Here is a 72,089-nt window from a genome sequence, read left to right as displayed (position 1 = left end):
TGATATTCCCCTATATCTCCTCATACACTGATATTCCCCTATATCTCCTCATACACTGATATTCCTCTATATCCCCTCATACACTGATATTCCTCTATATCCCCTCATACACTGATATTCCCCTATATCTCCTCATACACTGATATTCCTCTATATCCTTTCATACACTGATATTCCCCTATATCCCCTCATACACTGATATTCCCCTATATCCCCTCATACACTGATATTCCCCTATATCTCCTCATACACTGATATTCCTCTATATCCTTTCATACACTGATATTCCCCTATATCCCCATACACTGATATTCCCCTATATCTCCTCATACACTGATATTCCCCTATATCTCCTCATACACTGATATTCCCCTATATCTCCTCATACACTGATGTTCCCCTATATCTCCTCATACACCTATATCTCCTCATACACCAATATTCCCCTATATCTCCTCATACACTGATATTCCTCTATATCCCCTGATACACTGATATTCCTCTATATCTCCTCATACACTGATATTCCTCTATATCCCCTCATACACTGATATTCCCCTATATCTCCTCATACACTGATATTCCCCTATATCCCCTCATACACTGATATTCCCCTATATCCCCTCATACACCGATATTCCCCTATATCTCCTCATACAGCGATATTCCCCTATCTCTCCTCATACACTGATATTCCCCTATATCTTCTCATACACTGATATTCCTCTATATCCCCTCATACACTGATATTCCCCTATATCCCCTAATACACTGATATTCCTCTATATCTCCTCATACACTGATATTCCCCTATATCTCCTCATACACCGATATTCCCCTATATCCCCTCATACCTGATGTTCCTCTATATCCCCTCATACACTGATATTCCCCTATATCTCCTCATACACTGATATTCCCCTATAACTCCTCATACACTGATATTCCCCTATAACTCCTCATACACTGATATTCCCCTATATCTCCTCATACACTGATATTCCCCTATATCCCCTCATACACTGATATTCCCCTATATCTCCTCATACACTGATATTCCTCTATATCCACTCATATTCCTCTATCTCCTCATACACTGGTATTCCCCTATATCCCCTCATACACTGATATTCCCCTATATCTCCTCATACACTGATATTCCTCTATATCTCCTCATACACTGATATTCCTCTATATCCCCTCATACACTGATATTCCCCTATATCTCCTCATACACTGATATTCCCCTATATCTCCTCATACACTGATATTCCCCTATATCTCCACTTACACTGATATTCCCATATATCCCATCATACACTGATATTCCCCTATATCCCCTCATATACTGATATTCCCCTATATCCCCTCATACACTGATATTCCCCTATATCCCCTCATACACTGATATTTCCCTATATCCCCTCATACACTGATATTCCTCTATATCCCCTCATACACTGATATTTCTCTATATCTCCTCATACACTGATATTCCCCTATATCTCCTCATACACTGATATTCCCCTATATCCCCTCATACACTGATATTCCCCTATATCTCCTCATACACTGATATTCCCCTCTATCCCCTCATACACTGATATTCCTCTATATCCACTCATACACTGATATTCCTCTATCTCCTCATACACTGATATTCCACTATATCCCCTCATACACTGATATCCCCCTCTAAATCCCCTCATACACTGATATTCCTCTATATCTCCTCATACACTGACATTCCCCTATATCTCCTCATACACTGATATTCCCCTATATCCCCTCATACACTTATATTCCCCTATATCCCCTCATACACTGATATTCCCCTATATCTCCTCATACACTGATATTCCTCTATATCCCCTCATACACTGATATTCCCCTATATCCCCTCATACACTGATATTCCCCTATATCCCCTCATACACTGATATTCCCCTATATCCCCTCATACACTGATATTCCCCTATATCCCCTCATACACTGATATTCCCCTATATCTCCTCATACACTGATATTCCCCTATATCTCCTCATACACTGATATTCCCCTATATCTCCTCATACACTGATATTCCCCTATATCCCCTCATACACTGATATTCCCCTATATCTCCTCATACACTGATATTCCTCTATATCCTTTCATACACTGATATTCCCCTATATCCCCATACACTGATATTCCCCTATATCTCCTCATACACTGATATTCCCCTATATCTCCTCATACACTGATATTCCCCTATATCTCCTCATACACTGATGTTCCCCTATATCTCCTCATACACCTATATCTCCTCATACACCAATATTCCCCTATATCTCCTCATACACTGATATTCCTCTATATCCCCTGATACACTGATATTCCTCTATATCTCCTCATACACTGATATTCCTCTATATCCCCTCATACACTGATATTCCCCTATATCTCCTCATACACTGATATTCCCCTATATCCCCTCATACACTGATATTCCCCTATATCCCCTCATACACCGATATTCCCCTATATCTCCTCATACAGCGATATTCCCCTATATCTCCTCATACACTGATATTCCCCTATATCTTCTCATACACTGATATTCCTCTATATCCCCTCATACACTGATATTCCCCTATATCCCCTAATACACTGATATTCCTCTATATCTCCTCATACACTGATATTCCCCTATATCTCCTCATACACCGATATTCCCCTATATCCCCTCATACCTGATGTTCCTCTATATCCCCTCATACACTGATATTCCCCTATATCTCCTCATACACTGATATTCCCCTATAACTCCTCATACACTGATATTCCCCTATATCTCCTCATACACTGATATTCCCCTATATCCCCTCATACACTGATATTCCCCTATATCTCCTCATACACTGATATTCCTCTATATATCCTCATACACTGATTGTCAGGAAAACGACACTCACTTTTGGGTCAGACCTTGCAGCTCTCTGGCGCCCCTTTATCCTGCTGGTCAAACACGGTATTGACCGAGGATAAGCACGGGTGCAGCTGCTCTAATTTATGTCGACTATTGCGGCACGTGATGTGACAGGACCTATATATACCTCCAGTTCATTCCAGGAACGTATATATACCTCCGTCCAGCCACCCTCAAACCACAATATCACATAAATACTGGTATGCTGCCACCACCGATCGCTTAACAGGTGGATCGGGTACATGGTAGGTAACGTGAATTAGCGGGTGAGGAACGTGTTTGCTCGACATAGGACAAGAAGGACGAAACTGGTAAATAATTAATGATTTACTCCCAAAAGGGGGCAGTGTTTACAAAAGATATACAAGATATTACAAAAGAGACAATGTACATATATGCATAAACAGTTATTAAAATAAAAGGGATAAGTAATAGCAAAACCTGCTTCACAAGGTGATGGTCTCAGATTCTGTGGGGGGGACGGCTCCCCGGAAAGTAGAGGTGATTCCTTCATGCAGGCTGTAGGGCTTGCATCTGACGTCCCTGGTTGGAATGACTTGGAAAATGGCCGTTCCGGTTTTTACTAAAGGGGCCAAACGATTAGGAAACGCCCATATTGTTTACCTCACACGGGGGCTCGGTTTTGTGAAACCACCCAGCTGCATAGAACATAAAAACCTTCAGATTTCATATCTTGGTGTGGGGGGGTCCCACATCCAAGATGGAGACATCATGTTGGCCGTCACTAATTTTCATGCAGATGGATATTAAACAGGACCTCTCTATGATTCTCAGAAGCTAAGAAACCACTTCCTCGATTTCTGGGGGTATCCCAGTTATGAAAAATATATCATTGTAACCAGGAAAATGTGAGCATTACAAAAATGTGGTCCCTGGGTTAGTGACAGTCCTGTGCGTTATTGAATTCTACATTAACTGTTTGTCCAGCTAAACAATAGAATTTTGGAGGGAATAACTATTTTGAACTAGAAGCTGCTCTGCACTGAGGGTTTACGACGATAATAAAAATTCTTAGGGTGGGGGCCAGCACTGCAGTTCTATGTCTTCTCTTACAAACGGATAGGGGGTGGGGGTTTTTCTTTGACACATCTCTCGTTTTTAAAAACTCGGGCACAAAATACATTTTGCCTGACACTGATATTCCCCTATATCCCCTCATACACTGATATTCCCCTATATCCCCTCATACACTGATATTCCCCTATATCTCCTCATACACTGATATTCCCCTATATCTCCTGATACACTGATATTCCTCTATATCCCTTCCTACACTGATATTCCCCTATATCCTCTCATACACTGATATTCCTCTATATCCCTTCATACACTGATATTCCACTATATCCCCTCATACACTGATATTCCTCTATATCCCCTCATACACTGATATTCCCCTATATCCCCTCATACACTGATATTCCCATATATCCCCTCATACACTGATATTCCTCTATATCTCCTCATACACTGATATTCCCCTAAATCCCCTCATACACTGATATTCCCCTATATCCCCTCATACAGTGATATTCCCCTATATCTCCTCATACAGTGATATTCCTCTATATCCCCTCATACACTGATATTCCTCTATATCCCTCTCATACACTGATATTCCTCTATATCCCTTCATACACTGATATTCCTCTATATCCCTTCATACACTGATATTCCTCTATATCCCCTCATACACTGATATTCCTCTATATCCCCTCATACACTGATATTCCTCTATATCCCCTCATACACTGATATTCCTCTATATCCCCTCATACACTGATATTCCTCTATATCCCTCTCATACACTGATATTCCTCTATATCCTCAAACACTGATATTCCCCTATATCTCCTCATACACTGATATTCCCCTATATCCCCTCATACACTGATATTCCCCTATATCTCCTCATACACTGATATTCCCCTATATCTCCTCATACACTGATATTCCTCTATATCCCCTCATACACTGATATTCCTCTATATCCCTTCATACACTGATATTCCTCTATATCCTCTCATACACTGATATTCCTCTATATCCCTTCATACACTGATATTCCTCTATATCCCCTCATACACTGATATTCCTCTATATCCCCTCATACACTGATATTCCTCTATATCCCCTCATACACTGATATTCCTCTATATCCCCTCATACACTGATATTCCTCTATATCCCCTCATACACTGATATTCCTCTATATCCCTCTCATACACTGATATTCCTCTATATCCTCAAACACTGATATTCCCCTATATCACCTCATACACTGATATTCCCCTATATCTCCTCATACACTGATATTCCCCTATATCTCCTCATACACTGATATTCCCCTATATCTCCTCATACACTGATATTCCCCTATATCTCCTCATACACTGATATTCCTCTATATCCCCTCATACACTGATATTCCCCTATATCCCCTCATACACTGATATTCCCCTATATCCCCTCATACACTGATATTCCTCTATATCTCCTCATACACTGATATTCCCCTATATCCCCTCATACACTGATATTCCCCTATATCCCCTCATACACTGATATTCCTCTATATCTCCTCATACACTGATATTCCCCAATATCTCCACTTACACTGATATTGCCCTATATCCCCTCATACACTGATATTCCTCTATATCCCCTCATACACTGATATTCCCCTATATCCCCTCATACACTGATATTCCCCTATATCCCCTCATACACTGATATTCCTCTATATCCCCTCATACACTGATATTCCCCTATATCTCCTCATACACTGATATTCCTCTATATCCCCTCATACACTGATATTCCTCTATGTAGCGTCGGCGTCCCTGCCCTCTGCTAGGCAGGGACGCTGTTCCCCTCACCTCTCTGCTCCGAGCCCGGCGTCCTCCTCCCGCTCTGCTGGCAGCGCGCGCTCCTTCCCGGCCACTGTGCTTAGGGCGCGCGCGCTCTCCCTCCCTCTTAAAGGGGCCGCGCGCGCCGTCCTAAGGAGTCCCCGGCCAATGGCCGGAGGACTTCACCATATATAAGGCACCTCCTCCAAAATGGAAGTGCCCGAGTAATGTTGTTGCACTGTTCACTACTCTGCTTCAGCCCTCAGGTCCCGTTGCCAGTTACCTGCCTGATTCCTGCCAGAGTCCTGCCAGTTTGCTGTCTGTTTCCTGCCTGATATTCCTGCTACCTGCTTGCTAGCCTGAGGTCCGACGGTCTGCCTTCCTACTCCTGTCAGTCTGTCTATGGACCAGCTTGGCCGCTCACCTGGGAGCGCACATCTGCTACCTGCCTGCTAGCCTTCCTGGAGGCTCTGCCGTCACGTGCTGTGACCACCTGCTATTCCAGAGACTCCTGCCCGCTCACCTGGGAGCGCACATCTGCTACCTGCCTGCTAGCCTTCCTGGAGGCTCCGCCGTCACGTGCTGTGACCACCTGCTATTCCAGAGACTCCTGCCCGCTCACCTGGGAGCGCTCCTCCGCTGCCTGCCTGCTTGCCTACCTGGAGGCTCCGCCGTCACGTGCTGTGACCAACTGCTATTCCAGAGACTCTTGTCCGCTCACCTGGGAGCGCTCATCTGCTACCTGTCTGTTGGACTTCCTGGAGGCTCCGTCGTCACATGCTGTGACCACCCGATTATCCAGAGACTCACGCCTGCTCACCTGGGAGCTCACGTCTATCATCTGCCGCCACAGGTCGTACCAATGCTTTACCCAGAGACTGCCCCGGTCACTTGCCGTGACCTCCTGCCCGCTCATCCAGAGACTGCCCCGGTCACTTGCCGTGACCTCCTGCCCGTTCATCCAGAGACTGCCCCGGTCACTTGCCGTGACCTCCTGCCCGTTCATCCAGAGACTGCCCCGGTCACTTGCCGTGACCTCCTGCCCGTTCATCCAGAGACTGCCCCGGTCACTTGCCGTGACCTCCTGCCCGTTCACCCAGAGACTGCCCCGGTCACTTGCCGTGACCTCCTGTCCGTTCATTCAGAGACTGTCCCAGTCACCTGCTGTGACTGCCTGCCCGTCTACCCTGGTCGCCACCCGCTCCCTTACAAGGACCGCCCCCTTGTATAGTAGCTCAGAGGTTCCGCCTCCCAGACCCGTTACAGTTTGCTCGGGCCATGGAACCCGGTGGCACCCAAGCTCCCTCGCTCTCGGACCTCTGTCATGAACTGTCCCGTCAGAGGTCCCAACAGGAGTCCATCCTGGGTCACCTGCGGAATGTCAATTCTCGCCTGGACACTCTGACTGCTCCACCAGCAACAACCGCCAGTGCTATGACTCGCAACCCGGCAGCTCCGCTGCCCACCAATACCATGGCATCCTACCCCGGACCCCGGCTTTCTGCACCTCCTCGCTTTGGAGGCGACTCCGCCCAGGCTCGGGGCTTCATAAATCAGTGCACCCTGCACTTTGAACTCCTGTCCCACCAGTTTAACTCCGACCGAGCCAAAATTGCATTCATCATGTCCCATCTCACCGGGGAGGCCCTGGCCTGGCTAAATCCTCTATGGGAGAGAGGAGACCCCCTGGTGTCCGACTTGCCTGCCTTTCCTATGACTTTCCGGAAAGTCTTCGACGAACCCGGACGGAAGACCTCATCCGCATCATCCCTGCTACGCCTCCGTCAGGGAAGTCTCACCGTGGGCCAATATGCCATACGGTTCCGTACCCTTGCCTCGGAGCTGGCCTGGGATAACGACGCTCTGGTATCCGTCTTCTGGGAGGGTCTGTCCGGCCGTATTAAAGATGAACTTGCCGGTCGGGACATTCCTACCACTCTCGATGACCTAATAACTCTTGACACCCGGATTGACCTACGGTTCCAGGAGCGTGCCAAAGAGGTCACCCGTGAGAGGAGGTTTCCACGTCTAGCTCCTACTTTTCAGAGATCCGTCTCTCCCCAGGTACACTCTCCTGAGCCTATGCAGGTTGACCAGACCAAGATGGTCAAAACCCGTCAGGACTTACGCCGTGCCGAAGGGAGCTGCTTCTACTGTGGCAGTAAAGAGCACCGGATCCGTACCTGCCCGGAGAGGTCGGGAAACGCCTGTGTCTAGGTTCGCTCAGAGAGGTCAACCTAGACAAGAATAAATCCTCTCCATCTCTGCTACTGTCAGTCTCTATTATCTGCGGGGAGAATCGTTATTTCGAACTAGCCCAACTTGACTCTGGAGCGGCCGGGAATCTTATCTCACAGTCCCTGGTAGAAAAATACCGCATTCCCACCAAACCTCTGGCTGTACCATTATCTGTCGCTGCTGTGGATGGGGGCCTCTTACCACGTCCCATCCAACTCATCAAAGAATCCGTAACTCTGCAGGTGGGAATGCTGCATTCTGAGAGCATCTCTTTTCATGTTCTGCCTGGACTCTCTCACGCCCTCTTACTAGGTCTACCTTGGCTCCAGAGACATGCACCCGTGCTTGACTGGCAGACCGGAGAAGTCCTTCGCTGGGGACAGGACTGTCATAAGACTTGTTTGGTTCCTGTTCATCCCGTCCGTCCTTCTCCTACCCCAACTAATCTACCAGGACTTCCGATTCCCTATTGGTCATTTGCTGATGTCTTTAATAAAAAGGAGGCAGAGACATTACCCCCTCATAGACCATACGACTGTCCTATCGACCTGTTACCCGGTACTACTCCTCCCCGTGGGCGTATTTACCCATTGTCCGCTGCTGAGACCCGGTCGATGTCCGAATATATTGAGGAGAATTTGGCCAGGGGATTCATCCGGAAATCTACCTCCCCGGCGGGAGCAGGCTTCTTCTTCGTAAAAAAGAAGGACGGCTCTCTCCGTCCCTGTATTGACTATAGAGGCCTTAACCAGATCACGGTGAAGAATAAGTACCCCCTTCCGCTCATCCCAGAATTATTTGATCGCCTGAGGGGGGCTAGAGTCTTCACCAAACTGGACCTCCGTGGGGCGTACAACCTGGTCCGTATCCGTCAAGGGGATGAATGGAAGACTGCATTTAACACCCGGGACGGCCACTATGAATATCTGGTAATGCCCTTTGGTCTCTGTAACGCTCCTGCCGTCTTTCAAGAGTTGGTCAATGACATCTTCCGGGACCTTCTCTACTCCTGCGTTGTGGTGTACCTGGATGACATCTTGGTCTTCTCTCCGGATCTCCAGACTCACCGGAGAGACGTTCGTCAGGTCCTGCTCAGGCTCAGGCAGAACCACCTCTTCGCTAAATATGAGAAGTGCCTCTTTGAGCAGACCTCGCTTCCGTTTTTGGGCTACATTATTTCTCAGACCGGCCTACGAATGGATCCAGAGAAACTGTCTGCCATCGAGAAATGGCCCCGACCGGAGGGGTTGAAGGCCATTCAGCGGTTCCTGGGCTTCGCCAACTACTACCGCCTCTTCATACCGCACTTCTCTTCCCGGACTGCCCCAATTTCCGCGCTCACCCGTAAGGGTACTAATCCCAAAGAGTGGCCGCCCGAAGCAGAGGAGGCCTTTCTTTCCTTAAAACAGGCCTTCTCTTCCGCCCCGGTGCTGCATCGTCCGGACGACAACAAGCAGTTCTTTCTGGAGGTTGACGCCTCCTCCTCTGGAGCCGGAGCTGTACTAACTCAAAAATCTTCTTCCGGGAGGATGGTAACTTGCGGCTTCTTCTCCAAACTCTTCTCCTCTTCTGAGCGCAATTATTCCATAGGAGACCGAGAGTTATTGGCCATCAAGCTGGCATTGGAGGAGTGGCGTTACCTACTCGAGGGGGCTCTTCATCCGGTAATAATTTACACTGACCACAAGAACTTGGCTTATCTCCAGCATGCCCAGAGACTTAATCCGCGCCAAGCCCGGTGGTCCTTGTTTTTTGCTCGCTTTGATTTTGTTCTACATTTTCGCCCGGCTGACAAGAACATCAAAGCAGACGCCTTGTCCCGATCCTTTCTGGTATCTGATCTTGAGGAAGAACCTAAACATATCATCGATCCCGCCAGAGTAATGCAGGTGGCTCCCGTGAGTCTAAATCGTCTCCCTGCCGGTAAGACGTTCGTATCGGTACCTGATCGGGAGAAGATCCTACACTGGGGTCATTCGTCTAAACTAGCTGGCCACGCCGGTCAGAAAAAGACCCTCCAGCTTATTTCCCGGCACTACTGGTGGCCTAACTTGCGCAAGGATGTAATAGACTTTGTTTCTGCCTGTGTGTCCTGTGCCCGCAACAAAGTTCCGAGACACCTGCCAGCCGGTCGCCTTCTTCCTCTGCCAGTACCTGCTGCCCCCTGGCAGCATATAGCGATGGACTTCATAACTGATCTTCCCGTCTCTGCCGGTTGTACGGTCATTTGGGTGGTCGCTGACAGCTTTTCCAAGATGGCTCACTTCATTCCCCTGCCAGGCCTCCCGTCTGCACCCGAGCTGGCTAAAGACTTTACCCGCCACATCTTCCGTCTTCATGGCCTGCCCCGTCACATCGTGTCGGATCGTGGGGTACAGTTCACTTCTCGTTTCTGGAGAGCCACTTGTAAACTACTAGACGTCACCCTGGACTTCTCCTCCGCTTACCACCCACAGTCTAATGGTCAAGTGGAGCGGATCAATCAGATCCTGACCAGTTACCTCCGGCACTTCGTTAATGCCCACCATTCTGACTGGGTGGATCTCCTGCCATGGGCCGAATTCTCGTACAACAATCACGAGAGCGAATCTTCCTCCAAATCCCCGTTGTTTGTAGTCTTCGGTCAGCATCCTCGGATCCCGTTTCCCGTCTCCACCTCGGTGGACAATCCGGCTGCGGAATCTCTTGTTAACAAATTTTCCTCCACATGGGAGAGTACCCGGTCCGCACTCCTTCTGTCATCCGAGCGTATGAAAAGACATGCTGACAAAAAACGTCTGGATCCTCCTCAATTCCGTCCAGGGGATAAGGTCTGGCTCTCGTCCAAGCATGTCCGGCTCAAGATTCCTTCCTATAAGTTAGGGCCTCGGTTCATCGGTCCTCTGGAAGTCATCAGTCAGATCAACCCGGTGGCCTATAAATTGAAACTCCCGGTCAACTTGCGGATCCCTAACTCCTTCCATGTATCTCTCCTCAAACCTGTGGTACTTAACTCTTTTTCCAAGTCTACAGGCACGCCTCCTGCTACGGTTTCCGCTGAAAACGAATTTGAGGTAGAGAACATTCTGGCTACCAAAAGGGTAAGAGGGAAGACCTTTTTTCTAGTAGATTGGAAGGGGTTTGGTCTTGAAGAGAGAACGTGGGAGCCCCGGGAGAACATCCATGCCCCTCTCATCCTTGCTAAATTAATGTCTGGCCTAAAAAAGGGGGGGCCTAAAGGGGGGGGTACTGTAGCGTCGGCATCCCTGCCCTCTGCTAGGCAGGGACGCTGTTCCCCTCACCTCTCTGCTCCGAGCCCGGCGTCCTCCTCCCGCTCTGCTGGCAGCGCGCGCTCCTTCCCGGCCACTGTGCTTAGGGCGCGCGCGCCGTCCTAAGGAGTCCCCGGCCAATGGCCGGAGGACTTCACCATATATAAGGCACCTCCTCCAAAATGGAGGTTCCCGAGCAATGTTGTTGCACTGTTCACTACTCTGCTTCAGCCCTCAGGTCTCGTTGCCAGTTACCTGCCTGATTCCTGCCAGAGTCCTGCCAGTTTGCTGTCTGTTTCCTGCCTGATATTCCTGCTACCTGCTTGCTAGCCTGAGGTCCGACGGTCTGCCTTCCTACTCCTGTCAGTCTGTCTATGGACCAGCTTGGCCGCTCACCTGGGAGCGCACATCTGCTACCTGCCTGCTAGCCTTCCTGGAGGCTCTGCCGTCACGTGCTGTGACCACCTGCTATTCCAGAGACTCCTGCCCGCTCACCTGGGAGCGCACATCTGCTACCTGCCTGCTAGCCTTCCTGGAGGCTCCGCCGTCACGTGCTGTGACCACCTGCTATTCCAGAGACTCCTGCCCGCTCACCTGGGAGCGCTACTCCGCTGCCTGCCTGCTTGCCTACCTGGAGGCTCCGCCGTCACGTGCTGTGACCACCTGCTATTCCAGAGACTCTTGCCCGCTCACCTGGGAGCGCTCATCTGCTACCTGTCTGTTGGACTTCCTGGAGGCTCCGCCGTCACATGCTGTGACCACCCGATTATCCAGAGACTCACGCCTGCTCACCTGGGAGCTCACGTCTATCATCTGCCGCCACAGGTCGTACCAATCCTTTACCCAGAGACTGCCCCGGTCACTTGCCGTGACCTCCTGCCCGTTCATCCAGAGACTGCCCCGGTCACTTGCCGTGACCTCCTGCCCGTTCATCCAGAGACTGCTCCGGTCACTTGCCGTGACCTCCTGCCCGTTCATCCAGAGACTGCCCCGGTCACTTGCAGTGACCTCCTGCCCGTTCATCCAGAGACTGCCCCGGTCACTTGCCGTGACCTCCTGCCCGTTCATCCAGAGACTGCCCCGGTCACTTGCCGTGACCTCCTGCCCGTTCATCCAGAGACTGCCCCGGTCACTTGCCGTGACCTCCTGTCCGTTCATTCAGAGACTGTCCCAGTCACCTGCTGTGACTGCCTGCCCGTCTACCCTGGTCGCCACCCGCTCCCTTACAAGGACCGCCCCCTTGTATAGTAGCTCAGAGGTTCCGCCTCCCAGACCCGTTACACTCTATATCCCTCTCATACACTGATATTCCTCTATATTCCTTCATACACTGATATTCCTCTATATCCCCTCATACACTGATATTGCTCTATATCCCCTCATACACTGATATTCCTCTATATCCCCTCATACACTGATATTCCCCTATATCCCCTCATAAACTGATATTCCCCTATATCCCCTCATACACTGATATTCCCCTATATCCCCTCATACACTGATATTCCCCTATATCTCCTCATACACTGATATTCCCCTATATCCCCTCATAAACTGATATTCCCCTATATCCCCTCATACACTGATATTCCCCTATATCCCCTCATACACTGATATTCCCCTATATCCCCTCATACACTGATATTCCTCTATATCCCCTCATACACTGATATTCCTCTATATCCCCTCATACACTGATATTCCTCTATATCCCTCTCATACACTGATATTCCTCTATATCCCTTCATACACTGATATTCCTCTATATCCCTTCATACACTGATATTCCTCTATATCCCCTCATACACGGATATTCCTCTATATCCCCTCATACACTGATATTCCTCTATATCCCCTCATACACTGATATTCCCCTATATCCCTCTCATACACTGATATTCCCCTATATCTCCTCATACACTGATAATCCCCTATATCTCATCATACACTGATATTCCTCTATATCTCCTCATACACTGATATTCCTCTATATCCCCTCATACACTGATATTCCCCTATATCTCCTCATACACTGATATTCCCCTATATCTCCTCATACACTGATATTCCCCTATATCTCCTCATACACTGATATTCCTCTATATCCCCTCATACAGATATTCCTCTATATCCCCCTCATACACTGATATTCCCCTATATCCCCTCATACACTGATATTCCCCTATATCCCCTCATACACTGATATTCCTCTATATCTCCTCATACACTGATATTCCCCAATATCTCCTCATACACTGATATTCCCCTATATCCCCTCATACACTGATATTCCTCTATATCCATTCATACACTGATATTCCTCTATATCCCCTCATACACTGATATTCCCCTATATTCCCATCATACACTGATATTCCTCTATATCCCCTCATACACTGATATTCCCCTATATCCCCTCATACACTGATATTCCCCTATATCTCCTCATACGCTGATATTCCAGTATATCCCCTCATACGCTGATATTCCCCTATATCTCCTCATACGCTGATATTCCCCTATATCTCCTCATACGCTGATATTCCCCTATATCCCCTCATACGCTGATATTCCTCTATATCCCCCTTATACGCTGATATTCCCCTATATCTCCTCATACACTGATATTCCCCTATATCTCCTCATACACTGATATTCCCCTATATCCCATCATACAGTGATATTCCCCTATATCCTCTCATACACTGATATTTCTCTATATCTCCTCATACACTGATATTCCCCTATATCCCCTCATACACTGATATTCCCCTATATCCCCTCATACACTGATATTCCTCTATATCTCCTCATACACTGATATTCCCCAATATCTCCTCATACACTGATATTCCTCTATATCCATTCATACACTGATATTCCTCTATATCCCCTCATACACTGATATTCCCCTATATCTCCTCATACACTGATATTCCCCTATATCCCCTCATACACTGATATTCCCCTATATCTCCTCATACACTGATATTCCCCTATATCCCCTCATACACTGATATTCCCCTATATCTCCTCATACACTGATATTCCCCTATATCTCCTCATACACTGATATTCTTCTATATCCCCTCATACACTGATATTCCCCTATATCCCATCATACACTGATATTCCCCTATATCTCCTCATACACTGATATTCCTCTATATCTCCTCATACACTGATATTCCTCTATATCCCCTCATACACTGATATTCCCCTATATCTCCTCATACACTGATATTCCTCTATATCCCCTCATACACTGATATTCCTCTATATCTCCTCATACACTGATATTCCTCTATATCCCATCATACACTGATATTCCCCTATATCTCCTCATACACTGATATTCCCCTATATCCCCTCATACACTGATATTCCTCTATATCTCCTCATACACTGATATTCCTCTATATCCCCTCATACACTGATATTCCTCTATATCTCCTCATACACTGATATTCCTCTATATCCCATCATACACTGATATTCCCCTATATCCCCTCATACACTGATATTCCCCTATATCCCCTCATACACTGATATTCCCCTATATCTCCTCATACACTGATATTCCTCTATATCCCCTCATACACTGATATTCCTCTATATCTCCTCATACACTGATATTCCTCTATATCCCATCATACACTGATATTCCCCTATATCTCCTCATACACTTATATTCCCCTATATCTCCTCATACACTGATATTCCCCTATATCCCCATAAACACTGATATTCCCCTATATCTCCTCATACACTGATATTCCCCTATATCTCCTCATACACTGATATTCCTCTATATCTCCTCATACACTGATATTCCTCTATATCCCATCATACACTGATATTCCCCTATATCTCCTCATACACTGATATTCCTCTATATCTCCTCATACACTGATATTCCTCTATATCCCCTCATACACTGATATTCCCCTATATCTCCTCATACACTGATATTCCTCTATATCTCCTCATACACTGATATTCCAGTATATCCCCTCATACACTGATATTCCCCTATATCCCCTCATACACTGATATTCCCCTATATCTCCTCATACACTGATATTCCCCTATATTTCCTCATACACTGATATTCTTCTATATCCCCTCATACACTGATATTCCCCTATATCCCCTCATACACTGATATTCCCCTATATCTCCTCATACACTGATATTCCCCTATATCTCCTCATACACTGATATTCTTCTATATCCCCTCATACACTGATATTCCCCTATATCTCCTCATACACTGATATTCCTCTATATCTCCTCATACACTGATATTCCTCTATATCCCCTCATACACTGATATTCCCCTATATCTCCTCATACACTGATATTCCTCTATATCCCCTCATACACTGATATTCCTCTATATCTCCTCATACACTGATATTCCCCTATATCCCCTCATACACTGATATTCCTCTATATCCCCTCATACACTGATATTCCTCTATATCTCCTCATACACTGATATTCCTCTATATCTCCTCATACACTGATATTCCCCTATATCTCCTCATACACTGATATTCCAGTATATCCCCTCATACACTGATATTCCTCTATATCTCCTCATACACTGATATTCCTCTATATCTCCTCATACACTGATATTCCCCTATATCCCCCTCATACACTGATATTCCTCTATATCTCCTCATACAATGATATTCCTCTATATCCCCTCATACACTGATATTCCCCTATATCTCCTCATACACTGATATTCCCCTATATCCCCTCATACACTGATATTCCCCTATATCTCCTCATACACTGATATTCCTCTATATCCCCTCATACACTGATATTCCTCTATATCTCCTCATACACTGATATTCCCCTATATCCCCTCATACACTGATATTCCTCTATATCTCCTCATACACTGATATTCCCCTATATCTCCTCATACACTGATATTCCTCTATATCCCCCTCACACACTGATATTCCTCTATAGCTCCTCATACACTGATATTCCCCTATATCCCTTCATACACTGATATTCCTCTATATCCCCTCATACACTGATATTCCCCTATATCTCCTCATACACTGATATTCCCCTATATCCCATCATACACTGATATTCCCCTATATCTCCTCATACACTGATATTCCTCTATATCTCCTCATACACTGATATTCCCCTATATCCCCTCATACACTGATATTCCTCTATATCCCCTCATACACTGATATTCCTCTATATCCCCTCATACACTGATATTCCCCTATATCTCCTCATACACTGATATTCCTCTATATCTCCTCATACAGTGATATTCCCCTATATCTCCTCATACACTGATATTCCCCTATATCTCCTCATACACTGATATTCCCCTATATCCCCTCATACACTGATATTCCCATATATCTCCTCATACACTGATATTCCCCTATATCTCCTCATACACTGATATTCCTCTATATCTCCTCATACACTGATATTCCCCTATATCCCCTCATACACTGATATTCCCCTATCCACTCATACACTGATATTCCCCTATATCTCCTCATACACTGATATTCCTCTATATCTCCTCATACACTGATATTCCCCTATATCCCATCATACACTGATATTCCCCTATATCTCCTCATACACTGATATTCCTCTATATCTCCTCATACACTGATATTCCTCTATATCCCCTCATACACTGATATTCCTCTATATCCCCTCATACACTGATATTCCTCTATATCCCCTCATACACTGATATTCCTCTATATCCCCTCATACACTGATATTCCTCTATATCTCCTCATACACTGATATTCCTCTATATCCCCTCATACACTGATATTCCTCTATATCCCCTCATACACTGATATTCCTCTATATCCCCTCATACACTGATATTCCTCTATATCTCCTCATACACTGATATTCCCCTATATCTCCTCATACACTGATATTCCCCTATATCCCCTCATACACTGATATTCCTCTATATCCCCTCATACACTGATATTCCTCTATATCCCCTCATACACTGATATTCCCCTATATCTCCTCATACACTGATATTCCTCTATATCCCCTCATACACTGATATTCCTCTATATCCCCTCATACACTGATATTCCTCTATATCCCCTCATACACTGATATTCCCCTATATCTCCTCATACACTGATATTCCTCTATATCCCCTCATACACTGATATTCCTCTATATCCCCTCATACACTGATATTCCTCTATATCCCCTCATACACTGATATTCCCCTATATCCCCTCATACACTGATATTCCCCTATATCTCCTCATACACTGATATTCCCCTATATCCCCTCATACACTGATATTCCCCTATATCCCCTCATACACTGATATTCCTCTATATCTCCTCATACACTGATATTCCTCTATATCCCCTCATACACTGATATTCCCCTATATCCCCTCATACACTGATATTCCTCTATATCCCCTCATACACTGATATTCCTCTATATCCCCTCATACACTGATATTCCCCTATATCTCCTCATACACTGATATTCCTCTATATCCCCTCATACACTGATATTCCTCTATATCCCCTCATACACTGATATTCCTCTATATCCCCTCATACACTGATATTCCCCTATATCCCCTCATACACTGATATTCCCCTATATCCCCTCATACACTGATATTCCTCTATATCCCCTCATACACTGATATTCCTCTATATCCCCTCATACACTGATATTCCCCTATATCTCCTCATACACTGATATTCCTCTATATCCCCTCATACACTGATATTCCTCTATATCCCCTCATACACTGATATTCCTCTATATCCCCTCATACACTGATATTCCCCTATATCCCCTCATACACTGATATTCCCCTATATCTCCTCATACACTGATATTCCCCTATATCCCCTCATACACTGATATTCCCCTATATCTCCTCATACACTGATATTCCTCTATATCCCCTCATACACTGATATTCCCCTATATCCCCTCATACACTGATATTCCTCTCTATCCCCTCATACACTGATATTCCTCTATATCTCCTCATACACTGATATTCCTCTATATCCCCTCATACACTGATATTCCCCTATATCTCCTCATACACTGATATTCCTCTCTATCCCCTCATACACTGATATTCCTCTATATCCCCTCATACACTGATATTCCCCTATATCTCCTCATACACTGATATTCCTCTATATCCCCTCATACACTGATATTCCCCTATATCCCCTCATACACTGATATTCCTCTATATCTCCTCATACACTGATATTCCTCTATATCCCCTCATACACTGATATTCCCCTATATCCCCTCATACACTGATATTCCTCTATATCCCCTCATACACTGATATTCCTCTATATCTCCTCATACACTGATATTCCTCTATATCCCCTCATACACTGATATTCCCCTATATCCCCTCATACACTGATATTCCCCTATATCCCCTCATACACTGATATTCCCCTATATCACCTCATACACTGATATTCCCCTATATCTCCTCATACACTGATATTCCTCTATATCCCCTCATACACTGATATTCCCCTATATCCCCTCATACACTGATATTCCCCTATATCTCCTCATACACTGATATTCCCCTATATCTCCTCATACACTGATATTCCTCTATATCTCCTCATACACTGATATTCCCCTATATCCACTCATACACTGATATTCCCCTATATCTCCTCTTACACTGATATTCCCCTATATCTCCTCATACACTGATATTCCTCTATATCCCCTCATACACTGATATTCCCCTATATCCCCTCATACACTGATATTCCCCTATATCTCCTCATACACTGATATTCCCCTATATCCCCTCATACACTGATATTCCCCTATATCCCCTCATACACTGATATTCCTCTATATCTCCTCATACACTGATATTCCCCTATATCTCCTCATACACTGATATTCCTCTATATCTCCTCATACACTGATATTCCCCTATATCTCCTCATACACTGATATTCCTCTATATCTCCTCATACACTGATATTCCCCTATATCTCCTCATACACTTATATTCCCCTATATCTCCTCATACACTGATATTCCCCTATATCTCCTCATACACTGATATTCCCCTATATCCCCTCATACACTGATATTCCCCTATATCTTCTAATACACTGATATTCCCCTATATCTCCTCATACACTGATATTCCTCTATATCTCCTCATACACTGATATTCCTCTATATCTCCTCATACACTGATATTCCCCTATATCTTCTAATACACTGATATTCCCCTATATCTCCTCATACACTGATATTCCTCTATATCTCCTCATACACTGATATTCCTCTATATCTCCTCATACACTGATATTCCCCTATATCTCCTCATACACTGATATTCCCCTATATCTCCTCATACACTTATATTCCCCTATATCTCCTCATACACTGATATTCCCCTATATCTCCTCATACACTTATATTCCCCTATATCCCCTCATACACTGATATTTCTCTATATCTCCTCATACACTGATATTCCCCTATATCTCCTCATACACTGATATTCCCCTATATCCCCTCATACACTGATATTCCTCTATATCTCCTCATACACTGATATTCCTCTATATCTCCTCATACACTGATATTCCCCTATATCTCCTCATACACTGATATTCCTCTATATCTCCTCATACACTGATATTCCCCTATATCTCCTCATACACTGATATTCCTCTATATCTCCTCATACACTGATATTTCTCTATATCTCCTCATACACTGATATTCCTCTATATCTCCTCATACACTGATATTCCCCTATATCTCCTCATACACTGATATTCCTCTATATCTCTTCATACACTGATATTCCTCTATATCCCCTCATACACTGATATTCCTCTATATCTCCTCATACACTGATATTCCCCTATATCTCCTCATACACTGATATTCCTCTATATCTCCTCATACACTGATATTCCTCTATATCCCCTCATACACTGATATTCCCCTATATCTCCTCATACACTTATATTCCCCTATATCTCCTCATACACTTATATTCCCCTATATCTCCTCATACACTGATATTCCCCTATATCTCCTCATACAGTGATATTCCTCTATATCCCCTCATACACTGATATTCCTCTATATCCCCTCATACACTGATATTTCTCTATATCTCCTCATACACTGATATTCCTCTATATCTCCTCATACACTGATATTTCTCTATATCTCCTCATACACTGATATTATTATTATTATTATTATTTATTATTATAGCGCCATTTATTCCATGGCGCTTTACATGTGATAGGGATATACATAACAAAAGCATTTACATAATCTTAACAAAACGAGTCAGCGACTGGTACAGGAGGAGCGAGGACCCTGCCCGCGAGGGCTCACAGTCTACGAGGGATGGGTGAGGATACAGTAGGTGAGGGTAGAGCTGGTCGTGCAGTGGTGTTTACTGCAGGTTGTAGGCTTGTCGGAAGAGGTGGGTCTTCAGGTTCCTTTTGAAGGTTTCCACGGTCGGCGAGAGTCTGATATGTTGGGGTAGAGAGTTCCAGAGTAGGGGGGAAGCACGGGAGAAATCTTGTATACGAGTGTGGGAGGAGGAGATAAGAGGAGAGTAGAGCAGGAGATCTTGTGAGGATCGGAGGTTGCGTGCAGGTAAGTACCGGGAGACTAGGTCACAGATGTATGGGGGAGACAGGTTGTGGATGGCTTTGTATGCCATGGTTAGAGTTTTGAACTGAATTCTCTGGGCAATAGGGAGCCAGTGAAGGGATTGACAGAGAGGAGAGGCCGGGGAATAGCGGGGGGACAGGTGGATTAGTCGAGCAGCAGAGTTTAGGATAGATTGGAGAGGTGCAAGAGTGTTGGAAGGGATGCCACGGAGCAGGAGGTTGCAGTAGTCGAGGCGGGATATGATGAGGGCATGCACTAGTGTTTTTGCAGAGTCTTTGCTGAGGAATGCACGGATCCGGGAGATGTTTTTGAGTTGGAGTCGGCAGGAGGTGGAAAGGGCTTGAATATGTGGTTTGAAGGAGAGATCAGAGTCCAGGGTTACCCCAAGGCAGCGAGCTTGTGGGACTGGGGAGAGTGAACAGCCATTGATGTTGATGGATAGGTCAGATGGGGGATGTGAATGAGAGGGTGGAAAGATGATGAACTCTGTTTTATCCATGTTGAGTTTTAGAAACCTGTCGGAGAAGAAGGATGAGATGGCGGACAGACATTGTGGGATTCTGGTTAGTAGGGAGGAGATATCGGGTCCAGAGAGGTAGATCTGTGTGTCGTCAGCATAGAGGTGATACTGAAAGCCGTGAGACTCTATGAGCTGTCCCAGGCCGAAGGTGTAGATGGAGAAGAGCAGGGGTCCTAGAACTGAACCTTGGGGGACACCGACAGATAGGGGGCGAGATGAGGAGGTGGTGCGTGAGTGGGAGACGCTGAATGTCCTGTCTGTTAAGTATGAGGAGATCCAAGATAGAGCCAAGTCCGTGATGCCAAGAGATGAGAGAATCTGGAGTAAGAGGGAATGGTCCACTGTGTCAAAGGCAGATGACAGGTCCAGAAGGAGGAGGATGGAGTAGTGTCGCTTGGATTTGGCATTTAGTAGGTCGTTTGTGACTTTGGTCAGGGCAGTTTCAGTCGAGTGATGCGGTCGGAAGCCAGATTGTAGACGGTCGAAGAGGGAGCAGGAGGAGAGGTGGGAGGACAGTTCAAGGTGGACATGTTGTTCTAGAAGTTTTGAGGCAAAGGGGAGAAGTGATATGGGGCGGTAGCTGGTCAGAGAGGAAGGGTCAAGGGAGGGCTTTTTGAGGATGGGTGTGATTGCGGCATGTTTGAAACATGAGGGGAAGACTCCGGTTGTTAGTGATAGATTGAAGAGGTGGGTTAGGGTTGGGATGAAGACTGAGGTGAGGTTAGTGATGAGGTGGGATGGGATTGGGTCAAGTTCGCAGGTGGTGAGGTGTGATTTGGAGAGTAAAGAGGAGACTTGACCTTCTGTAATGGTGGAGAAGTGGGGTTTGGAGGAGGATGGTTGAGTAGATATGAGGAGGGGTTGTGTGGACTTTAGGCCAAAGTTTTGTCTGATGGTGTCAATCTTCTGTTTGAAGAATGAGGCAAAGTCGTCGGCAGAGATGAGAGAAGAGGGAGGAGGTGCTGGGGGACGAAGGAGAGAGTTGAAAGTGTTAAATAGCTGTTTAGGGTTGTGAGATAGGGAGGATATGAGAGATGAGAAGTAGGTTTGTTTTGCTGTAGTGAGTGCGGACTTGAAATTAGTGAGGGATTGCTTGAATGCCATGAAGTGCTCGATGGAGTGAGACCTTTTCCATCTCCGCTCCGCAACCCTGGAGGCCCGGCGCAGTTCTTTGGTAAGTTTAGTGTGCCAGGGTTGCCTGTTGAATGTGCGAGGTGTGGTGTGTGTGAGAGGGGCGATCGAGTCTAGAGCTGCAGCTATTGTGGTGTTATATGAAGCAGCAGCAACGTCTGCATCGTGCAAGGAATTTATGTCTGTGAGAGGAAGGAGGGATTCAGAGAGAGAGTGTAGGTCAAGGTGTTTGAGATTTCTGCGAGGGTGTGTGAGTTTATGGAGTGGGGATTGTGCACCCGGAGAGGAGAGGGTAGAGAATGTGAGGAGGTTATGGTCAGAGAGAGGGAGTGGTGAGTTAGAGAGGTTAGATAGGGAACAGAGGCGGGTGAAGATGAGGTCCAGTGTGTGGCCATCTTTGTGGGTGGGTGTGGAAGACCATTGAGTGAGTCCAAAGGAGGAGGTGAGGGATAGGAGCTTAGAGACAGACGAGTGGGGAGTGTCAATGGGGATGTTGAAGTCACCCATTATGATAGTGGGGATGTCAGTGGAAAGGAAGTGAAGCAGCCAGGTAGTGAAATGGTCTAAGAAGGTGGTGGCTTGCCCTGGGGGTCGGTAAACGACGGCCAGTTGGAGGTTGGAGGGGGAATAGATGCGCACACAGTGCACCTCAAAAGAGGGGAGTGTAACGGAGGGTGGCAGTGGGATTTTGGTGAAAGCGCAGAGTTCCGATAGGAGGAAACCTACGCCTCCACCATGTTTGCCATTGGGGCGGGGGGTGTGGGAAAGGTGGAATCCGCCATATGAAAGGGCAGCTGGGGAGGCTGTGTCAGAGGGGGTGAGCCAGGTTTCAGTGATGGCGAGGAAGGAGAGTTTGTTTGTAATGAAAAGATCGTGGATGAAGGAAAGTTTGTTGCAGACAGAGCGAGCGTTCCATAGAGCTCCTGTTAGTATAGCTGAGGAGGTGGGTATTAGTTGGATGGGTATGAGGTTAGAAGGGTTGCGACAGTTTGAGGAAGGTCGTGGATAGGAGGTAGAAGTGACTGTGGGGATATGGCGAGGAGGACCAGGATTTGGAGAGATATCTCCAGCAGTGAGGAGGAGCAGAGAAAGTGTTAGCAGGTGGGAGCAAGAGAGAGCATGAGGTGGCTGTCTGTGTTTGGAGATCCAGGATTGAATGCTGAGGAATAATTTGGAGGAGGAGGTGAGATGAATGGGGAGAATAGAGGGAGAGATGAAGAGTTTCTTACTTGGTGTAGGGATTTGAGGGGTTGTTAGAAAGTGGAGGACTATAGAGGAAAAAGTGAGAGCTAACAGAAACATAGTTAATGGAGAGTAAGTGGTCAAAGTGTTTGTTACCTGACTCCTGCCCTGACTAACTGCCTCTGAAATAACTGCCACTTCTCTCCGAAGCCACTTTGCACAAGAAGACGCGTGCACACCCCAGCACGCGTGCACCCCTTACAGAGAGTCTAAATATATAGGCCTCATACACTGATATTCCCCTATATCCCCTCATACACTGATATTCCCCTATATCCCCTCATACACTGATATTCCTCTATATCTCCTCATACACTGATATTCCTCTATATCCCCCTCATACACTGATATTCCCCTATATCCCCTCATACACTGATATTCCCCTATATCCCCTCATACACTGATATTCCCCTATATCCCCTCATACACTGATATTCCCCTATATCCTCTCATACACTGATATTCCCCTATATCTCCTCATACACTGATATTCCCCTATATCTCCTCATACACTGATATTCCCCTATATCCCCTCATACACTGATATTCCTCTATATCCCCTCATACACTGATATTCCTCTATATCCCCTCATACACGGATATTCCCCTATATCTCCTCATACACTGATATTCCCCTATATCTCCTCATACACTGATATTCCCCTATATCCCCTCATACACTGATATTCCTCTATATCTCCTCATACACTGATATTCCCCTATATCCCCTCATACACTGATATTCCCCTATATCCCCTCATACACTGATATTCCCCTATATCCTCTCATACACTGATATTCCCCTATATCTCCTCATACACTGATATTCCCCTATATCTCCTCATACACTGATATTCCCCTATATCCCCTCATACAGTGATATTCCTCTATATCCCCTCATACACTGATATTCCCCTATATCTCCTCATACACTGATATTCCCCTATATCCCCTCATACACTGATATTCCCCTATATCCTCTCATACACTGATATTCCCCTATATCTCTTCATACACTGATATTCCTCTATATCTCCTCATACACTGATATTCCCCTATATCTCCTCATACACTGATATTCCTCTATATCCCCTCATACACTGATATTCCTCTATATCCCCTCATACACGGATATTCCCCTATATCTCCTCATACACTGATATTCCCCTATATCTCCTCATACACTGATATTCCCCTATATCCCCTCATACACTGATATTCCCCTATATCCCCTCATACACTGATATTCCCCTATATCCCCTCATACACTGATATTCCTCTATATCCCCTCATACACGGATATTCCCCTATATCCTCTCATACACTGATATTCCCCTATATCTCCTCATACACTGATATTCCCCTATATCTCCTCATACACTGATATTCCCCTATATCCCCTCATACACTGATATTCCTCTATATCCCCTCATACACTGATATTCCTCTATATCCCCTCATACACGGATATTCCCCTATATCCCCTCATACACTGATTTTTCTCTATATCTCCTCATACACTGATATTCCCCTATATCCCCTCATACAGTGAATTGCAGTTTCCTAGGTTACGCGTCATGTGACCTCGCTGTACCACGTGGTTCCTGAGCTGGGAGTGGAGACACAATGGCCGAGCACGTGTCCGCGGCTCTGGGTGTGGTAAGATGGCGTCCGTCGCTGCTGGTGGAGCATCATGGCGGGTCCGGAGCCGCCTGTCCGGTCGTGAAGTCGTTGCAGCATTTACTGCCCCTTCATTCATAGCTGGATGTACACACGGCCCAAGAAACCAACGTTTTGCCGGAGTACCAAGATGGCGGCAGTGAAATCTACGGGTCCCCTGGCCGCATTGAGAGAGGAATAATGGCGGCGCTTCCGGGACGGGGCGGTGTTACCATAGTGATCCCGTCCCATCCCGCGGGAGGTGTCGGCGCGGTCCTTACACGTCATTGATGTGCGTCTGCCCGACCGACGACGACAGAGAGAAAAGAGCGCGGCCCGGTGACCCGGGGAGGGGATGAGAGGACGCGGGGCGGCCTGGAGAGCAGCAGCGGACGTGTGCGTGAGGGCGCGGAACCCCCTCTATAGCGCTGCACCCCCTCTATTCTCCCATATAGCGCTGCGGCACCTTTATACCCATGTATAGCGCTGCACCCCCTATGTACCCCCATATAGCGCTTCGGCCCCTTTATGCCCCCATATAGCGTTGCACCCCCTATATATTGCTGCTGCCCCTTTATACCCCCATATAGTGCTGCACCCCTATATATCGCTGCTGCCCCTGTATGCCCCCATATAGCGTTGCACCCCCTATATATTACTGCTGCCCCTGTATACTCCCATATAGCGTTATACCCCCATATAGCGCTGCACCCCCTATATATCGCTGCTGCCCCTGTATACTCCCATATAGCGTTATACCCCCATATAGCGCTGCACCCCCTATATATCACCGCTGCCCTGTATACCCCCATATACTGCTGTATATCCCCATATAGCGTTGCATCCTCTATATATCGCTGCTGCCCCTGTATACCCCCCGTATAGCGCTATAACCTCTATATATCACTGCTGTTCCTGTATACCCCCATATAGCTCTGCCTCTCTATACACTCATATAGCGCTGCACCCCCTATATATCACCGCTGCCCTGTATACCCCCATATAGCGCTGCACCCCCTATATATCGCTGCTGCCCCTGTATGCCCCCATATAGCGTTGCATCCCCTATATATCGCTGCTGCCCCTCTATACCCCCATATAGTGCTATACTCCCTATATATTACTGCTGCTCCTGTATGCCCCCGTATAGCGCTATAACCCCCTATATATCACTGCTGCCCCTGTACCCCCATATACTGCTGTACGACCTATATAACACTGCTGCTCCTGTATACCCCTATATACCCCCACTGATGCGCCGTCTATTTCCCCCCCCTCCCTGTGTTGCGCTGCGCCGTTTATCCCCCCCCCTCCCCGTGTGGCTCTGCGCCGTCTATTCCCCCCCCACTCCCCCCGTGTGGCTCTGCGCCGTCTATTCCCCCCCCCCCCCTCCCCGTGTGGCTCTGCGCAGTCTATTCCCCCTCCTCCCCGTGTGGCGCTGCGCCGTCTATCCCCCCCCCCCTCCCCGTGTGTTGCTGCGCCGTCTATCCCCCCCTCCCCATGTGTTGCTGCGCCGTCTATTCCCCCCCCCACTTTCCCATGTGGTGCCGCACCGTCTATCCCCCCCCCCCCTTTCCCGTGTGGCGCTGCGCCGTCTATTCCCCCCCCCTCTCCCCATGTGGCGCTGCGCCGTCTATTCCCCCCAGTTCCCCGTGTGGTGCGGTGCCTTTTTCACCCCCCCCCCCCCAGTTCCCCGTGTGGTGCGGCGCCCTTTCCCCCCCCCCCCAGTTCCCCGTGTGGTGCGGCGCCCTTTTCACCCCCCCCCCCCAGTTCCCCGTGTGGTGCGGTGCCCTTTTCACCCCCCCCCCCAGTTCCCCGCGTGGCGCCCTCTTCACCCCCCAGTTCCCCGCGTGGCGCCCTCTTCACCCCCCAGTTCCCCGCGTGGCGCCCTCTTCACCCCCCAGTTCCCCGCGTGGCGCCCTCTTCACCCCCCAGTTCCCCGCGTGGCGCCCTCTTCACCCCCCAGTTCCCCGCGTGGCGCCCTCTTCACCCCCCCCCCCAGTTCCCCGCGTGGCGCCCTTTTCACCCCCCCCCCCAGTTCCCCGCGTGGCGCCCTTTTCACCCACCCCCCCCCCAGTTCCCCGCGTGGCGCCCTTTTCACCCCCCCCCAGTTCCCCGCGTGGCGCCCTTTTCACCCCCCCCCAGTTCCCCGCGTGGCGCCCTTTTCACCCCCCCCTCCCCCCCGTTTCCCGCGCGGCGCCCTTTTCACACACCCCCACAATGTGTGGCGCCACACCGTCTTTAAACCAGTCTCCCCCAATAGTCCCCCGTGTGCCGTTGCGCTGTCTCCCCCAACGCACCCCCCTTGCCTTCCTTCCCCCGTGTGGCGCGGCACCGTCTCTCCCCAGCCTTCCCCCGTGTGGCGCAGCACCGTCTCCCCCCAACATCCCCCCCTCCCTCCTTGTGGCGTTGTATTGTGCACATTGTAGAGTCAGACTGAAGGCAGCAAATTCAGGAGGGGAAGAACAGATGCAAGGAGTGAAGAGCCGTGACACAGACCAGGACTTGTTGCCCCGCTGTGCCCCCCGGTTACTCTGACGGCTGCTCGTCACCTGGAGGCTCTAGCAGCTGCGGAGGATTCCTGTCAGCCGCTTCCCTTCGCTCATCACGAACCGTCTGTAGGTGGCGGCTGGTGTTTGCTCTTGGTGCCTGTGGAGGCCTTCGCCGCCGCCGCAGCCTCCATCCCACTCCTTTTTCCATCTCCTGGAGGTTCAGCGTCCTTGTACTTATACAACACAGATCATGGTCCCTCTTAGTGCAGAGCTGACGGGATGGCGGTCGCTACATGATGGGTCATGTTCCCTGAATGTGGAATTCATCACTGGTAATGGCCACCACTGGCACTCCTCCCCCCCCATAACTCACAGTGGCACCACACATGGAGAAATCGTCCGCTCACATGTCCTGTGTCTACGAAGACATGGTCGGTCTTTGCCAAAAAAACATATTTTGGTTCATCCCAGTTCTGATCTGATGTCCGGTCCTTACAAACCTCTTCTGGTCTGTGGTCCTCAGTCTCTGCTTCTTTTCAGCACTTTGACCATAGAGGCCACTCCTCGCAGTCTCCTCTGGAGAGTGGTGATGGGATGTCTGCTACCTGATGTTTCAGCATCGTTTGTGAGGGCCGTTCTGAGGTCTGTAGCCGATGAACTTATCCTCTGCAGCAGAGGTCGTTCTTCATCTTCTATTCTTTGAGATACAGTTCCATCATGGTGATTGATGGTTTTCATGACTGCAATTGAGACCTTCAAGGTTCCAGCAATGTCTTTCAGTAATGATGGTGTCTTAGCTGATTGCTTCTTGCCGTATCCCGGCTTAGGGCAGTTGTGGAATAGGCTCAGTCATGTATGGAGCTGCGCACAGACACTGCTGCAACAAAACATCTCTGATGGGCGCAAACACTTTCTGAAGGCCGGTGCTTCCACAATTGACCTGACGATGTAACCTGATCATTGGAGCCATTCCTGGTGCCGAGGGGGGAGTACAGGGGCACATGTAGACTCTGAGGGGGGTTACATGTACTGGGTCATAGAGGATCCTTTACTCCTTGTTTCCATCTACCTGTCTTCCTGGATTTGTCGCCTCCAGTCTGAATCTACAGTGTGCACGTTCCAATAAGAGCAAAGAACAATTGTGTGAGCAGGGGCGTCCAGACCTTTGAATGCTGCGGTATCTCTGGCCCCCACTACACCCTATGATCACATGTATCCTGGTAATATACCGCAGCCCCCTTACATCACCCCCCACACCAGTAATGTGCTGCTCCCATCGTGACGCAGCACTAGGTCCGTGGCGGGCGTCCCCCCGTCCCCCCCCTAGTCCTGCGTGCCATCCCCCACCCGGCGGGCGTGTCCCCTCTTCCCGCAGTACCCCACCTGGCGGACGTCCCCTTGCCCCATCGTGCAGGGGGCCTGAGCACAGTACGGTGGGCTCAATCCTGCTTTTGTGTCTTGCAGCTCCCCACTATGAGGCACTCGCCGGTCCAGCGCCATCTTACCCCCTTCGCCAGCCACCTCCTGTCCCCCGGGAAGCACGACAAGCTGTTCAGTATCCGGGAGGATGGCTGCTGGGATCAGGAGGAGGAGGACAAGTCACAGCTGAAGAAACCCTGCAGGCAGCCCCCGAGGCAGCAGCGCCGAGGGCGGAGGCGGCGGGTGCGAGAGCTGCGCTCCCTCTACCTGCGCTTCTACAAGAGGACAATCTCCCTGCCCTTCTACTGGAAGATATGGGGCAGCCTGGGGGGACGCAGGAGACGATTAGGGTCCAGGAGGAGGGGAGGTGGAGGGGGGTCTGCAGGGATGGTGGTGGGGAAAGCACAGCGCTTGGGACCTATGGAGGAGCAGTCACTGGCCAATTACATGGCTGACGAGGATGCAGGTAAGGACCGGCCACCTCCCTGCCTTTTCCCTCCGTCTCCTGATCCCACCCTCTGATATCCCTCCTTTTACCCCCAGGTTCAACATTCAGACTTCCTAACGGTTTCTCCCCTCTCCCCACCGAGTCTGAGACCATCCTCATCAGCAATGTGTGCAGCATCGGGACAGTGGACGGCGCGGCCCCCAATGGACCCCACAACCAAGCAGACTTAACCCCCTCACCAGAGAAGGAGGTCCCGGCCCCTGCGCTAAACGAGGAGCATGTGGCCTGTGTACAGAGTGAGTCCATCCACCCCTCATGTCACCCAGATATCGCACGACTAAAGGGTGTGAGTGCCCCCACACCCCCGACATCACGTGACCTGTTACTGAGCGGTGTAACTGTGCAAGTGTCTGCACCTTATGGCGTGACAAGGCCACCGCCAGCAGCTGTGGGAGAAATGCTGACTTACATCCTGTATTATACTCCAGAGCTGCATTCACTATTCTGCTGGTGCAGTCACTGTGTACATACATTACATTACTGATCCTGAGTTACATCCTGTATTATCCTCCAGAGCTGCACTCACTATTCTGCTGGTGCAGTCACTGTGTACATACATTACTGATCCTGAGTTACCTCCTGTATTATCCTCCAGAGCTGCATTCACTATTCTGCTGGTGCAGTCACTGTGTACATACATTACTGATCCTGAGTTACATCCTGTATTATCCTCCAGAGCTGCACTCACTATTCTGCTGGTGCAGTCACTGTGTACATACATTACATTACTGATCCTGAGTTACATCCTGTATTATACTCCAGAGCTGCACTCACTATTCTGCTGGTGCAGTCACTGTGTACATACATTACATTACTGATCCTGAGTTACCTCCTGTATTATCCTCCAGAGCTGCACTCACTATTCTGCTGGTGCAGTCACTGTGTACATACATTACATTACTGATCCTGAGTTACATCCTGTATTATACTCCAGAGCTGCACTCACTATTCTGCTGGTGCAGTCACTGTGTACAAACATTACATTACTGATCCTGAGTTACATCCTGTATTATACTCCAGAGCTGCACTCACTATTCTGCTGGTGCAGTCACTGTGTACATACATTACATTACTGATCCTGAGTTACCTCCTGTATTATCCTCCAGAGCTGCACTCACTATTCTGCTGGTGCAGTCACTGTGTACATACATTACATTACTGATCCTGAGTTACATCCTGTATTATCCTCCAGAGCTGCACTCACTATTCTGCTGGTGCAGTCACTGTGTACATACATTACTGATCCTGAGTTACATCCTGTATTATACTCCAGAGCCGCACTCACTATTCTGCTGGTGCAGTCACTGTGTACATACATTACTGATCCTGAGTTACATCCTGTATTATACTCCAGAGCTGCACTCACTATTCTGCTGGTGCAGTCAGTGTGTACATACATTACATTACTGATCCTAAGTTACATCCTGTATTATCCTCCAGAGCTACACTCACTATTCTGCTGGTGGAGTCACTGTGTACATACACTACATTACTGATCCTGAGTTACATCCTGTATTATACTCCAGAGCTGCACTCACTATTCTGCTGGTGCAGTCACTGTGTACATACATTACATTACTGATCCTGAGTTACCTCCTGTATTATACCCCAGAGCTGCACTCACTATTCTGCTGGTGCAGTCACTGTGTACATACATTACATTACTGATCGTGAGTTACATCCTGTATTATACTCCAGAGCTGCACTCACTATTCTGCTGGTGCAGACACTGTGTACATACATTACATTACTGATCCTGAGTCACCTCCTGTATTATCCTCCAGAGCTGCACTCACTATTCTGCTGGTGGAGTCACTGTGTACATACATTACATTACTGATCCTGAGTTACCTCCTATATTATACTCCAGAGCTGCACTCACTATTCTGCTGGTGCAGTCACTGTGTACATACATTACATTACTGATCCTGAGTTACATCCTGTATTATACTCCAGAGCTGCACTCACTATTCTGCTGGTGCAGTCACTGTGTACATACATTACATTACTGATCCTGAGTTACCTCCTATATTATACTCCAGAGCTGCACTCACTATTCTGCTGGTGCAGTCACTGTGTACATACATTACATTACTGATCCTGAGTTACATCCTGTATTATACTCCAGAGCTGCACTCACTATTCTGCTGGTGCAGTCACTGTGTACATACATTACATTACTGATCCTGAGTTACCTCCTGTATTATACTCCAGAGCTGCACTCACTATTCTGCTGGTGCAGTCACCGTGTACATACATTACTGATCCTCAGTTACATCCTGTATTATCCTCCAGAGCTGCACTCACTATTCTGCTGGTGCAGTCACTGTGTACATACATTACATTACTGATCCTGGGTCACATCCTGTATTATACTCCAGAGCTGCACTCACTATTCTGCTGGTGCAGTCACTGTGTACATAAATTACATTACTGATCCTGAGTTACATCCTGTATTATACCCCAGAGCTGCACTCACTATTCTGCTGGTGGAGTCACTGTGTACATACATTACTGATCCTGAGTTACATCCTGTATTATACTCCAGAGCTGCACTCACTATTCTGCTGGTGCAGTCACTGTGTACATACATTACATTACTGATCCTGAGTTACCTCCTGTATTATACTCCAGAGCTGCACTCACTATTCTGCTGGTGCAGTCACTGTGTACATACATTACTGATCCTCAGTTACATCCTGTATTATCCTCCAGAGCTGCACTCACTATTCTGCTGGTGCAGTCACTGTGTACATACATTACATTACTGATCCTGAGTTACCTCCTGTATTATCCTCCAGAGCTGCACTCACTATTCTGCTGGTGCAGTCACTGTGTACATACATTACATTACTGATCCTGAGTTACATCCTGTATTATCCTCCAGAGCTGCACTCACTATTCTGCTGGTGCAGTCACTGTGTACATACATTACTGATCCTGAGTTACATCCTGTATTATACTCCAGAGCTGCACTCACTATTCTGCTGGTGGAGTCACTGTGTACATAAATTACATTACTGATCCTGAGTTACATCCTGTATTATACTCCAGAGCTGCACTCACTATTCTGCTGGTGCAGTCACTGTGTACATACATTACATTACTGATCCTGAGTTACCTCCTGTATTATACTCCAGAGCTGCACTCACTATTCTGCTGGTGCAGTCACCGTGTACATACATTACTGATCCTCAGTTACATCCTGTATTATACTCCAGAGCTGCACTCACTATTCTGCTGGTGCAGTCACTGTGTACATACATTACATTACTGATCCTGAGTTACATCCTGTATTATACTCCAGAGCTGCACTCACTATTCTGCTGGTGCAGTCACTGTGTACATACATTACATTACTGATCCTGAGTTACATCCTGTATTATACTCCAGAGCTGCACTCACTATTCTGCTGGTGGAGTCACTGTGTACATACATTACATTACTGATCCTGAGTTACATCCTATATTATACTCCAGAGCTGCACTCACTATTCTGCTGGTGCAGTCACTGTGTACATACATTACTGATCCTCAGTTACATCCTGTATTATCCTCCAGAGCTGCACTCACTATTCTGCTGGTGCAGTCACTGTGTACATACATTACAATACTGATCCTGAGTAACATCCTGTATTATACTCCAGAGCTGCACTCACTATTCTGCTGGTGCAGTCACTGTGTACATACATTACATTACTGATCCTGAGTTACATCCTGTATTATACTCCAGAGCTGCACTCACTATTCTGCTGGTGCAGTCACTGTGTACATACATTACATTACTGATCCTGAGTTACACCCTGTATTATACCCCAGAGCTGCACTCACTATTCTGCTGGTGCAGTCACTGTGTACATACATTACATTACTGATCCTGAGTTACCTCCTGTATTATCCTCCAGAGCTGCACTCACTATTCTGCTGGTGCAGTCACTGTGTACATATATTACATTACTGATCCTGAGTTACATCCTGTATTATACTCCAGAGCTGCACTCACTATTCTGCTGGTGCAGTCACTGTGTACATACATTACATTACTGATCCTGAGTTACACCCTGTATTATAATCCAGAGCTGCACTCACTATTCTGCTGGTGCAGTCACTGTGTACATACATTACTGATCCTGAGTTACATCCTGTATTATACTCCAGAGCTGCACTCACTATTCTGCTGGTGGAGTCACTGTGTACATACATTACATTACTGATCCTGAGTTACATCCTGTATTATACTCCAGAGCTGCACTCACTATTCTGCTGGTGCAGTCACTGTGTACATACGTTACATTACTGATCCTGAGTTACCTCCTGTATTATACTCCAGAGCTGCACTCACTATTCTGCTGGTGCAGTCACCGTGTCCATACATTACTGATCCTCAGTTACATCCTGTATTATTCTCCAGAGCTGCACTCACTATTCTGCTGGTGCAGTCACTGTGTACATACATTACATTACTGATCCTGGGTCACATCCTGTATTATACTCCAGAGCTGCACTCACTATTCTGCTGGTGCAGTCACTGTGTACATACATTACATTACTGATCCTGAGTTACATCCTGTATTATACCCCAGAGCTGCACTCACTATTCTGCTGGTGGAGTCACTGTGTACATACATTACTGATCCTGAGTTACATCCTGTATTATACTCCAGAGCTGCACTCACTATTCTGCTGGTGCAGTCACTGTGTACATACATTACATTACTGATCCTGAGTTACATCCTGTATTATACTCCAGAGCTGCACTCACTATTCTGCTGGTGCAGTCACTGTGTACATACATTACTGATCCTCAGTTACATCCTGTATTATCCTCCAGAGCTGCACTCACTATTCTGCTGGTGCAGTCACTGTGTACATACATTACAATACTGATCCTGAGTAACATCCTGTATTATACTCCAGAGCTGCACTCACTATTCTGCTGGTGCAGTCACTGTGTACATACATTACATTACTGATCCGGAGTTACATCCTGTATTATCCTCCAGAGCTGCACTCACTATTCTGCTGGTGCAGTCACTGTGTACATACATTACATTACTGATCCTGAGTTACACCCTGTATTATACCCCAGAGCTGCACTCACTATTCTGCTGGTGCAGTCACTGTGTACATACATTACATTACTGATCCTGAGTTACCTCCTGTATTATCCTCCAGAGCTGCACTCACTATTCTGCTGGTGCAGTCACTGTGTACATATATTACATTACTGATCCTGAGTTACATCCTGTATTATACTCCAGAGCTGCACTCACTATTCTGCTGGTGCAGTCACTGTGTACATACATTACATTACTGATCCTGAGTTACACCCTGTATTATAATCCAGAGCTGCACTCACTATTCTGCGGGTGCAGTCACTGTGTACATACATTACATTTCTGATCCTGAGTTACACCCTGTATTATAATCCAGAGCTGCACTCACTATTCTGCTGGTGCAGTCACTGTGTACATACATTACTGATCCTGAGTTACATCCTGTATTATACTCCAGAGCTGCACTCACTATTCTGCTGGTGCAGTCACTGTGTACATACATTACATTACTGATCCTGAGTTACATCCTGTATTATACTCCAGAGCTGCACTCACTATTCTGCTGGTGCTGACACTGTGTACATACATTACATTACTGATCCTGAGTTACATCCTGTATTATACTCCAGAGCTGCACTCACTATTCTGCTGGTGCAGTCACTGTGTACATACATTACATTACTGATCCGGAGTTACATCCTGTATTATCCTCCAGAGCTGCACTCACTATTCTGCTGGTGCAGTCACTGTGTACATACATTACATTACTGATCCTGAGTTACACCCTGTATTATACCCCAGAGCTGCACTCACTATTCTGCTGGTGGAGTCACTGTGTACATACATTACATTACTGATCCTGAGTTACATCCTGTATTATACTCCAGAGCTGCACTCACTATTCTGCTGGTGCAGTCACTGTGTACATACGTTACATTACTGATCCGGAGTTACCTCCTGTATTATACTCCAGAGCTGCACTCACTATTCTGCTGGTGCAGTCACCGTGTCCATACATTACTGATCCTCAGTTACATACTGTATTATTCTCCAGAGCTGCACTCACTATTCTGCTGGTGCAGTCACTGTGTACATACATTACATTACTGATCCTGGGTCACATCCTGTATTATACTCCAGAGCTGCACTCACTATTCTGCTGGTGCAGTCACTGTGTACATACATTACATTAACTGATCCTGAGTTACATCCTGTATTATACCCCAGAGCTGCACTCACTATTCTGCTGGTGGAGTCACTGTGTACATACATTACTGATCCTGAGTTACATCCTGTATTATACTCCAGAGCTGCACTCACTATTCTGCTGGTGCAGTCACTGTGTACATACATTACATTACTGATCCTGAGTTACATCCTGTATTATACTCCAGAGCTGCACTCACTATTCTGCTGGTGCAGTCACTGTGTACATACATTACTGATCCTCAGTTACATCCTGTATTATCCTCCAGAGCTGCACTCACTATTCTGCTGGTGCAGTCACTGTGTACATACATTACAATACTGATCCTGAGTAACATCCTGTATTATACTCCAGAGCTGCACTCACTATTCTGCTGGTGCAGTCACTGTGTACATACATTACATTACTGATCCGGAGTTACATCCTGTATTATCCTCCAGAGCTGCACTCACTATTCTGCTGGTGCAGTCACTGTGTACATACATTACATTACTGATCCTGAGTTACACCCTGTATTATACCCCAGAGCTGCACTCACTATTCTGCTGGTGCAGTCACTGTGTACATACATTACATTACTGATCCTGAGTTACCTCCTGTATTATCCTCCAGAGCTGCACTCACTATTCTGCTGGTGCAGTCACTGTGTACATATATTACATTACTGATCCTGAGTTACATCCTGTATTATACTCCAGAGCTGCACTCACTATTCTGCTGGTGCAGTCACTGTGTACATACATTACATTACTGATCCTGAGTTACACCCTGTATTATAATCCAGAGCTGCACTCACTATTCTGCGGGTGCAGTCACTGTGTACATACATTACATTTCTGATCCTGAGTTACACCCTGTATTATAATCCAGAGCTGCACTCACTATTCTGCTGGTGCAGTCACTGTGTACATACATTACTGATCCTGAGTTACATCCTGTATTATACTCCAGAGCTGCACTCACTATTCTGCTGGTGCAGTCACTGTGTACATACATTACATTACTGATCCTGAGTTACATCCTGTATTATACTCCAGAGCTGCACTCACTATTCTGCTGGTGCTGACACTGTGTACATACATTACATTACTGATCCTGAGTTACATCCTGTATTATACTCCAGAGCTGCACTCACTATTCTGCTGGTGCAGTCACTGTGTACATACATTACATTACTGATCCGGAGTTACATCCTGTATTATCCTCCAGAGCTGCACTCACTATTCTGCTGGTGCAGTCACTGTGTACATACATTACATTACTGATCCTGAGTTACACCCTGTATTATACCCCAGAGCTGCACTCACTATTCTGCTGGTGCAGTCACTGTGTACATACATTACATTACTGATCCTGAGTTACCTCCTGTATTATCCTCCAGAGCTGCACTCACTATTCTGCTGGTGCAGTCACTGTGTACATATATTACATTTCTGATCCTGAGTTACACCCTGTATTATAATCCAGAGCTGCACTCACTATTCTGCTGGTGCAGTCACTGTGTACATACATTACTGATCCTGAGTTACATCCTGTATTATACTCCAGAGCTGCACTCACTATTCTGCTGGTGCAGTCACTGTGTACATACATTACATTACTGATCCTGAGTTACATCCTGTATTATACTCCAGAGCTGCACTCACTATTCTGCTGGTGCAGTCACTGTGTACATACATTACATTACTGATCCTGAGTTACATCCTGTATTATACTCCAGAGCTGCACTCACTATTCTGCTGGTGGAGTCACTGTGTACATTCATTACATTACTGATCCTGAGTAACATCCTGTATTATACTCCAGAGCTGCACTCACTATTCTGCTGGTGCAGTCACTGTGTACATACATTACATTACTGATCCTGAGTAACATCCTGTATTATACTCCAGAGCTGCACTCACTATTCTGCTGGTGCAGTCACTGTGTACATACATTACATTACTGATCCTGAGTAACATCCTGTATTATACTCCAGAGCTGCACTCACTATTCTGCTGGTGCAGTCACTGTGTACATACATTGCATTACTGATCCTGAGTTACATCCTGTTTTATCCTCCAGAGCTGCACTCACTATTCTGCTGGTGGAGTCACTGTGTACTTACATTACATTACTGATCCTGAGTTACATCCTGTATTATACTCCAGAGCTGCACTCACTATTCTGCTGGTGCAGACACTGTGTACATACATTACATTACTGATCCTGAGTTACATCCTGTATTATACTCCAGAGCTGCACTCACTATTCTGCTGGTGCAGTCACTGTGTACATACATTACATTACTGATCCTGAGTTACATTCTGTATTATCCTCCAGAGCTGCACTCACTATTCTGCTGGTGCTGACACTGTGTACATACATTACATTACTGATCCTGAGTTACATCCTGTATTATACTCCAGAGCTGCACTCACTATTCTGCTGGTGCAGTCACTGTGTACATACATTACATTACTGTTCCTGAGTTACATCCTGTATTATACTCCAGAGCTGCACTCACTATTCTGCTGGTGCAGTCACTGTGTACATACATTACATTACTGATGCTGAGTTACATCCTGTATTATACTCCAGAGCTGCACTCACTATTCTGCTGGTGCAGTCACTGTGTACATACATTACATTACTGTTCCTGAGTTACATCCTGTATTATACTCCAGAGCTGCACTCACTATTCTGCTGGTGCAGTCACTGTGTACATACATTACATTACTGTTCCTGAGTTACATCCTGTATTATACTCCAGAGCTGCACTCACTATTCTGCTGGTGCAGTCACTGTGTACATACATTACATTACTGATCCTGAGTTACATCCTGTATTATACTCCAGAGCTGCACTCACTATTCTGCTGGTGCAGTCACTGTGTACATACATTACATTACTGATCCTGAGTTACATCCTGTATTATACTCCAGAGCTGCACTCACTATTCTGCTGGTGCAGTCACTGTGTACATACATTACATTACTGATCCTGAGTTACATTCTGTATTATCCTCCAGAGCTGCACTCACTATTCTGCTGGTGCAGACACTGTGTACATACATTACATTACTGATCCTGAGTTACCTCCTATATTATACTCCAGAGCTGCACTCACTATTCTGCTGGTGCAGTCACTGTGTACATACATTACATTACTGATCCTGAGTTACATCCTGTATTATACTCCAGAGCTGTACTCACTATTCTGCTGGTGCAGTCACTGTGTACATACATTACATTACTGATCCGGAGTTACATTCTGTATTATCCTCCAGAGCTGCACTCACTATTCTGCTGGTGCAGACACTGTGTACATACATTACATTACTGATCCTGAGTTACCTCCTATATTATACTCCAGAGCTGCACTCACTATTCTGCTGGTGCAGTCACTGTGTACATACATTACATTACTGATCCTGAGTTACATCCTGTATTATACCCCAGAGCTGTACTCACTATTCTGCTGGTGCAGTCACTGTGTACATACATTACATTACTGATCCTGAGTTACATCCTGTATTATACTCCAGAGCTGCACTCACTATTCTGCTGGTGCAGTCACTGTGTACATACATTACATTACTGATCCTGAGTTACATCCTATATTATACTCCAGAGCTGCACTCACTATTCTGCTGGTGCAGTCACTGTGTACATACATTACTGATCCTGAGTTACATCCTGTATTATACTCCAGAGCTGCACTCACTATTCTGCTGGTGCAGTCACTGTGTACATACATTACTGATCCTGAGTTACATCCTGTATTATACTCCAGAGCTGCACTCACTATTCTGCTGGTGCAGTCACTGTGTACATACATTACTGATCCTGAGTTACATCCTGCATTATACTCCAGAGCTGCACTCACTATTCTGCTGGTGCAGTCACTGTGTACATACATTTCTGATCCTGAGTTACATCCTGTATTATTCTCCAGAGCTGCACTCACTATTCTGCTGGTGCAGTCACTGTGTACATACATTACATTACTGATCCTGAGTTACCTCCTGTATTATTCTCCAGAGCTGCACTCACTATTCTGCTGGTGCAGTCACTGTGTACATACATTACATTACTGATCCGGAGTTACATCCTGTATTATACTCCAGAGCTGCACTCACTATTCTGCTGGTGCAGTCACTGTGTACATACATTACATTACTGATCCTGAGTTACATCCTATATTATACTCCAGAGCTGCACTCACTATTCTGCTGGTGCATTCACTGTGTACATACATTACTGATCCTGAGTAACATCCTGTATTATACTCCAGAGCTGCACTCACTATTCTGCTGGTGCAGTCACTGTGTACATACATTACATTACTGATCCTGAATAACATCCTGTATTATACTCCAGAGCTGCACTCACTATTCTGCTGGTGCAGTCACTGTGTACATACATTACATTACTGATCCTGAGTTACATCCTGTTTTATCCTCCAGAGCTGCACTCACTATTCTGCTGGTGGAGTCACTGTGTACTTACATTACATTACTGATCCTGAGTTACATCCTGTATTATACTCCAGAGCTGCACTCACTATTCTGCTGGTGCTGACACTGTGTACATACATTACATTACTGATCCTGAGTTACATCCTGTATTATACTCCAGAGCTGCACTCACTATTCTGCTGGTGCAGTCACTGTGTACATACATTACATTACTGATCCTGAGTTACATCCTGTATTATACTCCAGAGCTGCACTCACTATTCTGCTGGTGCAGTCACTGTGTACATACATTACATTACTGATCCTGAGTTACATTCTGTATTATCCTCCAGAGCTGCACTCACTATTCTGCTGGTGCAGACACTGTGTACATACATTACATTACTGATCCTGAGTTACATCCTATATTATACTCCAGAGCTGCACTCACTATTCTGCTGGTGCAGTCACTGTGTACATACATTACATTACTGATCCTGAGTTACATCCTATATTATACTCCAGAGCTGCACTCACTATTCTGCTGGTGCAGTCACTGTGTACATACATTACTGATCCTGAGTTACATCCTGTATTATACTCCAGAGCTGCACTCACTATTCTGCTGGTGCAGTCACTGTGTACATACATTACATTACTGATCCTGAGTTACATCCTGTATTATACTCCAGAGCTGCACTCACTATTCTGCTGGTGCAGTCACTGTGTACATACATTACATTACTGATCCTGAGTTACATTCTGTATTATCCTCCAGAGCTGCACTCACTATTCTGCTGGTGCAGTCACTGTGTACATACATTACATTACTGATCCTGAGTTACATCCTGTATTATACTCCAGAGCTGCACTCACTATTCTGCTGGTGCAGTCACTGTGTACATACATTACATTACTGATCCTGAGTTACATTCTGTATTATCCTCCAGAGCTGCACTCACTATTCTGCTGGTGCAGTCACTGTGTACATACATTACATTACTGATCCTGAGTTACATCCTGTATTATACTCCAGAGCTGCACTCACTATTCTGCTGGTGCAGTCACTGTGTACATACATTACATTACTGATCCTGAGTTACATCCTGTATTATACTCCAGAGCTGCACTCACTATTCTGCTGGTGCAATCACTGTGTACATACATTACATTACTGATCCTGAGTTACATCCTGTATTATACTCCAGAGCTGCACTCACTATTCTGCTGGTGGAGTCACTGTGTACATACATTACATTACTGATCCTGAGTTACATCCTGTATTATACTCCAGAGCTGCACTCACTATTCTGCTGGTGCAGTCACTGTGTACATACATTACATTACTGATCCTGAGTTACATTCTGTATTATCCTCCAGAGCTGCACTCACTATTCTGCTGGTGCAGTCACTGTGTACATACATTACATTACTGATCCTGAGTTACATCCTGTATTATACTCCAGAGCTGCACTCACTATTCTGCTGGTGCAGTCACTGTGTACATACATTACATTACTGATCCTGAGTTACCTCCTGTATTATACTCCAGAGCTGCACTCACTATTCTGCTGGTGGAGTCACTGTGTACATACATTACATTACTGATCCTGAGTTACATCCTGTATTATACTCCAGATCTGCACTCACTATTCTGCTGGTGCAATCACTGTGTACATACATTACATTACTGATCCTGAGTTACCTCCTGTATTATACTCCAGAGCTGCAGTCACTATTCTGCTGGTGCAGTCACTGTGTACATACATTACATTACTGATCCTGAGTTACATCCTGTATTATACTCCAGAGCTGCACTCACTATTCTGCTGGTGGAGTCACTGTGTACATACATTACATTACTGATCCTGAGTTACATCCTATATTATACTCCAGAGCTGCACTCACTATTCTGCTGGTGCAGTCACTGTGTACATACATTACATTACTGATCCTGAGTTACCTCCTATATTATACTCCAGAGCTGCACTCACTATTCTGCTGGTGCAGTCACTGTGTACATACATTACTGATCCTGAGTTACATCCTGTATTATACTCCAGATCTGCACTCACTATTCTGCTGGTGCAATCACTGTGTACATACATTACATTACTGATCCTGAGTTACATCCTGTATTATACTCCAGAGCTGCACTCACTATTCTGCTGGTGGAGTCACTGTGTACATACATTACATTACTGATCCTGAGTTACATCCTATATTATACTCCAGAGCTGCACTCACTATTCTGCTGGTGCAGTCACTGTGTACATACATTACATTACTGATCCTGAGTTACCTCCTATATTATACTCCAGAGCTGCACTCACTATTCTGCTGGTGCAGTCACTGTGTACATACATTACATTACTGATCCTGAGTTACATCCTATATTATACTCCAGAGCTGCACTCACTATTCTGCTGGTGCAATCACTGTGTACATACATTACATTACTGATCCTGAGTTACATCCTGTATTATACTCCAGAGCTGCACTCACTATTCTGCTGGTGGAGTCACTGTGTACATACATTACATTACTGATCCTGAGTTACATCCTATATTATACTCCAGAGCTGCACTCACTATTCTGCTGGTGCAGTCACTGTGTACATACATTACATTACTGATCCTGAGTTACCTCCTATATTATACTCCAGAGCTGCACTCACTATTCTGCTGGTGCAGTCACTGTGTACATACATTACATTACTGATCCTGAGTTACATCCTATATTATACTCCAGAGCTGCACTCACTATTCTGCTGGTGCAGTCACTGTGTACATACATTACTGATCCTGAGTTACATCCTGTATTATACTCCAGAGCTGCACTCACTATTCTGCTGGTGCAGTCACTGTGTACATACATTACATTACTGATCCTGAGTTACATCCTGTATTATACTCCAGAGCTGCACTCACTATTCTGCTGGTGCAGTCACTGTGTACATACATTACATTACTGATCCTGAGTTACATTCTGTATTATCCTCCAGAGCTGCACTCACTATTCTGCTGGTGCAGACACTGTGTACATACATTACATTACTGATCCTGAGTTACCTCCTATATTATACTCCAGAGCTGCACTCACTATTCTGCTGGTGCAGTCACTGTGTACATACATTACATTACTGATCCTGAGTTACATCCTGTATTATACCCCAGAGCTGTACTCACTATTCTGCTGGTGCAGTCACTGTGTACATACATTACATTACTGATCCTGAGTTACATCCTGTATTATACTCCAGAGCTGCACTCACTATTCTGCTGGTGCAGTCACTGTGTACATACATTACATTACTGATCCTGAGTTACCTCCTGTATTATACTCCAGAGCTGCACTCACTATTCTGCTGGTGCAGTCACTGTGTACATACATTACATTACTGATCCTGCGTTACCTCCTGTATTATACTCCAGAGCTGCACTCACTATTCTGCTGGTGCAGTCACTGTGTACATACATTACATTACTGATCCTGAGTTACATTCTGTATTATACTCCAGAGCTGCACTCACTATTCTGCTGGTGTTGGCCGCGCAGTCACATGTTGGCACTTTGGGGTACAGGTTGTGGATTAGTGGCCCCCGTTGGGTGTGTAGCCCGTGCTCCCTCTGGATTATTGGTTGCCGGTGTAGCAGCGCGCTCCGTCTCTCGCAGGTATCCTGGACCAGTTCCTGCAGACATACGGCAGTCTGATTCCGCTGGGGACAGAGGAGGTGCTGGAGAAGCTGGAGGACGTGTTTCAGCTGTCGTTCTCCACCCCCGCCAGGTAGGTGCAGTGCTGCTGTAATGGGTGGTATCCTGTCCTCCAGAGCTGCGCTCACGATCAGGCCTAGATGGTGGGGTATGGCTGACGTGTCGGTGTTGTACAGGAGGGCGGTGGTGCAGCACGTCATCCAGTCGTATCAGCGCCTCCCCGGAAACAACCTGATGCGCAGCTTCCGGGTCACCTACAAGAGGCACGTGCTGAGCATGGACGACCTGGGCACGCTGTACGGCCAGAACTGGCTGAACGACCAAGTGAGTGCTGGACGGGGGTGTAGTGCGGAGCCGGGAGTGGGTGCGCGCGAGGAGCTGAGGGGTGCATGCAGAGCTGGGGGTGGGCGCGCGAGGAGCTGAGGGGTGCATGCAGAGCTGGGGGTGGGTGCGCGAGGAGCTGAGGGGTGCATGTAGAGCTGGGGGTGGGCGCGCGAGGAGCTGAGGGGTGCATGCAGAGCTGGGGGTGGGTGCGCGAGGAGCCGAGAGGCGCACGCAGAGCTGGGGGTGGGTGCGCGAGGAGCTGAGGGGTGCATGTAGAGCTGGGGGTGGGCGCGCGAGGAGCTGAGGGGTGCATGCAGAGCTGGGGGTGGGTGCGCGAGGAGCTGAGGGGTGCATGCAGAGCTGGGGGTGGGTGCGCGAGGAGCTGAGGGGTGCATGCAGAGCTGGGGGTGGGTGCGCGAGGAGCCGAGAGGCACACGCAGAGCTGGGGGTGGGCGCGCGAGGAGCTGAGGGGTGCATGCAGAGCTGGGGGTGGGCGCGTGAGGAGCTGAGGGGTGCATGCAGAGCTGGGGGTGGGTGCGCGGGGAGCCGAGATGCGCATGCAGAGCTGGGGGTGGGCGCGCGAGGAGCTGAGGGGTGCATGCAGAGCTGGGGGTGGGCGCGCGAGGAGCTGAGGGGTGCATGCAGAGCTGGGGGTGGGCGCGCGAGGAGCTGAGGGGTGCATGCAGAGCTGGGGGTGGGCGCGCGAGGAGCTGAGGGGTGCATGCAGAGCTGGGGGTGGGTGCGCGGGGAGCCGAGAGGCGCACGCAGAGCTGGGGGTGGGCGTGCGAGGAGCTGAGGGGTGCACGCAGAGCTGGGGATGGGCGTGCGTGGAGCTGAGGGGTGCATGTAGAGCTGGGGGTGGGCGCGCGAGGAGCTGAGGGGTGCATGTAGAGCTGGGGGTGGGCGCGCGAGGAGCTGAGGGGTGCATGTAGAGCTGGGGGTGGGCGCGCGAGGAGCTGAGGGGTGCATGTAGAGCTGGGGGGTGGGCGCGCGAGGAGCTGAGGGGTGCATGTAGAGCTGGGGGTGGGCGTGCGAGGAGCTGGGGGGTGGGCGCGCGAGGAGCTGAGGGGTGCATGTAGAGCTGGGGGGTGGGCGCGCGAGGAGCTGAGCGGTGCATGTAGAGCTGGGGGTGGGCGCGCGAGGAGCTGAGGGGTGCATGTAGAGCTGGGGGGTGGGCGCGCGAGGAGCTGAGGGGTGCATGTGGAGCTGGGGTTGGGCGTGCGAGGAGCTGAGGGGTGCATGTAGAGCTGGGGGGTGGGCGCGCGAGGAGCTGAGGGGTGCATGTAGAGCTGGGGGGTGGGCGCGCGAGGAGCTGAGGGGTGCATGTAGAGCTGGGGGGTGGGCGCGCGAGGAGCTGAGGGGTGCATGTAGAGCTGGGGGGTGGGCGCGCGAGGAGCTGAGGGGTGCATGCAGAGCTGGGGGTTGGCGTGCGAGGAGCTGAGGGGTGCATGTAGAGCTGGGGGTGGGCGCGCGAGGAGCTGAGGGGTGCATGCAGAGCTGGGGGTGGGCGCGCGAGGAGCTGAGGGGTGCATGCAGAGCTGGGGGTGGGCGCGCGAGGAGCTGAGGGGTGCATGTAGAGCTGGGGGTGGGCTCGCGAGGAGCTGAGGGGTGCATGCAGAGCTGGGGGGTGGGCGCGCGAGGAGCTGAGGGGTGCATGTAGAGCTGGGGGCGGGCGTGCGAGGAGCTGGGGGGTGGGCGCGCGAGGAGCTGAGGGGTGCATGTAGAGCTGGGGGGTGGGCGCGCGAGGAGCTGAGCGGTGCATGTAGAGCTGGGGGTGGGCGCGCGAGGAGCTGAGGGGTGCATGTAGAGCTGGGGGGTGGGCGCGCGAGGAGCTGAGGGGTGCATGCAGAGCTGGGGGTGGGTGCGCGGGGAGCCGAGATGCGCATGCAGAGCTGGGGGTGGGCGCGCGAGGAGCTGAGGGGTGCATGCAGAGCTGGGGGTGGGCGCGCGAGGAGCTGAGGGGTGCATGCAGAGCTGGGGGTGGGCGCGCGAGGAGCTGAGGGGTGCATGCAGAGCTGGGGGTGGGCGCGCGAGGAGCTGAGGGGTGCATGCAGAGCTGGGGGTGGGCGCGCGAGGAGCTGAGGGGTGCATGCAGAGCTGGGGGTGGGTGCGCCGAGAGGCGCACGCGGAGCTGAGGGGTGCATGCAGAGCTGGGGATGGGCGTGCGTGGAGCTGAGGGGTGCATGTAGAGCTGGGGGTGGGCGCGCGAGGAGCTGAGGGGTGCATGTAGAGCTGGGGGGTGGGCGCGCGAGGAGCTGAGGGGTGCATGTAGAGCTGGGGGTGGGCGTGCGAGGAGCTGGGGGGTGGGCGCGCGAGGAGCTGAGGGGTGCATGTAGAGCTGGGGGGTGGGCGCGCGAGGAGCTGAGCGGTGCATGTAGAGCTGGGGGTGGGCGCGCGAGGAGCTGAGGGGTGCATGTAGAGCTGGGGGGTGGGCGCGCGAGGAGCTGAGGGGTGCATGTAGAGCTGGGGTTGGGCGTGCGAGGAGCTGAGGGGTGCATGTAGAGCTGGGGGGTGGGCGCGCGAGGAGCTGAGGGGTGCATGTAGAGCTGGGGGGTGGGCGCGCGAGGAGCTGAGGGGTGCATGTAGAGCTGGGGGGTGGGCGCGCGAGGAGCTGAGGGGTGCATGCAGAGCTGGGGGTGGGCGTGCGAGGAGCTGAGGGGTGCATGTAGAGCTGGGGGTGGGCGCGCGAGGAGCTGAGGGGTGCATGCAGAGCTGGGGGTGGGCGTGCGAGGAGCTAGGGGTGGGCGCGCGAGGAGCTGAGGGGTGCATGCAGAGCTGGGGGTGGGCGCGCGAGGAGCTGAGGGGTGCATGTAGAGCTGGGGGTGGGCTCGCGAGGAGCTGAGGGGTGCATGCAGAGCTGGGGGGTGGGCGCGCGAGGAGCTGAGGGGTGCATGTAGAGCTGGGGGTGGGCGTGCGAGGAGCTGGGGGGTGGGCGCGCGAGGAGCTGAGGGGTGCATGTAGAGCTGGGGGGTGGGCGCGCGAGGAGCTGAGGGGTGCATGTAGAGCTGGGGGGTGGGCGCGCGAGGAGCTGAGCGGTGCATGTAGAGCTGGGGGTGGGCGCGCGAGGAGCTGAGGGGTGCATGTAGAGCTGGGGGTGGGCGCGCGAGGAGCTGAGGGGTGCATGTAGAGCTGGGGGTGGGCGCGCGAGGAGCTGAGGGGTGCATGTAGAGCTGGGGGGTGGGCGCGCGAGGAGCTGAGGGGTGCATGTAGAGCTGGGGTTGGGCGTGCGAGGAGCTGAGGGGTGCATGTAGAGCTGGGGGGTGGGCGCGCGAGGAGCTGAGGGGTGCATGTAGAGCTGGGGGGTGGGCGCGCGAGGAGCTGAGGGGTGCATGTAGAGCTGGGGGGTGGGCGCGCGAGGAGCTGAGGGGTGCATGTAGAGCTGGGGGGTGGGCGCGCGAGGAGCTGGGGGGTGGGCGCGCGAGGAGCTGAGGGGTGCATGCAGAGCTGGGGGTGGGCGTGCGAGGAGCTGAGGGGTGCATGTAGAGCTGGGGGTGGGCGCGCGAGGAGCTGAGGGGTGCATGTAGAGCTGGGGGTGGGCGCGCGAGGAGCTGAGGGGTGCATGCAGAGCTGGGGGTGGGCGTGCGAGGAGCTAGGGGTGGGCGCGCGAGGAGCTGAGGGGTGCATGCAGAGCTGGGGGTGGGCGCGCGAGGAGCTGAGGGGTGCATGTAGAGCTGGGGGTGGGCTCGCGAGGAGCTGAGGGGTGCATGCAGAGCTGGGGGTGGGCGTGCGAGGAGCTGAGGGGTGCATGTAGAGCTGGGGGGTGGGGGTGCGAGGAGCTGAGGGGTGCATGTAGAGCTGGGGGGTGGGCGCGCGAGGAGCTGAGGGGTGCATGCAGAGCTGGGGGTGGGCGTGCGAGGAGCTGAGGGGTGCATGTAGAGCTGGGGGGTGGGCGTGCGAGGAGCTGAGGGGTGCATGTAGAGCTGGGGGGTGGGCGCGCGAGGAGCTGAGGGGTGCATGCAGAGCTGGGGGTGGGCGCGCGAGGAGCTGAGGGGTGCATGTAGAGCTGGGGGGTGGGCGCGCGAGGAGCTGAGGGGTGCATGTAGAGCTGGGGGTGGGCGCGCGAGGAGCTGAGGGGTGCACGCAGAGCTGGGGGTGGGCGTGCGAGGAGCTGAGGGGTGCACGTAGAGCTGGGGGTGGGTGCGCGAGGAGCTGAGGGGTGCATGCAGAGCTGGGGGTGGGCGCGCGAGGAGCTGAGGGGTGCATGTAGAGCTGGGGGTGGGTGCGCGAGGAGCTGAGGGGTGCATGTAGAGCTGGGGGTGGGTGCGCGAGGAGCTGAGAGGCGCACGCAGAGCTGGGGGTGGGCGTGCGAGGAGCTGAGGGGTGCATGCAGAGCTGGGGGTGGGCGCGCGAGGAGCTGAGGGGTGCATGCAGAGCTGGGGGTGGGCGCGCGAGGAGCTGAGGGGTGCACGCAGAGCTGGGGGTGGGCGTGCGAGGAGCTGAGGGGTGCATGTAGAGCTGGGGGTGGGTGCGCGGGGAGCCGAGAGGCGCACGCTGAGCTGGGGCGGTGCGTGTGGAGCTGGAGTGACGCCTTCTGTCTTTCAGGTGATGAACATGTATGGAGACTTGGTGATGGATGCGGTGCCGGAGAAGGTGAGTCCTATCCTGTCACTGTTCAGCGCCCCCTATAGCCCTGACACTAGATGAGCAGAAGGCGGGATTGGGGCTATCCTCCGGGCGGTGACTTCTATCCCTGCCATGTTGTGGCCTCCGTTTCCCTCTGTCCCCCTCTGTCCTGACACGTTGGTTCTGCCCAGCAGTGGCCCCCACACGTGTTGTGGAAGGAAGTGGTGGCCATGTGTCTTGCCCCAGGTCAGGTGCAATGTTTGTGGAGTGGCTTCCGCCACAGGAGTAGGCCACGTTTCCACCTCTGCGTGCCACTAGCCCTGACGCTTTCTCTTTTCTTCCAGGTTCACTTCTTCAACAGTTTTTTTTATGACAAACTGAGAACAAAAGGATATGAAGGAGTTAAGAGGTGGACGAAGAACGTGAGTACGAGTGTCCCGTCCTCTGTGTGATCCCAGCCGGCTGCCCGCTCCTCCGTCATCACATCACTATGGCGTTGTCTCCCTCCTCTCCATTGTGATTGGGGGGTTGTACGGCAGCACCTCGGTGAGGACGACGCTGTGACGACACCTGTTCTGTTCCCTCTAAATCACTGCAATACAAGCCCATGGGGCTGCACCCCGAGAAGGTACTGCGACCACGACAAGCAGGTCCACTATGTCCAGCTGCTTCAGAATCTTTTTTTATTTCCATTTTTTGTGCCTTGCCTTTGTGGTCGCAATGTCCCTGGGGGGCGCCATGCAGCCCCATTGGCTTTTATTGCGCTACGATCTAGCAGGGACACGTGGTGAACGTTGGCCATGTGATGGGTGGTGCGGCAATAGTTGCCCTGTACCCCTCTCCTAAAGGGGTTATCTGGTTTCACAAATTTCTTCCTGAAAGTCAGAGAGTCCGCCTCGCGCCCCCTGCCGAGGAAGGGCGCAGTCATGGGAGTAGCATGAGGAGCTCTCCAGGAACTGATTTCTGGTCGTGGTCTGTAACCTTGAGAAGATGAAGAGGTGCCACCTTCAGAGTAAGGAAGTGGACATGCATCCAAGATGGTGGGAAGATGTCACTCAGGATCACCTCCATCTGAACCAGTAGACTGAAATCCAGAGGTCAGCTAACTCGCACTTCTCTCGTCAGTGCATGGTCTCCGGAGTGTCGTCCAGCACATGGTATGGGAGTAGAATTGCTGCCGGTACCTGCGGATCAGGAACAGACGGTGCGGATGATGTTCTGGGCTTGGTGGCCTGAGAAGATGGTCCTGCTCCAGGATGTTATCAGGCTTTCCAAGCATTGAAGTTGTATATGCGCTTCATCCCTCCATGTCTGTGGTCTCTGCTGATGTGTCAGTGACTGGATGTCACGGGGGGGCTGCCATTCTCTGTGCTGCCAGCGCTCCCGGTGTGCAGACGGTTACCACTCTGAGAACGTCTGTTCCGTGAATTCCTCCTCAGCGTCTCCGCGGACCACCTGGAGCATCTGGGCTTTTATCTGGTCGTCCTCCTCAGTGCAGCGGGTAAAGGAGCGCAGAATATTGACTCTTCCTAATCCATGTTGTCCTCCTGGAGACGGATTCTGTACTAGGAGAAATCAGATGGACGGTCTGGACGAGGGCTTGAGCCTCTTACCGGGCCTTGCCTCAGGGAGAATGGAGACTCCTCGTACGGTGGTGTGGTACAAATACCAAGCTGCACACAAAACGGGCGAGGCTGTGCTTGACTGCTTCCACCCTGTCCACTTGTTGTGGGAGGACTGTGCCATCCACTACATGCTCCTCCGACATTATAGTGCCCTTCCCCTGCTGTGGGCTGGCGCTCCCCTCACTGTACCCTTGCCCTGTGCCCCTCGCTGTACCCTTCCCCCGCTGTGGGCTGGCGCTCCCCTCGCTGTGGGCTGGCGCTCCCCTTGCTGTACCCTTCCACTGTCTGCTGTGAGGGTCCCGCTATAACCTGATCTTTGTTTGCAGGTGGATATATTCAGTAAGCGGCTGTTGCTGATTCCCATACACCTGGAGGTCCACTGGTCTCTGGTCTGTGTGGACGTCTCTAAGCAGACCATCACGTACTTTGACTCCCAGCGCACCCTGAACCGGCGCTGCCCTAAGGTGAGTCCCGTGGTCGGGCCGATCCGCTCCACGTATCCATCACGTTCTCCTCTGGGATATTTGTCTTTTCTATCATGATGTTGAATACTCCCTGCTTCTCCGTGTTACTGAAAACAACAATTTTGTCGGAAAAATGTAAATGTTCATTCTTTCCTTTCACGTTGCTTTAATTCCCGTGAAGCAGCTGAAGGGTTAATACACTTCTTGAATGCGGTTTTGAGCACCTTGAGGGGTGCAGTTTTTAGGATGGGGTCACTTTTGGGTATTTTCTCTCATAAAGACCCCTCAAAGTGACTTCAAATGTGACGTGGTCCCTAAAATAAGATAAAATTTGGTTTTGTAAAATCTTGTTGGAAAAATTCCTGATAAACTTTTAACCCTTCTGACACCCTAAGAAAATGTAAAATCGTTTAAAAAAAAAAAATGTCATTGCTGTAAAGTAGACCCGTGGGAAATGTTGTTTTATGTATTATCGTGTGTGATAGGACGATCTGGTTTAATGGCATAAAAATGTCAAGTTTGAAAATCGCAAAATTATCATTTTTTTTTTTTTTTTTTTTTTTTTTTTATTTTCATTAACGCAAAAAAATATCCAGTTAGTGGTAAAATTAACATAAAGCGCAATGTGTCACGAAAAAACCGTCTCCGAATCAGCGGGGTCCGCTGAAGCTCCAAAGTGATTACCGCCTAAAGGGACAGTGGTCAGGAAGGAGAAAACCGGCCAGGGGTGAAGGGGTTAAGAGGACTACAACAGAAGGATTTGTTTTTCACATTCTTTTAAAACAAAAAAAAAAAATAAACTTTCCGACGTGGTCAGTAATAGTACGCATCACGTCAGAACTCCCCGGTTCAGAGCGGGCTCTGGTGCTGAGCCCGCACTCAACCAGGCACATGTCAGGTGATTATTACACCTGACATGTGCCCTCAACAGCCAATCCAATCGCCATCCACCAGCAGCTCTTAACTAGTTAAATGGCGCTGTCAATCTCTGACAGCGCCAAACCGGAAGCGTGTCACTAACTCCGCCCATCAGTGACCCCGTCACATGATCGTGGGTCACCAATGAGTTGGCATGTCAACCCGGGGTCTGCAGCAAACCCCTGTGGTTGTCATGTCCAGATTGCTATGAGCGCTACCTAGTGGTCAGCAGCGCTCATAGCACATGGGCATTTCTACTGTGTACAAGCGATCTGCTCACCGCCTGTATGTAGCAGAGGAGATCGGACAGCTGCTGCTTCTAGTCTCCTATGGGGACTATAGAACCAAGCAGAAAGTAAAAAAAAAAGTTATTAAAAAATTAAAAAAAATATTAAAGTTTAAATCCCCCCCCCCCCACCCTTTCGCCCCATACAAAAAAACAAAAACCCGCATACAGATATTTGGTATCGCCGCGTTCAGAATCGCCTGATTAATATAGATTAAGTATTAATCCGATCGGTAAACAGCGAAACAAGAAAAAAAGTCTAAACGCCAGAATTACGTTATTTTTGGTCACCGCAACATTGCAATAAAATGCAATAACAGGCGATCAAAACATCGGATCTACCCCAAAATGGTATCAATAAAAACGTCAGCCCGGCGCGCAAAAAATAAGCCCTCACCCGGCCCCAGATCCTGAAAAATGGAGGCGCTACGGGTCTCGGAAAATGGCGCCATTTTTTTTTTTTTTTTTTAAAGCAAACTTAGGATTTTTTTTTCACCACTTAAATAAAAAAGAACCTGTACATGTTTGATGTCTCCGAACCCGTAATGACCTGGAGAATAATGATGGCCGCTCAGTTCTAGCAATCAGTGAACGTGGTAAAAAAAACAAACTGCCAGATTGCACTTTTTCTGCAATTTCACCGCACTTGGAATATTTTTCCCGTTTTCCAGCACACGATATGGTAAAACCAGTGGAGGCTTCCAAAAGTACAACTCGTCCCGCAAAAAAGTAAGCCCTCACACGGCCATACTGACCGAAAGATAAAAAAGTTAAGGGGTGGTTGTTCTTTTGCTGCCAAAAGTGAGAGGCGATCGTATCTACCCCAAAATGGTATCAAAACATCATCTCGGAGCGTAAAGAAGTCTGCCGTCGCGCCGCCCCACGAAGTCTGCCGTCGCGCCGCCCCACGGACCGGGAATTGGTAAATGGTGGCACAGGCTAATTTTTTCCGCATTTTTTCACCACTTACCAAACCTGCATGAGGGTTTTTTATCTCTGGAGAATCCGATCACCCGGTCATTTGTATAATGAATGCTATAAGTAAATGAATAATCATTTTATTTCTGTAGCACTTTATGATAAGCGGGGACATGTGTGCAGACAATAAAGACATCACAGAATAACTCCGATCAGGAGCAGTGAGGGTCCCGACCACAAGCTACAATCTAGATGGGGGGCACAATAGGTAGAACGTGCTGTCATGTACGCTCCGGCCATCAGTATCCTCGGGGGAGTCATATAAAGCTGCATGATCCGGTCATCAGCCAGGATCTAAGTGCAGTCACCAAGTGCTGTGGGGTGCATGGAGGATGTGGAGACAGACTAATAGGAGGCACCAGATTCTGAGGAAAATTTAGAACAAAAGAACAGGGAAAAGTTAGATTAGTGATGTGATCTGCTTGTGTAAAGAGATGTGTTATTAGAGCATGCTTAAAAATGTGGGGGCTATGTATTAGGTCATACAGGGTAGAGCATTCCAGAAAACTGGCGCAGCACAAGATAAGTCTCGGAGACGGAAGTGCGAGGTTCAGATTATGGAAGATGTTAGATCAGTTGAAGAATGGAGGGTACGGGAAGGGTGGTAGACGGAGATGAGGAGGAGATGTAGGGCGGTGCAGCACTGTGGAGAGGACAGGTAGGATGGTGCACAGAGATGAGGAGATGTAGGGTAGAGCAGCACTGGAGAGGATGGGTAGGTTGGTAGACAGATGAGATGTAGGGTGGTGCAGCACTGTGGAGATCATGGGTAGGGTGGTAGAGATGAGATGTAGAGCGGTGCAGCACTGGGGAGGACATGTACAGGGGTAGATGGGGATGAGGAGGAGATGTAGGGTGATGCAGCACTGTGGAGAGGACAGGTAGGTGGTAGACAGATGAGGAGATGTAGGGCGGTGCAGCACTGGAGAGGACAGGTAGGATGGTGCACAGAGATGAGGAGGAGATGTAGGGCGGTGCAGCACTGTGGAGAGGACGGGTAGGATGGTACACAGATGAGGAGGAGAGGATGGGTAGGTTGGTAGACAGATGAGATGTAGGGTTGTGCAGCACTGTGGAGATCATGGGTAGGGTGGTAGAGATGAGATGTAGAGCGGTGCAGCACTGGGGAGGACATGTACAGGGGTAGATGGGGATGAGGAGGAGATGTAGGGCGGTGCAGCACTGTGGAGAGGACGTATACAGGGGTAGATGGGGATGAGGAGGAGATGTAGGGTGGTGCAGCACTGTGGGGAGGACATATACAGGGGTAGATGGGGATGAGGAGGAGATGTAGGCGGTGCAGCACTGTGGGGAGGACATATACAGGGGTAGATGGGGATGAGGAGGAGATGTAGGGTGGTGCAGCACTGTGGGGAGGACATATACAGGGGTAGATGGGGATGAGGAGGAGATGTAGGGCGGTGCAGCACTGTGGGGAGGACATATACAGGGGTAGATGGGGATGAGGAGGAGATGTAGGCGGTGCAGCACTGTGGAGAGGACGTATACAGGGGTAGATGAGGAGGAGATGTAGGGCGGTGCAGCACTGTGGAGAGGACGTATACAGGGGTAGATGGGGATGAGGAGGAGATGTAGGGCGGTGCAGCACTGTGGAGAGGACGTATATAGGGGTAGATGGGATGAGGAGGAGATGTAGGGCGGTGAAGCACTGTGGGGAGGATGTGTAGGTGGTAGACGGAGATGAGGAGGAGATGTAGGGCGGTGCAGCACTGTGGAGAGGACATATACAGGGGTAGATGGGGATGAGGAGGAGATGTAGGGCGGTGCAGCACTGTGGGGAGGACATATACAGGGGTAGATGGGGATGAGGAGGAGATGTAGGGCGGTGCAGCACTGTGGGGAGGATGTGTAGGTGGTAGACGGAGATGAGGAGGAGATGTAGGGCGGTGCAGCACTGTGGAGAGGACGTATACAGGGGTAGATGGGGATGAGGAGGAGATGTAGGGCGGTGCAGCACTGTGGAGAGGACATATACAGGGGTAGATGGGGATGAGGAGGAGATGTAGGGCGGTGCAGCACTGTGGGGAGGATGTGTAGGGTGGTAGACGGAGATGAGCAGGAGATGTAGGGCGGTGCAGCACTGTGGAGAGGACGTATACAGGGGTAGATGGGGATGAGGAGGAGATGTTGGGCGGTGCAGCACTGTGGGGAGGACATATACAGGGGTAGATGGGGATGAGGAGGAGATGTAGGGCGGTGCAGCACTGTGGGGAGGACATATACAGGGGTAGATGGGGATGAGGAGGAGATGCAGGGCGGTGCAGCACTGTGGAGAGGACATATACAGGGGTAGATGGGGATGAGCAGGAGATGTAGGGCGGTGCAGCACTGTGGGGAGGACGTATACAGGGGTAGATGGGGATGAGGAGGAGATGTAGGGCGGTGCAGCACTGTGGGGAGGACGTATACAGGGGTAGATGGGGATGAGGAGGAGATGTAGGGCGGTGCAGCACTGTGGAGAGGACGTATACAGGGATAGATGGGATGAGGAGGAGATGTAGGGTGGTGCAGCACTGTGGGGAGGACATATACAGGGGTAGATGGGGATGAGGAGGAGATGTAGGCGGTGCAGCACTGTGGAGAGGACGTATACAGGGGTAGATGAGGAGGAGATGTAGGGCGGTGCAGCACTGTGGAGAGGACGTATACAGGGGTAGATGGGGATGAGGAGGAGATGTAGGGCGGTGCAGCACTGTGGGGAGGATGTGTAGGTGGTAGACGGAGATGAGGAGGAGATGTAGGCGGTGCAGCACTGTGGACAGGACGTATACAGGGGTACATGGGGATGAGGAGGAGATGTAGGGCGGTGCAGCACTGTGGAGAGGAGTTATACAGGGGTAGATGGGGATGAGGAGGAGATGTAGGCGGTGCAGCACTGTGGGGAGGACATATACAGGGGTAGATGGGGATGAGGAGGAGATGTAGGGCGGTGCAGCACTGTGGAGAGGACGTATACAGGGGTAGATGGGATGAGGAGGAGATGTAGGGCGGTGCAGCACTGGAGAGGACGTATACTGGGGTAGATGGGGATGAGGAGGAGATGTACGGCGGTGCAGCACTGTGGAGAGGACGTATACAGGGGTAGATGGGGATGAGGAGGAGATGTAGGGCGGTGCAGCACTGTGGAGAGGAGTTATACAGGGGTAGATGGGGATGAGGAGGAGATGTAGGGCGGTGCAGCACTGTGGGGAGGATGTGTAGGGTGGTAGACGGAGATGCGCAGGAGATGTAGGGCAGTGCAGCACTGTGGAGAGGACGTATACAGGGGTAGATGGGGATGAGGAGGAGATGTAGGGCGGTGCAGCACTGTGGGGAGGACATATACAGTGGTACATGGGGATGAGCAGGAGATGTAGGGCGGTGCAGCACTGTGGGGAGGATGTGTAGGGTGGTAGACGGAGATGCGCAGGAGATGTAGGGCAGTGCAGCACTGTGGAGAGGACGTATACAGGGGTAGATGGGGATGAGGAGGAGATGTAGGCGGTGCAGCACTGTGGGGAGGACGTATACAGGGGTAGATGGGGATGAGGAGGAGATGTACGGCGGTGCAGCACTGGGGAGGACATGTACAGGGGTAGATGGGGATGAGGAGGAGATGTAGGGCGGTGCAGCACTGGGGAGGACATGTACAGGGGTAGATGGGGATGAGGAGGAGATGTAGGGTAGAGCAGCACTGGAGAGGATAGGTAGGTGGTAGACAGATGAGATGTAGGGCGGTGCAGCACTGTGGAGAGGACGGATAGGATGGTACACAGATGAGGAGGAGAGGATGGGTAGGGTGGTAGACAGATGAGATGTAGGGTTGTGCAGCACTGTGGAGATCATGGGTAGGGTGGTAGAGATGAGATGTAGAGCGGTGCAGCACTGGGGAGGACATGTACAGGGGTAGATGGGGATGAGGAGGAGATGTAGGGCGGTGCAGCACTGGGGAGGATGTGTAGGGTGGTAGATGGAGATGAGCAGGAGATGTAGGGCGGTGCAGCACTGTGGGGAGGACATATACAGGGGTAGATGGGGATGAGGAGGAGATGTAGGGCGGTGCAGCACTGTGGGGAGGACATATACAGGGGTAGATGGGGATGAGGAGGAGATGTAGGGCGGTGCAGCACTGTGGAGAGGACGTATACAGGGGTAGATGGGATGAGGAGGAGATGTAGGGCGGTGCAGCACTGGAGAGGACGTATACTGGGGTAGATGGGGATGAGGAGGAGATGCAGGGCGGTGCAGCACTGTGGAGAGGACATATACAGGGGTAGATGGGGATGAGGAGGAGATGTAGGGCGGTGCAGCACTGTGGGGAGAATATATACAGGGGTAGATGGGGATGAGGAGGAGATGTAGGGCGGTGCAGCACTGTGGGGAGGATGTGTAGGGTGGTAGACGGAGATGAGCAGGAGATGTAGGGCGGTGCAGCACTGTGGGGAGGATGTGTAGGGTGGTAGACGGAGATGCGCAGGAGATGTAGGGCAGTGCAGCACTGTGGAGAGGACGTATACAGGGGTAGATGGGGATGAGGAGGAGATGTAGGCGGTGCAGCACTGTGGGGAGGACGTATACAGGGGTAGACGGAGATGAGCAGGAGATATAGGGCGGTGCAGCACTGTGGTGAGGACGTATACAGGGGTAGATGGGGATGAGGAGGAGATGTACGGCGGTGCAGCACTGGGGAGGACATGTACAGGGGTAGATGGGGATGAGGAGGAGATGTAGGGTAGAGCAGCACTGGAGAGGATAGGTAGGTGGTAGACAGATGAGATGTAGGGCGGTGCAGCACTGTGGAGAGGACGGATAGGATGGTACACAGATGAGGAGAGGATGGGTAGGGTGGTAGACAGATGAGATGTAGGGTTGTGCAGCACTGTGGAGATCATGGGTAGGGTGGTAGAGATGAGATGTAGAGCGGTGCAGCACTGGGGAGGACATGTACAGGGGTAGATGGGGATGAGGAGGAGATGTAGGGCGGTGCAGCACTGTGGGGAGGATGTGTAGGGTGGTAGACATAGATGAGCAGGAGATGTAGGGCAGTGCAGCACTGTGGGGAGGACATATGCAGGGGTAGATGGAGATGAGCAGGAGATATAGGGCGGTGCAGCACTGTGGGGAGGATGTGTAGGGTGGTAGACGGAGATGAGCAGGAGATGTAGGGTGGTGCAGCACTGTGGGGAGGACGTATACAGGGGTAGATGGGGATGAGGAGGAGATGTAGGGCGGTGCAGCACTGTGGGGAGGACATATACAGGGGTAGATGGGGATGAGGAGGAGATGTAGGTGGTGCAGCACTGTGGAGAGGACAGGTAGGGTGGTAGATGGAGATGAGCAGGAGATGTAGGGCGGTGCAGCCTTTGGGGAGGACGTATACAGGGGTAGATGGGGATGAGGAGGAGATGTAGGGCGGTGCAGCACTGTGGAGAGGACGTATACAGGGGTAGATGGGATGAGGAGGAGATGTAGGGCGGTGCAGCACTGTGGAGAGGACGTATACAGGGATAGATGGGATGAGGAGGAGATGTAGGGCGGTGCAGCACTGTGGGGAGGATGTGTAGGGTGGTAGACTGAGATGAGGAGGAGATGTAGGGCGGTGCAGCACTGTGGAGAGGACGTATACAGGGATAGATGGGATGAGGAGGAGATGTAGGGCGGTGCAGCACTGTGGGGAGGATGTGTAGGGTGGTAGACTGAGATGAGGAGGAGATGTAGGGCGGTGCAGCACTGTGGAGAGGACGTATACAGGGATAGATGGGATGAGGAGGAGATGTAGGGCGGTGCAGCACTGTGGAGAGGACGTATACAGGGATAGATGGGATGAGGAGGAGATGTAGGGCGGTGCAGCACTCTTGGGGAGGATGTGTAGGGTGGTAGACGGAGATGAGCAGGAAATGTAGGGCGGTGCAGCACTGTGGGGAGTACATATACAGGGGTAGATGGGGATGAGGAGGAGATGTAGGGCGGTGCAGCACTGTGTAGAGGACGTATACAGGGGTAGATGGGGATGAGGAGGAGATGTAGGGCGGTGCAGCACTGTGGGGAGGATGTGTAGGGTGGTAGACGGAGATGAGCAGGAGATGTAGGGTGGTGCAGCACTCTTGGGGAGGATGTGTAGGGTGGTAGACGGAGATGAGCAGGAGATGTAGGGCGGTGCAGCACTGTGGGGAGGATGTGTAGGGTGGTAGATGGAGATGAGCAGGAGATGTAGGGCGGTGCAGCACTGTGGGGAGGACGTATACAGGGGTAGATGGGGATGAGGAGGAGATGTAGGGCGGTGCAGCACTGTGGGGAGGACATATACAGGGGTAGATGGAGATGAGCAGGAGATATAGGGCGGTGCAGCACTGTGGGGAGGACGTATACAGGGGTAGATGGGATGAGGAGGAGATGTAGGGCGGTGCAGCACTGTGGGGAGGACGTATACAGGGGTAGATGGGGATGAGGAGGAGATGTAGGGCGGTGCAGCACTGTGGGGAGGATGTGTAGGGTGGTAGACGGAGATGAGCAGGAGATGTAGGGTGGTGCAGCACTGTGGGGAGGACGGGTAGGTGATAGAGAGAGATGAGGAGGAGATGTAGGGCGGTGCAGCACTGTGGGGAGGACGGGTAGGTGATAGAGAGAGATGAGGAGGAGATGTAGGGCGGTGCAGCACTCTTGGGGAGGATGTGTAGGGTGGTAGACGGAGATGAGCAGGAGATGTAGGGCGGTGCAGCACTGTGGGGAGGACGTATACAGGGGTAGATGGGGATGAGGAGGAGATGTAGGGCGGTGCAGCACTGTGGGGAGGATGTGTAGGGTGGTAGATGGAGATGAGCAGGAGATGTAGGGCGGTGCAGCACTGTGGGGAGGACGTATACAGGGGTAGATGGGGATGAGGAGGAGATGCAGGGCGGTGCAGCACTGTGGGGAGGATGTGTAGAGTGGTAGACGGAGATGAGCAGGAGATATAGGGCGGTGCAGCACTGTGGGGAGGACGTATACAGGGGTAGATGGGGATGAGGAGGAGATGTAGGGCGGTGCAGCACTGTGGGGAGGATGTGTAGGGTGGTAGACGGAGATGAGCAGGAGATATAGGGCGGTGCAGCACTGTGGAGAGGACGTATACAGGGGTAGATGGGGATGAGCAGGAGATGTAGGGCGGTGCAGCACTGTGGGGAGGACGTATACAGGGGTAGACGGAGATGAGCAGGAGATATAGGGCGGTGCAGCACTGTGGGGAGGACGTATACAGGGGTAGACGGAGATGAGGAGATGTAGGTGGTGCAGCACTGTGGGGAGGACGTATACAGGGGTAGACGGAGATGAGGAGGAGATGCAGGGCGGTGCAGCACTGTGGGGAGGACGTATACAGGGGTAGACGGAGATGAGGAGATGTAGGTGGTGCAGCACTGTGGGGAGGATGTGTAGGGTGGTAGATGGAGATGAGCAGGAGATGCAGGGCGGTGCAGCACTGTGGGGAGGACGTATACAGGGGTAGATGGGGATGAGGAGGAGATGTAGGGCGGTGCAGCACTGTGGAGAGGACGTATACAGGGGTAGACGGAGATGAGGAGGAGATATAGGGCGGTGCAGCACTGTGGGGAGGACGTATATAGGGGTAGACGGAGATGAGGAGGAGATGTAGGTGGTGCAGCACTGTGGGGAGGACGTATACAGGGGTAGACGGAGATGAGGAGGAGATATAGGGCGGTGCAGCACTGTGGGGAGGACGTATACAGGGGTAGACGGAGATGAGGAGGAGATGTAGGTGGTGCAGCACTGTGGGGAGGACGTATACAGGGGTAGACGGAGATGAGGAGGAGATGCAGGGCGGTGCAGCACTGTGGGGAGGACGTATACAGGGGTAGACGGAGATGAGGAGATGTAGGTGGTGCAGCACTGTGGGGAGGATGTGTAGGGTGGTAGATGGAGATGAGCAGGAGATGCAGGGCGGTGCAGCACTGTGGGGAGGACGTATACAGGGGTAGATGGGGATGAGGAGGAGATGTAGGGCGGTGCAGCACTGTGGAGAGGACGTATACAGGGGTAGACGGAGATGAGGAGGAGATATAGGGCGGTGCAGCACTGTGGGGAGGACGTATATAGGGGTAGACGGAGATGAGGAGGAGATGTAGGTGGTGCAGCACTGTGGGGAGGACGTATACAGGGGTAGACGGAGATGAGGAGGAGATATAGGGCGGTGCAGCACTGTGGGGAGGACGTATACAGGGGTAGACGGAGATGAGGAGGAGATGTAGGTGGTGCAGCACTGTGGGGAGGACGTATACAGGGGTAGACGGAGATGAGGAGGAGATGCAGGGCGGTGCAGCACTGTGGGGAGGACGTATACAGGGGTAGACGGAGATGAGGAGATGTAGGTGGTGCAGCACTGTGGGGAGGATGTGTAGGGTGGTAGATGGAGATGAGCAGGAGATGCAGGGCGGTGCAGCACTGTGGGGAGGACGTATACAGGGGTAGATGGGGATGAGGAGGAGATGTAGGGCGGTGCAGCACTGTGGAGAGGACGTATACAGGGGTAGACGGAGATGAGGAGGAGATATAGGGCGGTGCAGCACTGTGGGGAGGACGTATATAGGGGTAGACGGAGATGAGGAGGAGATGTAGGTGGTGCAGCACTGTGGGGAGGACGTATACAGGGGTAGACGGAGATGAGGAGGAGATATAGGGCGGTGCAGCACTGTGGGGAGGACGTATACAGGGGTAGATGGGGATGAGCAGGAGATGTAGGGCGGTGCAGCACTGTGGGGAGGACGTATACAGGGGTAGACGGAGATGAGCAGGAGATATAGGTGGTGCAGCACTGTGGGGAGGACGTATACAGGGGTAGATGGGGATGAGGAGGAGATGTAGGGCGGTGCAGCACTGTGGGGAGGATGTGTAGGGAGGTAGATGGGGATGAGGAGGAGATGTAGGGCGGTGCAGCACTGTGGGGAGGACGTATACAGGGGTAGATGGGGATGAGGAGGAGATGTAGGCGGTGCAGCACTGTGGGGAGGATGTGTAGGGTGGTAGACGGAGTTGAGCAGGAGATATAGGGCTGTGTAAACCTGTGAAGTGCTTTGTGTGTGCGGGTGGTAACTTTATATTGTACTATGTAGCTGATGGGTAACCATTGCAATGACTGGTACAGGGTGGAGGCATCGGTGCGGCTGGACAGGAATACGAGTGTTTGGTAAGAGGGAGACGGGTCAGAAGAGAGTTGCCGGAGTCCAGATGAGAGTGAATAAGAGACAGTCAGAGGTTTAGCAGTTTCAAAGGTGAGAAGAGGTCGGATCCTGGAGATTTTTTTAGATGCAGGTGACCGGAGCGAGCGATCGGATATCGGGAGTAAAGGAAAGTTCTGTGTCAAAATAAAACAATGCTGAATTGTTTTCCCCTCTTTCCAGTGCATCACATGATAAAATGGATGGTGTCATTCAAAAGTACAACTTGTCCTGCAAAAAACAATCCCTCACTTGACTATGTGGATAAAAACAAATATAAAATACTTATGGCTTTGGAAAAAGGAGAAGAAAAATTATATAACCACAAAAAAGTGGAAAATCACCCAGTTGGGAAGGGGTTGAGCGTGCATTCCTACATTTTTCCCGCCTCTCTGGGCTTATTTTATTTTTTTGTCTTGTCCCCTATCAGTTTGTGGCTCTTCCCTTCGGCCTGATGATACAAAGGCCAAATGTGGAACAATCATGGGAATTCTCCGGTCCCGGAGCTGTCGGTCATTCTCTTGTGGGGTGACATCCAGGTGAAGGCACCCTCACAAAACCCGAACAGCCTCCAGATAGTCTTCCAGCTGGTGTGAAGACCCGGGGTCTCCCGTGGGCGTAACTCCACTCAGACAGCACAAGGTGAGGGTAAAACTGCGTGGCAATACTTTACTGACCCACAAAGTGGACAATAAACACATAGAACAGTCCCAGCAAAGTCCCAAGATGGTACAACATTACACAGTCTCACACTTCCTTCCGCTGGCCCGCCTGGGATAGAACAGCCGCGACTTTGTGATTTCCAGGGCCAACTCCCTCAACCAGTGGCCCCCCCGCATCTGGCGGGCCCCCACAGAGAGAAAGTATCGGCAAGCTTTGGAAGCTAGCAGTCCATTGAGGTACAAGGCCAGGAGATCAGAGGGTCCCACCCTGACCTCTCCGAGCGTTTCCGAGGGGTTAGGTGACTGGCTGGTCCCAATCTGGCTTCTCCGAATTAATCCATGGGTTCCAGGCGACTGGAGGGTTTCACCTGGCAACCCCAAACAACATATCCATGGGGCAAGGTAACTTCATCTTCCCAACCTGGTCTCCCCAAATGTATGCATGGGTTCTCTGATGGTCATTGGAGCAGATCCGTATCTTTCCAGTCAGGGCCGTATACCCTTTGGCCAGAATCATGTAGAATCCAAATCTGTGTCTCTTTGGTTAAAGCCATGCTTCTAAGCTGATGGTCTCAGAGAGTCTGATCTTTGATTCTCCTTGTTAAGTCTCTTTCCAATCATCTGTCTCAAATCTCTCTGCTATAGAATCACATGTCCCTTAAAATAGTTAGTTGTCCTTTTGAAGTACACATTCACAGGTAAGAGGTTAGGGAGGTCATTACTACATGGCTCAGGTCTCATTGTTTGAGCTAATCAATTTACATAGTTGGTATAGCAGGGGGCTCTTTAAATCAACATTCAGCTGGCTTTAGTATAATATGTCTTTAGCATAGTAACAAACAGTATTGTTCACAGACCCAAGAGGAGATAACAATCAGGGTTATACAAATAGTATGACCTTCTTGACCAGCCACAGAAATACACATACATTTACAAGTCAAGATAAATACAATAGTGTATTTCTCTTGGCTTAACAAATCTAATCGTCTGTCTGATTTAAGATTATAAGCTGTATCGTCACAGCTGGGTTTCCAGAAGTCCGGCCTTTATCCTGTCCAATCACCTTTGTGTCCACAGCGTCGCCCTGCGTGGCTCTTCTAAAGGGAGGACTATCTTATTTTGGGGAAGAACGTACACATTTATAAGACACTGAAAACATTGCCGTTGAATTCTAAGGTCTTGCCTATCAGGATATGATGAGTAACATCTGGTCCTTAGAAGGTCTTGTAATGAAGTAAATACAACCTGAGATGAACAACACAGGACGGGTCACTCCGAGCCATCATTAATCTACCAAAAACCAGGCCAAAATGCAGAAGCTGCATGTGAAAAATTGAGTACACCCCATGACTCAATAGTTTGTGTGACTGCCTTCAGCAGCAATAACTTGGTCTTATATAAAATGACAACTCCCACCATTCTGGGTCTTCTGGCCCCCTCATCCTTCGGATGATGAGTGTTTGCGCGTTCATTTCGGCATTACTTTTGGGTTGAGGTCTGGACTGTGGTTGGACCAGCACCGCCATTCTGTCCTCAGTCATTCTGATGGAGGGTTGTTGCTTTGCGTGAAAGCATTATCTTGTTGTACGACCCAGTTTTAACCAAACTTCAGCATTTGGATCGATAACCTCTGTGAGGCAGTGACCGGGGTCGTATACGAAGGACGTTATATCTCCCCCAGAATGTGTACAGAGACCTATTAAACCCATTGAAGTGGATTGCAGTCACAGACACAATGCAGGAATGAAGGTGAGCATGGACCTGGTCAGGCTATCTGGCTAAGGCAGATTAGTAAAACCCGGCAGGGCCTTCATTTCTTGGAGGAGGCTACAGGAGGCAGTGGGGCGGCCTCCTCCTCCAACCCGGGTTTTCCAGTGGCTCTTGCCACAAGTCCTTTAAAATCCCTGCATTAAGGATTAGTGGTGCTCAGTGTTGGAAGCTGCTAGGAGCACAGCAGGGAAGCTCCGCAGGATGGAGGGGGCTGAACCACCGCCTAGGAAGCCTCTGCACCTGTCAGGCTCTGAACGGCCCGGCGCCACTTTTTTCTGTCCACGGCACATGGTTTTAGGAGTCTTGTGGTTTGCTCACATGCCACTTTACTGCTGTGCCATGAGCTTTCTCTCGTCAACCCTTCCACACAAACCATACTTGTTCAGCCTTTCTCTTATTGTACGGTCATGGACCTTTTAATATTGCGAGCCCTTTAGAGCCTGATCTGTGGCTCTTGGGGTTTTTTGCAATTATTCTGAGTGTTGCACAGTATGACATTGGGATCATTTTTTTTTGGAACGACCACTTCTGGGAAGGTTAACTCGCTGTAGATGGACTACATTATTGTTATATGGAAAAGGATTTCTGACCTTACACAAACTGATGTGCAGCAATAATTGGTTCTCTGAGATCCCTGTAGACGTCTTTCTGCCTTAACATTGCGTTAATACGCGCTTTAATGCTCCAGACCAGCAAACTTCCAAAACGTCTGCTTTTATAGGGATGTTCACACTTACTGATGGACAATTAACAATCAAGGGCATTTGAATAACAGCCCCTGACTGCTTTCCTCTGGAAGCAGTAAGGGTGTACTCCCCCCATGCCTAACTTCACTCTCTTGCACACCCCAACAATCCCAGCCTAATGGAGTCGGTCTGTAGTCTCTCTGATTTGCTGCTGTTTTGCTCCCCTGGAGGTACATTGTAGTCTCTGGTGGTGGCTTTCCACCCATCTGTCCCTTGGGGCCTGTTTATGTCCCGCTTCATGGGATAGTTATTCCAGTCTTAAGCGTTGGGTGAGTTTTACAAACATTGGAGGGAAACACTTATTTCTAGAACTTTTTACTTTCTTCCTGTTGGAAGTGTACAGTCCAGGTCTAGTTGGCCAACGTTATGATGTTCTGCTGCCTGAATCCTCAAGGCTGAAATTGCAGTTCAATATTGATGGCTAAACTAGCGAAGATCTCATCATGGGCCACATTTTGGCAGCAGCAGAGGGTAGACAACTGGATAGCGGACTTCTTCATCGGAGAACGTCTTGACCCTGAAGAGTGGTCACTTATATCCGGATGTCGTTGACCTGATGGTTTCCAGAGTCTACCATAAACTCGCCCAGTTTGTGGTTTGGACACTGAACAATTTTACAGACTTGTGTATTAATCGTTCATTTTCTGCTGGTGCAAAAAAATCTGCATCTTACCGTCATTCATTTTATTAGTGCTGAACTTTAGAATTTAACCCAAAATATGCAAAATCTGGGGTTTAGCCTTAACGCCATCAAAGAGCCAAGTCTCCACCATCTGCTTTCACTCTCCTTCGACCATTTGGACATTTCTCCAAAATGTAGGCCAGTCAACCTTTACGTAGCTCTTTTCTTGGAAGGTACCTTTTTTTGATTGAGGCAATAGTTTTCTTGCCATTCTCCTTTTTCAAATGCCTCACGAGTAGTTAGGAGCCCATCTGCCGACGTTCATATTCTGCAGATTCGCCCACATTCCACCCGAAAGTTTCATTTGCGTCCGAAATCTGTCCGGCTCTCAAAGCGGAATAAACAACAGGTTAAAATATAATGTATTGTACTTGATGTTGTACTTCTGCCTCTCGCCTTCCTAAGGGTTGTTCTCGTTATCGAGACCTTGATGGACCTCTTCACATCTTCCTAGCTCAATCATCCTTCTAGGACCTTCACTCTCCATCTTCCCGGACAGTCCTTGTAACAAACACAGGATGGCCATTGGCAACAGGTCACTCCACCAGCTTTGGGAGATTGTCTGTTGCCCTCTGCTCTTCCTGTGTAAGGTCACTACCTGGCCTATTTTTTTTTTTTTATCTGTTTCTCTAGGGTGTACACACTTGCATCATTACAGGCTTACCTGGGGACCAATACAGAGCTGCGGAGTCGGAGTTGGAATCAACCAACTCCTAAAACAAATTGGGTTCAGTAGTGCAGGGTCTGCTGTAAATGTTTTCATAAGGTTTTGGGAAAGTTCTGAAATGTCCTATAAATGTCTGTTCTGTTCCTGATGTCCGCATCTCGGCTTTTAGTGGAGATGAATCTGTGGCTGCACTTTATGTACACGCTCAGTAGCGAGTCCAGTGCTGTGGAGTCAGAAGTCGGAGGTTTGGCTTACCGACTCCACAGCTCTGGACCACCAGTGGTGACCTCAGTGGTGGTGACACATCATTACTACACACATTAGTTGGTTGTCATGAACAGAAGCTGGCGAGGTATCTGGGAGGGTTGTCACAGGACCCTCAGGGTATCGCTAACGTGTATTTCCTCTTGTTTTATACCATGATCAGCTGTTTGTAAAAAAAATAAAAATAAAGTATTTTGGGGGTTGGAAAGATTCTGTAATCCTCTAGGACTGATCATTCCAGGTCATTAAAGCTTCCTCTCCTATGTTTCCTTTCATTTTGTGCCATAATTTTTACAGTGCCAACATATACTGGGGCACTTACCAATTCATAGGGTACTGGTAAAACTGATATCAGAGGTACATCATTATTCAGACAAGGAGTTGGGGCACTATGCACAAGCGCTCGAGTCTAGAAGAAAATGGGTTCGAGCGAAAAAATGGAAAGCAGTTTAAGCCCACCTAGTGATAAACGCTTATATTAAAAAACAGCGATTCAACACTCACCTCGTAAAGGAACATACCGGCCGCTGAAGACCACCCATCAGATTGACCGAGTCAAAGAGTAAAATGGATTCAAAGTGGTTTTCTTTTGCGCTGCTGCCAAGTCCACGTGAAGAAACCTACTTGAGATATGGAGATTCCAATAAAGATTTTTTTAGCAAAGGTTACAGAGCAACGCGTCTCGGAGTTCATCTAACTTCATCAGGACACGACATAACTAAACTGGAGAAGCATTACAAGCCATCAGATATAGACAAAATATATACACATAAACATATATGCATACTATATATATATATATATATATAAAATTTATATATTTTTTACCTGTCCCTGCTGCCGGAAAACATCCCCACAGCATGACGCTGCCATCACCATGTTTCACTGTGGGGATGGTGTTCTTGGGGTGATGAGCTGTGTTGGTTTGGCATATATATTGCATATATATATATATTGCAGTTTAGACACACCTTCTCATTTTAAGCTTTTTCTGTATTTTCCTGACTATGAAAATTGTACATTCACACTGAAGGCATCAAAACTATGAATTACCACATGTGGAATTATATACTTAACAAAAAAGTGTGAAACAACTGAAAATGTCATAAAATTTTTTTTATTGGAACCTCCATATGTCAAGTAGGTTTCTTCACGTGGACTTGGCTGCAGCGCAAAAGAAAACCACTTTGAATCCATTTTCCACTATACGAGCACTTTCTGCCCCCATTTTTTTTAGTGTATGGTCCAGCCACCTTTATAATAAGAGTGCTCATGGAAGCGGCCTTATATGTCTGATACTACTGAGTGCATGGAGGGTGCGGGAAGAGATCCTGAGGAACATGCAGGAAGGGAGACGTTAGGATTAGAAATCTAATAGTCCTGCCTAAAAAGATGCGTTTCAGAGCGCGCGGAAACCGGTTGAGACTGAGGTTGTCTGCGGTTTTTCATGCCAGAAAACTGGTGCAGCACAAGAAGAGTCTTGGAGACTAAAGAGTGAGGTTTGGATAACGGAGGAATAAAATATTCTGCAATCTCTACCAAATGTCATGCTGTCCCCATTCTTTACAGTGAGGGGGGTGCTTTTTTTTTTTTTTTTAGGCTGCCATATTAGCAACAGGGCCTTATGTAAAAAATTTGGATACCAAATCACAGATCGTCCATTACTTTCCTACCCTCCAGAATTCCTTCAAAAAATGTTCCCGCTCCCAATAACAAAAGTGTCTCCTTTAACAGCACATAGCCAAATATCTCCAGGCTGAAGCGATAAAGAAGGAGAGGCCGGAGTTTGAGAGCGACTGGAAGGGATACTTCAAAATGGTAGGTGCAGGAGGCGCGGCGCGCGTCAGCGGGGCGACGGGGGCTCGTGCTCATTGTTCTTCTTGCATTTCAGAACGTCGCGCGTCAGAATAACGACAGCGACTGCGGGGCGTTCGTGCTGCAGGTGAGACGTCTCCACTCCAGGAGATACGTCCGTGCTCCTCCGCGACCAGGGTGGATAACTTTACACCTGTTCTCTCTCTCTCCGACAGTACTGCAAGTTCCTCGCCTTGGAGCTCCCATTCACATTCGGGCAGCAGGATATGCCAAAACTGCGGCGCCAGATGTATAAGGAGCTGTGTCACTGCAGGCTGACAATGTGAAAGGAGGCGCCGGCCGCGGCGTCTGGACTCAGCCCGGATCCCAGGGTCTCTGCAATGTGTCACTGCCCACTCCATGTCTGTTCCGTGGAGAGCGTCCTCCGTCACCTGCCGCCCTCATAGGCTCAGTTTTGGAGCTTTCAGTTGTAAATTGCTTTGTGAAGTTCAGAAGTTTTGTTTTTTTTTTTATTAAAGAAAAAAAGGAGAAAAAAAAAACCCCCACCCTTCTAAGGTCTATCCCAACCCCCGCGCCTCCTCCCTTTGTACCTGCAGTCTGTCCCTGTCTGCACCCCCCCCCGGCATTCTCAACCTTACCCTCATAAAAAGCAACAGCCCTTCTTTGTGTCTCTATTTTTTTTTTTTTTCTTTTTGTATTTTTTTCCTATTTAACTGTTTTTCTGGGGGGAATTTGTAGCTTTTTTTTGTTTGTTTTTTTTTGTCAGAAAAATAAAAAACGAATTAAAAGTTCTATAGAAAATCTGTCCGCACGGCTGGTCACGGTTTCTTCTTCAAGGGACTTTTTTTTCTTAGTTTTCCATGTGCTGTTTATATGGCTGTCAGTATGGTGACGGGAGGGGCGTGTACGGCTGCGGTATGGGCGTGTACGGCTGCGCTGTGGGCGTGTACGGCTGCGGTGTGGGCTGTGTACGGCTGCGGTATGGGCTGTGTACGGCTGCGCTGTGGGCTGTACGGCTGCAGTATGGGCGTGTACGGCTGCGCTGTGGGCTGTACGGCTGCGCTGTGGGCGTGTACGGCTGCGCTGTGGGCGTGTACGGCTGCGCTGTGGGCTGTACGGCTGCGCTGTGGGCTGTACGGCTGCAGTATGGGCGTGTACGGCTGCGGTATGGGCTGTGTACGGCTGCGCTGTGGGCTGTACGGCTGCGCTGTGGGCGTGTACGGCTGCAGTATGGGCGTGTACGGCTGCGGTATGGGCTGTGTACGGCTGCGCTATGGGCATGTACGGCTGCGGTATGGGCTGTGTACGGCTGCGGTATGGGCTGTGTACGGCTGCGGTATGGGCTGTGTACGGCTGCGGCGTGGGCTGTGTACGGCTGCGGCGTGGGCGTGTACGGCTGCGGTATGGGCTGTGTACGGCTGCGCTATGGGCATGTACGGCTGCGGTATGGGCTGTGTACGGCTGCGGTATGGGCTGTGTACGGCTGCGGTGTGGGCTGTGTACGGCTGCGGCGTGGGCTGTGTACGGCTGCGCTATGGGCATGTACGGCTGCGGTATGGGCTGTGTACGGCTGCGGTATGGGCTGTGTACGGCTGCGGTATGGGCTGTGTACGGCTGCGGTATGGGCTGTGTACGGCTGCGGTATGGGCTGTGTACGGCTGCGGTATGGGCTGTGTACGGCTGCGGTATGGGCTGTGTACGGCTGCGGTATGGGCTGTGTACGGCTGCGGTATGGGCTGTGTACGGCTGCGCTGTGGGCTGTACGGCTGCGCTGTGGGCGTGTACGGCTGCAGTATGGGCGTGTACGGCTGCGGTATGGGCTGTGTACGGCTGCGCTATGGGCATGTACGGCTGCGGTATGGGCTGTGTACGGCTGCGGTATGGGCTGTGTACGGCTGCGGTATGGGCTGTGTACGGCTGCGGTATGGGCTGTGTACGGCTGCGGCGTGGGCGTGTACGGCTGCGGTATGGGCTGTGTACGGCTGCGCTATGGGCATGTACGGCTGCGGTATGGGCTGTGTACGGCTGCGGTATGGGCTGTGTACGGCTGCGGCGTGGGCTGTGTACGGCTGCGCTATGGGCATGTACGGCTGCGGTATGGGCTGTGTACGGCTGCGGTATGGGCTGTGTACGGCTGCGGTATGGGCTGTGTACGGCTGCGGTATGGGCTGTGTACGGCTGCGGTATGGGCTGTGTACGGCTGCGGTATGGGCTGTGTACGGCTGCGGTATGGGCTGTGTACGGCTGCGGCGTGGGCGTGTACGGCTGCGCTGTGGGCGTGTGCGGCGTGGGCGTGTACGGCTGCGGCGTGGGCGTGTACGGCCTAGGCTTTGCTCTCATGTCCTGTTTGTAGGACGGGTTTAGCCGGGACAATGCACCTCGAGATACTGCGAGCCTTTTATGTGCTAGGACATTAGTATCAGGGTCCATCTTTTGGATCTTGTTGGCTTAAAGCGTTATTCCCGCGCCCCTCACTTTCACCTTGGCAGATGAGCCGCTCCGACTGCGAGGCGCAGGCGCTTTCTGCTGTTTTTGGCTGCGAGTCGCCTATGTGATCGCAATGTGGCAGGAATTGTGGGACTGTAACGGAGGACAACATATTCGATTTCTGAATAGGCTTATTTTTCTTCTGCCAAACATTGGTGCATTTTTGTGACCTAAATATTATTAT

The 72,089-nt window shown here is 49.7% G+C and overlaps 1 protein-coding gene across 1 annotated transcript; it reads left to right on the top strand.

Moving 5' to 3' along the window:
* Window positions 1-25,611: 25,611 nt before the first annotated feature.
* On the top strand, window positions 25,612-70,221 carry SENP3 (SUMO specific peptidase 3). Its single transcript, XM_073654596.1, has 11 exons — window positions 25,612-26,008; window positions 29,569-29,989; window positions 30,067-30,267; window positions 44,407-44,518; window positions 44,622-44,769; window positions 49,312-49,359; window positions 49,677-49,754; window positions 51,284-51,421; window positions 69,338-69,421; window positions 69,495-69,545; window positions 69,634-70,221. Exons 2-11 carry the CDS (start codon window positions 29,578-29,580, stop codon window positions 69,742-69,744), a joined length of 1,383 nt encoding a protein of 460 aa, XP_073510697.1. The 5' UTR covers window positions 25,612-26,008; window positions 29,569-29,577; the 3' UTR covers window positions 69,745-70,221.
* The last annotated feature ends 1,868 nt before the right edge of the window (window positions 70,222-72,089 follow it).

This window comes from Phyllobates terribilis, unplaced genomic scaffold, assembly GCF_046119375.1.
Source record: "Phyllobates terribilis strain yellow unplaced genomic scaffold, ASM4611937v1 Scaffold_11__3_contigs__length_659146591, whole genome shotgun sequence".
Lineage (NCBI taxonomy): Eukaryota > Metazoa > Chordata > Amphibia > Anura > Dendrobatidae > Phyllobates > Phyllobates terribilis.
This window is presented reverse-complemented; position numbering and strand designations above follow the sequence as displayed.

What these genes read in the sequence shown, in the direction of transcription:
- SENP3 (XM_073654596.1), top strand. Translation starts at nt 29,578, where the DNA reads ATGAGGCACTCGCCGGTCCAGCGCCATCTTACCCCCTTCGCCAGCCAC. An exon ending in TGGATGCGGTGCCGGAGAAG is followed by an intron (nt 49,360 to 49,676) that starts GTGAGTCCTATC and finishes CTTTTCTTCCAG; the next exon opens with GTTCACTTCTTCAACAGTTT. An exon ending in GGAAGGGATACTTCAAAATG is followed by an intron (nt 69,422 to 69,494) that starts GTAGGTGCAGGA and finishes CTTGCATTTCAG; the next exon opens with AACGTCGCGCGTCAGAATAA.